This window comes from Nicotiana tomentosiformis, chromosome 3 (assembly GCF_000390325.3).
Source record: "Nicotiana tomentosiformis chromosome 3, ASM39032v3, whole genome shotgun sequence".
Classification (NCBI taxonomy): Eukaryota; Viridiplantae; Streptophyta; class Magnoliopsida; order Solanales; family Solanaceae; genus Nicotiana; species Nicotiana tomentosiformis.
Genome location: NC_090814.1, coordinates 139,438,223 through 139,508,862, shown reverse-complemented (window position 1 = coordinate 139,508,862; position 70,640 = coordinate 139,438,223). Strand labels below are relative to the sequence as shown.

General features: G+C 34.9%; 8 protein-coding genes across 12 annotated transcripts in view; 5 read left to right on the top strand and 3 right to left on the bottom strand.

The window, feature by feature from the left end:
* The window catches only part of LOC104088171 (MYB-like transcription factor EOBII), a 1,982-nt gene extending 107 nt beyond the window's left edge, over nucleotides 1-1,875 (top strand). The window contains exons 1-3 of the mRNA XM_009592811.4: nucleotides 1-633; nucleotides 733-862; nucleotides 1,123-1,875. The exon at nucleotides 1-633 is cut by the window's left edge and continues 107 nt beyond it. Of these exons, the coding sequence (XP_009591106.1) occupies nucleotides 471-633; nucleotides 733-862; nucleotides 1,123-1,711 (882 nt within the window). The 5' untranslated portion in view covers nucleotides 1-470 and the 3' untranslated portion in view covers nucleotides 1,712-1,875. The remainder of the gene's footprint in view (nucleotides 634-732; nucleotides 863-1,122) is intronic.
* Nucleotides 1,876-19,559: 17,684 nt separating this feature from the next.
* On the top strand, nucleotides 19,560-22,010 carry LOC104098429 (small ribosomal subunit protein eS7-like). Of its 2 annotated transcripts, none has more exons than XM_009605157.4 (6): nucleotides 19,560-19,735; nucleotides 20,231-20,315; nucleotides 20,398-20,471; nucleotides 20,556-20,679; nucleotides 21,331-21,513; nucleotides 21,712-22,010. In XM_009605157.4, the coding sequence occupies exons 2-6, from the start codon at nucleotides 20,241-20,243 to the stop codon at nucleotides 21,829-21,831; spliced, it is 576 nt and encodes a 191-aa protein (XP_009603452.1). In that variant the 5' UTR covers nucleotides 19,560-19,735; nucleotides 20,231-20,240; the 3' UTR covers nucleotides 21,832-22,010. The 2 variants fall into 2 exon arrangements, with proteins under 2 accessions (XP_009603452.1, XP_070053824.1); XM_070197723.1 differs by having other exon boundaries at nucleotides 19,674-19,735; nucleotides 20,219-20,315.
* A 1,553-nt stretch (nucleotides 22,011-23,563) lies between these two features.
* Nucleotides 23,564-27,879, bottom strand: LOC104098428 (uncharacterized). The gene is made up of 10 exons (XM_009605156.4): nucleotides 27,647-27,879; nucleotides 26,747-26,842; nucleotides 26,170-26,254; nucleotides 25,785-25,906; nucleotides 25,012-25,036; nucleotides 24,841-24,924; nucleotides 24,701-24,730; nucleotides 24,506-24,611; nucleotides 24,341-24,405; nucleotides 23,564-23,707 (listed from the first exon to the last, which is right to left on the bottom strand). The coding sequence occupies exons 1-9, from the start codon at nucleotides 27,734-27,736 to the stop codon at nucleotides 24,342-24,344; spliced, it is 702 nt and encodes a 233-aa protein (XP_009603451.1). The 5' UTR covers nucleotides 27,737-27,879; the 3' UTR covers nucleotides 23,564-23,707; nucleotide 24,341.
* Nucleotides 27,880-28,757: 878 nt separating this feature from the next.
* LOC104098427 (cysteine-rich receptor-like protein kinase 43) lies at nucleotides 28,758-32,710 on the bottom strand. Of its 2 annotated transcripts, XM_033656704.2 has the most exons (6): nucleotides 32,401-32,710; nucleotides 31,509-31,650; nucleotides 30,642-30,852; nucleotides 30,324-30,561; nucleotides 30,025-30,175; nucleotides 28,758-29,385 (listed from the first exon to the last, which is right to left on the bottom strand). In XM_033656704.2, exons 3-6 carry the CDS (start codon nucleotides 30,844-30,846, stop codon nucleotides 28,978-28,980), a joined length of 1,002 nt encoding a protein of 333 aa, XP_033512595.1. In that variant the 5' UTR covers nucleotides 30,847-30,852; nucleotides 31,509-31,650; nucleotides 32,401-32,710; the 3' UTR covers nucleotides 28,758-28,977. The 2 variants fall into 2 exon arrangements, with proteins under 2 accessions (XP_033512595.1, XP_009603449.1); XM_009605154.4 differs by lacking the exon at nucleotides 31,509-31,650 and having other exon boundaries at nucleotides 32,401-32,707.
* Nucleotides 32,711-33,744: 1,034 nt separating this feature from the next.
* Nucleotides 33,745-34,092, top strand: LOC138908571 (uncharacterized). Its single transcript, XM_070199247.1, has one exon. The coding sequence runs from the start codon at nucleotides 33,745-33,747 to the stop codon at nucleotides 34,090-34,092; it is 348 nt and encodes a 115-aa protein (XP_070055348.1).
* Nucleotides 34,093-41,478: 7,386 nt separating this feature from the next.
* LOC138908570 (uncharacterized) lies at nucleotides 41,479-42,030 on the bottom strand. The gene has a single exon (XM_070199246.1). The coding sequence runs from the start codon at nucleotides 42,028-42,030 to the stop codon at nucleotides 41,479-41,481; it is 552 nt and encodes a 183-aa protein (XP_070055347.1).
* A 5,911-nt stretch (nucleotides 42,031-47,941) lies between these two features.
* Nucleotides 47,942-56,264, top strand: LOC104092531 (AMSH-like ubiquitin thioesterase 1). Of its 3 annotated transcripts, none has more exons than XM_070197722.1 (14): nucleotides 47,942-48,208; nucleotides 49,510-49,574; nucleotides 50,228-50,303; nucleotides 50,377-50,568; nucleotides 51,173-51,264; nucleotides 51,837-51,942; nucleotides 53,369-53,415; nucleotides 53,613-53,952; nucleotides 54,061-54,150; nucleotides 54,236-54,298; nucleotides 54,399-54,473; nucleotides 54,934-54,996; nucleotides 55,239-55,291; nucleotides 56,120-56,264. In XM_070197722.1, the coding sequence occupies exons 1-14, from the start codon at nucleotides 48,089-48,091 to the stop codon at nucleotides 56,142-56,144; spliced, it is 1,407 nt and encodes a 468-aa protein (XP_070053823.1). In that variant the 5' UTR covers nucleotides 47,942-48,088; the 3' UTR covers nucleotides 56,145-56,264. The 3 variants fall into 3 exon arrangements, with proteins under 3 accessions (XP_070053823.1, XP_009596444.1, XP_009596443.1); XM_009598149.4 differs by lacking the exon at nucleotides 56,120-56,264 and adding an exon at nucleotides 55,450-55,740 and having other exon boundaries at nucleotides 53,622-53,952; XM_009598148.4 differs by lacking the exon at nucleotides 56,120-56,264 and adding an exon at nucleotides 55,450-56,065 and having other exon boundaries at nucleotides 47,945-48,208.
* A 5,150-nt stretch (nucleotides 56,265-61,414) lies between these two features.
* Nucleotides 61,415-62,428, top strand: LOC104092530 (uncharacterized). The gene has a single exon (XM_009598147.4). It carries the CDS (start codon nucleotides 61,665-61,667, stop codon nucleotides 62,367-62,369), a length of 705 nt encoding a protein of 234 aa, XP_009596442.1. The 5' UTR covers nucleotides 61,415-61,664; the 3' UTR covers nucleotides 62,370-62,428.
* Nucleotides 62,429-70,640: the final 8,212 nt, after the last annotated feature.

Here is a 70,640-nt window from a genome sequence, read left to right as displayed (position 1 = left end):
TTTTTGTGTCCTTATCGAGAAGTTTATCACCGCCTCTTCTTATCTTCATTTGGAATTCTACAGAAAAGCCAATAGTTTCACATTGACCCTATATTTTATAGGACCTGTGAACACCATTAGTCATATTTAGTTAAACATGAGTGCTGATTAATAATTAGGCACTATAACTAGGTGGAAGTCACCTTAATGCACCTACTTTTAGTTTCTAACTGACTTAGGAATCTAATTAACTTTCCAAATATATTAAAAAGTCCTCTAAATTTTCTCGTTATTTTCTATACCTTTTATTTGGTTTAAGACTTTTGGAAATTAACTTGAGGCAAGTTTGACGCAGCATCTACTTATATAGTAGAAAGTGGTGAGACTCAGAAACTTGTACATTTATAAATCTGAGCTGGCTGCTAGCTCTTGCTTCAATCATATATTAAGTACTCCACTTTTTAGCACATTTTCAGTACTAAGATCTCTCAATGGAAACAGACATTTCTTTCTTATCTAAAAGTTCAAGTAGCTCTAGTGATGATGAAATTGGATTGAGGAGAGGTCCATGGACTGTTGAAGAAGACAGTCTCCTCGTCCATTACATTTCCCAACATGGCGAAGGGCGATGGAATATGCTTGCAAACCGTGCTGGTAATTCACCTGTCCATTGCTAAGTTAGCACATCGTATATATTTATCTTTTAGACACTTTGATTAGTTGTTGATTCCATGTACTTTCTTGATTTATTAGGATTGAAGAGAACAGGTAAGAGTTGCAGATTGAGATGGCTGAATTACCTGAAACCGGACGTTAAAAGAGGGAATCTCACTCCACAAGAACAACTCCTGATTCTTGAACTTCATTCCAAGTTGGGTAACAGGTATAGTACTCTTTGATTCTTCTTCCAGCTACAAATGTTTTCCGTTTTAGAACTGTTGTTGTAGGCCTCATTTCTAGTACCAAGTTCATGATTCTAGTCTTTTTAGTTAATGAGTTCTAAACTAATAATTCGTACATATTAATGAATTTTTTAAGGCAAATGCAGAGTTTAGAGAAACCGTAACTTGGTCTTTGGCTCCGCCCCTGCCAGTGTATATATAACTATAATAACTGGTGTGATTCTCCTTGACAATATTATAGATGGTCAAGAATTGCCCAATATCTACCGGGAAGAACAGATAATGAAATCAAGAATTACTGGAGAACAAGGGTGCAGAAACAAGCTAGGCATTTGAAGATTGACTCCAATAGTGCAGCATTTCAACACATGATTCGCTGTCTCTGGATACCTCGACTTCTTCAGAAGATACAAGGTTCATCTGCTATCCCAGCAATGCAGACTTCACAATCAACTTCATTATTGGATTCACAATATGGTCCTTTAAATATCACGAAACTTACACAAACCCCACAAGTTTTAAGCTTAGAGAATAACAGCATCAGCAGCAGCAGATGCAGTTCGAGTTCACCTTCGTCAGAATCTATGAGTATCTATAAATCTCCCAACATTATTTCGGAATGTCCTAAAATTCCACCTCTTGAGATGGGTGATTCTGACTTAAATTCGTTTGCCCATTTTCCATTTGAGGACAACAGTTATGGTATGGATACTTTCAGCTCAGCAACTGGCAACTTTTTGAATAATTATGATCAAATGGTGGGTGGAGAAAACAATCTGATGAATGGTGATATTTTAGCTGACAGCTTGTGGAGCATGGATCAATTTTAGCAATTTCAGGAAAAGGGACCTAAAACTATGGTCATCTTTCTTGTTTCTTGGGATTTTAGAACGAAATAGTGACCTTATATCATGATATTTTTACCAAAAATAGTGAGGTTATGACCAATTGTTAATAGTTGAAATTGGGTGATTGAAGCTAGTTTCATTTTCAACTGTTTCTTTTCTTGAAAAAGCAGAGTACTCTGTTCACCTTTCCGGATTGTACGTAGAAGTCAAACTCAAATAATGTATACTTAACATACATGTATGCAGAAAACGTTACTAAAAGCAAAATAATGCGGGTTATTCACCACATATTTTTTTCTGATTGAGTCAGTTCTAGGATAGGAAACAGAGGGATTTATTGATAAGACCTTTAAAGACTTTTACTTAGAATGATTTCTCGCCAACTTTTGAAAATCTTAAGATGCCACAAAGGACGGAATTAAAGGTGGCAGCTGAAAAATATGAAAGGAGGATGATTGTCTAGCCGCCCATTAAAGGGTTGAAAGACTTCCACTTTTCTTTCTTCTCCTTTTTTTTCGGTTGGTTACGTAACATACTAAGCTAGCTTTTGGACATAAATTTAATTAAAATTTGAAAAAATAAATTTTTGAAAATGAGATGAAAATAATTTTTGAAAGTCAAAATTATGTTTGAACATGCATTTTACTTGGAAAAAAATTGAAGTATTTTAATAAAAACTTCAAAAACTACTCTAGAGCTGTTTTTAGTTCTTGTTTTTGAATTTGACATGAAAATAAAGATTTATACAGTTGAAATAAATAGTCAAGGCATCTAAAAAGATATAAAAATACATAGTTTGGTTTTTATTATTTTGACTATAATTTTTTATATAGCTCTAAATTATGGAGCTCTAAAAATATTATTGTTTCACAGATATTACCAGAAAAAATAAAAATACACGGTTGAAATAAATAGTCATTGCATCAAAAGAAGAAATAAAAAGAGTGTACGATTGCAAGTTCATTATTTTGGCTATACCTTTTTATTTGGTAAAAACTAATGGAGTTGTAGCCATTTTTTTTTACTGATTTGACTCAAAAATAAAAAAAAATACAATTAAAATAAATAGATATTATATCTAAAGAAAACAAATAGCAGAAAATACACAACTAGTACTCCATTATTTTTGCTAAAAGTTTTCTATTTAGCTAAAATGGAGTTCCAACAAAACTTTTTAAAAAAAAGAAAAAAGAAAAGAAAAGAAGAAATATGAAGTTGGAACAAATAGACATTATATCTATATAAGAAATTAAAAAGAATAAAAGTTAGAGTAAAGTCCACATTATATGTCAAGGTGAAGCAAGAAGAAATACATAGTTATAATAAATAAATCATAATATATGATTATATGCAATTAAAAGTTAACTAATAACCTATTTGTAAGCTAATTTTTTTATTTCTCTTCACTCTCACGCGCTTAAAAGAGAGTACGCCCACACTCTTTGTCACTTCAGCGTCCAGGGAGGTAATGACTCTCAAAAGGCCAAGTTCAGGGGGATAATTAAGACCAAGAATAGTTTAGGGGTGTAACTAATAATCCGTGTCAAATTTAGGGAGGTTTTTGTCACGACCCAAACCGATGGGCCGCGACGGGCACCCGGTACCGTACTCAACTGAGTACCAACGTAATGTATCTTTCGTATCATACTATCATAGGTATATGAGCCGGAGAGGCTGCCGTGAGATAAGTAGAATAAAACATGAGGAAATACTCAATATAGGGTGACCCAACTTGATATACCGACTTATACATATGACGTACTGGCCTATAAGGCCGTACCCGTATCCGTATGCATGACATATGTCTACAAGCCTCTAAGAGTATATAAATATCATAAAGGTGGGGACAGAGTCTCGCCATACCAATCAATACATATTCAAATCATACTGACCAAATAGGTAACTCTGAAGCAAGTGGAGTGCACAAACACCTTCAGCTGAGCTGATAGCCTACTAGGAGAACTCTCGACTTGTCTATCGGGACCTGCGGGCATGAAACGCAGCGTCTCCAGGCAAAAGGGACGTCAGTACGAATAATGTACTGAGTATGTAAGGCATGAAAATCAGTACATAAAAGACATAAATGAAACATGGAGTACAAAATTTCACCTGTGAGTCTAAATAAATTTGTGAATCCTGAAACATTTATAATGTCATACACGTGCGTGTAAATGTCGTATCATGCATAGGTATAGGTGTACATAACATCATCAAGCCTCTGAGGGCATCCCATCATATCATCTCGGCCACTGTGGGCAAATCATCAACGTATACCAGCTGATTAGGTGGTGCTGCATATATAACGCTGTAACCTTTTCCCATATACATATAATATACGCGTATATAACGCCTTCTAGTCATGGGTCAATGTACATGTATAAATGCATGAAATGCATAAGAAATACGTTAATAGGATTTCTCGACTATCATAAAATCAATATGTCTTTCGGACAAACTTTATCAAATACGTATTTTTCTGAGACCCATGAACAGAGGATATAATAATAATTCACATGGGGAATCAAAAATATAGATACCCCCTAGTATTTCTATGAATAGAGTCATTTATGAAAGCTGCGTATTTTGCTCGTTTCGTTTGTATCATTTGGATCATGCCAAAAAGAAATAAGGGATAGCCTTAACATACCTTAACTCCGTTGAGTCTTTAATACCTTCAAAGAAATTCTTCAAACAACTCAATACAATCTACCACATCATAAGGAGATTCAAAATCAGTGCTGAGTAAAGGCTAAATCCGCAACTTAAACTAGTAGCTCGTTTACGTAAATTTGGGCAGCATCTCCCCTGTAACTAGGCCCTCCTCCAATACCATATACCGACAACAATAGGAACACACCAATAACAACATGTAAGAATTATTTTTCAACCTTATCTCTATCACAATATACCACAAAACAGCCCACACACCCTAATCACTTCATACATAAAACGACAACTAAAGTAGTGTCAAACAACTTAAAAATTGTAATGATGAACGACCTGCCCACTATTCCGTCATTATGTGGTGTTTCTCCACACTATTTGTCCTCCAAAACTCCATTAAACAGTATAAAAATATACAGCCCAAAGGCAACATGAAACAGTCCACTACAAGTCAAATAACTCGAACTCACGGCTTTCGATCACCGTCCCGTAAGTTCTAACTATTAGGAAATGAATTTATCAACATTTCTTGATATTTAAACACTTAAATACAAAAATTACACGTCTTCTAAACTATGAAGTACCTTCCAAAATTGAAACTACAAAGAAAAAGAGAGGCGATATAGCGATACTTACGTCGTAGGGATCGTTTTAATGTTATCGCTTCTTGATTTCGTGCCCGGGATGATAATCTTGTTTTAAGATCATGCAGAGAGATTAGGGGTAAGGTTAGGGGTGTTGTTTGGGAGAGCTCTCTGGAAAGATGGAGAAAGAGACGAGATGGGATGTAAAAATCTCATTTATTTAAAAGTCAAAAAGGTGCTACTTTGCACCCTATGATTGGCCCTTCTTCCAACGCTTATAACTTTTTATCTGGGTGTCATATGAATGAACGGTTAAGTACGTTGGAAATTAAATTCCAAGACCTTCAATTTGGTATCCTCATATAGCACACGAAATATATTTCTCAAAACACTTTGTTACAGGGCAAATCCTTAGTCGGTGTTTTCGCAACTTTAATCTGATTTTTTTCAAACTTCATATTTTCTATCCAAATATCATATATAGCCATATTATGACTTTAAAATTATTTAAATCATGATTAACAAATCTCATATTCATTACGTCACCTTGGGACGCACATGGTGTAACAGTTTTTAGGTATTACGCCATTCTTATTTCATCAAGTATTTTTCAAGTGTGTACAATGTGATGCCCAAACCCTATATTTATAGAATGATATTTATGTAATACAAAGGGATTCCATGAATATGGTATTAATTATTAAGATCATGGGGGTGTTGGAGTTACAATTATAATGGTAAGAAGTAGTGAGAGATTAATGGAGAAGAGTAGATGGTGTTACTCCCTTAGGAGTTATGAACATCCACTATAATCAAGTATTTCATAACATTCCCCCTTGGATTTCTAAAGATAATGTGCCTCGTTAAAATATTACTTGAAAAAAAACCCTTGAAAAAAAATTCTAGTGAAGGAAAAAGAGTACACATATTATGTAATACGCATTATCTGCTGCCTCGTTAAAAACCTTGCCAGCAAAACTCATTGGGACAAAACCTATGCTAAGGGAAAAAGAGTACAACACGTATTTGCCTCCCCTGATGAAAACATCACTTTATTTCTTGAAAACAATGCATTTCAATCTTGTAATTCAACTTCTCTAAAATTGAGTTTGGCAATGTCTTAGTGAACAGATCAACAAAATTATCACATGAATGAATTTGTTGAATATCAATTTCACCATTCTGTTGAAGATCATGCGTCTGAAAAAGAACTATGGTGAAATTTTCTTTATTATGTCTCCTTCGATATATCCTTCTTTCAATTGATCTATGCAAACAACATCATCTTCGATATTATTGGAATCTTCTTTTCAAAGAAAAGTCGCACGTCTGTTTGTGTTGAGTCACTTGCTTTATCAGTTGCTTATCTGGGCATGACTTGAATAGGTATCAACGATTGACTGCCTTGTAGAATAATAATATGTCAACCCTAATATGCAAATAGATTGTTTGAAGAACGAACTTTAGGAAAATGCTTGCATTTGCATAACCAACAAAATATTGACAGTATTTGTTAGAATAAGCAAATCTTTATCAAGGATTACGTTTGCAATATAATACTAATCGTATTTCAATATATCCACATAGGCGTAAAACTATATCTCGCTAGAATATTATTATACTTATGGTTCTAACAAGATACATTAGTGCACCAACTGCACTAGACACAAAAACAAATCGTGTATGCCATGATTGGTCTAATCCACATAAGGATTTAATGAAACTTTATTTAATAAGTTTCTTATGAACCTTACTATACTTCAGAACAATGTAAATCCTTCAAGGATTTTCATTATATGCATATCAAATTTTTTATGTATTGCCAAATTAAAACCTGAAAACGATTTTATCCACCATAGGAAAGCATATCTCCATATAACTAATGCCAGGATATTTACGAAAAATCTTGTGTGATAAGTCGTCTTTATTTCTATCTTCTTGATTTTTTATTTCACTTTCAGGTGTTGGGGTTATCCGTCCAACTTCACATTTTTCAGGTAAAGTCAATTTTCATTGCGCATTTTTTATTTGGTCAATCATTTATCTGTCCAAAATTCATGACAGATTTGAGCTCAGGATCCTCGTCAATATTAATAATATTGAGCGCTACATTATATCAACAATATCATCGATGATCATTTTACATCGGTTCCATCATCACACAATAAAGACATAACTTATGGAGATCTCATTATTTTCAGGTACCTAAGCCTCTTCCATGAGGTCTATAGAGTGTTATGTTGTGGTGTTCTTCTAGAGCACTTGCCTCCTTATTATGACCATCTTGATCATTTGTTCCACTCCTTCTTCAAGGAGTTTTATCTTTGGAACCAATTAGTCTATTACGCTTTATGCGGGTCATAGACTCTGTCTATCATGGACTTTATTTTAGTTGGAGCATTACAGCTGAAATATGACATTTAGCTTTGGATCAACAAATGCCCCTCGTAATATTTTGCAAATGAATTATCACTTGAACTTCAAGTTCACATTTTCTTATACGAGGATCTAGATGTACTCATAGTAATTCATTCCACGTATCACTTTTTTCAGCTGCCCATTTTCTCCCCTTAATGTTGGGATCACCAACACATATCCCCAACCTTCTTTGAGGATCCATCTTTGTGCATTGTGGTAGAACAATTAAATCATATAGCACATCCATATTTCTAGATGGAAATTATTTGGTTCCTGACCCTGAACCAATTGTAATATGGAGAATTTATCATAATTTGTTGGCTAGATGCGTACAAGTGCTACTGTTTATTAAATAATACACCTCATACCAAATTTCTTTTTGGGAGTTTTTGTTCTCATAACCAATGGTTTAGCTATAATTGGAGACATGCAATTTCTGCTAAACCAACTTGGATTTAAACCAGCATTATCAAGATAAATCATCATAATTTATATTTTGGAATTGTGTTGAAATAATTTGAGCAAGCAACCTTGCAAAAACCAAATTGCAAGTTGATAACTAACGCACATGCGACCATACAATAAATACATCTATTAAAATCATATAATAGTAAACGGTCCACATGGCGGGTGACTGGACCCATATATATATATATATATATATATCACCTTTTATATGTCCCAAAAAACAGGGAATACAACCCGAACCCCAACTGGCATAGTAATCAATTTATCATGAGAACAAGTCGTACAGGAGAATTCTCGAAGAATCTCCTAATTTTTCAATACATGCCAATGTGAATTCTCAATCATTTTTCGCATCATAATTGAACCGGGATGGCCAACCGGTTACCAATCATGCCAACTGATATTTATTTTAGTAAACATGTGTACTATGACATGTGATCCCATCATCATACTTATACATGTATAGTACAAATAGAAGAAAAGTCGGATAACCTTTCATATTTACCCGGTATGATTATAGTAATATGAAGATATTCAATATTCCTTTCAAATGCCAACCACTTTGGCTAATATATTTGAAACTCAAAAAGTTTTCTTTTGAGACTTACTACAATATTAATGTCAAGAACACTTTCATTCATCCGGATAGTAACAAATTAGTTTTTCCAGAGCTCTTAATTAATTTTGTACTACAAGATCTTTTGTCACACCATCCATATGGTGAATGTCTCATTTACGGAGAAAATAATTTCGTAATAATTGTCATGGTCAAAATTATCATAAGCAAATTTATTTCTTACTTTAATTTTGCCTTTAATAACCTTATAAGGCACAATAAAATATTTGTGGCGTACCATATGTACGCAACCAATCACATATTCATGTAACCACACAGTAATATTCATTATCTTTCTTTCTCTCAAACCTCCCAGTAGAGGTGAGTTGTAGTAATTATTCAACCATGCATAAGCACATTCTTATGCATAATTTATATCACATATATATTTTCACATTCACTTTCAGGAATGAGTCTACATTTACAATGCTTATCAAAAGTCGTATTCTTTCAAAAAATGGACTATAATCTTCTGAGCGTGCCTCATATTTACAGACCATATTGATACACAATTCCTTCACCTTTGTAGGATTATTTTGAGAACTCTTATTATTTTTCTTTTTATAATTACCATAATGACGACCATTATTATTTTGATCTTTGGCACGCCTACATTCATTGGTCTTCATTTAGATTTATTATGCACCGCTATCACATCCTCTTCAAGAATGGAGCAAATCAAGTGGGACAAGTTTCATATTTTTCATTAAAATATGTTTTTTTTTAGTCATCATTATATCATCAATATGGTGCATTGTGACGCAAATCCAATGCCTTACCCATATAAAGGTATGTTAGGCCATAATGCATTGGGACTCGAACCCAATGTTTAATTATCATGGTGTACTACGACTTAAACCCGATGTCTTACCCTCAAGGTGCGATGGGACTTGAACCCACCATCTTACTCTCAACCAATAACATAATAGGCCAAAGTGCAACTGAGATTCACCTTTGAGCCTTTAAAAAATTATCACTTCAGAAAATACATGGGTAAATTGTAAGTCTATAACATTGCAATCTTTTTTACCTTCACTTAATATGTTAGTTGAAAGCACAAGAATAATTTAAAAATCATATACTGATAGTACAAGTAATGTTTTTATGTTCTCGAGGATAAATTGCTCCTGAACATTGTTTTTTTAAACTTCATCAAGAAAAGGAGTGTTGGGATTTTAAGCTTGTGTAGCTTAAAGAGGGTGAATGAGAAATGGAGGGAAAATAAAATATTTGAGTTTCCCTTGGGAAAGGGACATTGTCCCATATCGGAGGAAGAAAAGGCTTTTGATGGGTATATATATAATTGCTCTTCCTCTAACTCTTAAAGAGTTTAGAAAAAGGCAAGCCTCGCATCGTCGTCGTCGCTCAGCTCGGCTTCGGATTCAGATTTGGATTTAGATTTGGTCAACGATTGATTGATTAATCTTTTTGGACAAAATTCCTTTCAATTATTTAATTAATTAATTAAATAATTAACGAAAAATTCAATCCGAAATAACCCATGACCCGCGACCCGGTTCGGTCAGGCCCGTTTTCTTTTCCGGATTATTTTAAATATATTTTTCCCGCAATATTTCAAACACCCCTTTTCCAACAACCATGGTTGTTTCTGAAAGGTTGCAAACCTTTTCAGAAACAATGCCAGCAACTCTATAAATAGAGTTGGAATCCCAGAATCTTTCCTTACGAAATTTTCTGAGCTTCTTCTTCTTCTTCTTCTTCTTCTGTTGCACAATATTTTCCAGTATGTTTTACGACCATTGAGTGGTTCGCAGTTCATCAGAGTTTTTGATACCAATACACTGGTGAGTTAAATCGTTCTATCCTGGGAGGATATATTTCAGCACCTCGGGTACTTGAGGGGAATAATTTCCTTAAGGACACACTGTGTATTCAGTGGGCTCGATTTATTCCTATATTATTTTTTTTGTTTTTCAGAATCTATTTTGTTAAACAAGTATTACTAACTTTCTGTTTTATTTTTTTCAAAAAGTTTAATTGTTTATTACAGCAATACAGAATTATAACATTCTTAAGGAATTTATTTTATATTCTGTATTTTGTTTGTGGAGATTAAAACCTGTGTGGTTTTCTACTCCTTTTGAATTTTACTATTCTAATTTGAAGATATAAAAACTTCATCAGAGTATTATAACATTCTTAAAAACTTCATCGTTTTTCTGTGAAACAGTATATAAAAACTTCGATTTTATTTATTATACATACTGTTTTTGTTAATAACATTATTGTTTACTGTTCTGATTTTGCCATTAATTGAACTCTTATGTACTGTTGTTTACAGTGAGAAATGGCAATTGATAACGGAAATTCTTCTGCGACTATTGCGGCAATGACGATAGCCTCGTCAAGCCGGACTGATGTTCCACCGGCAGAGAAACCAGAGAAATTTTCCGAAGCCAACTTCAAAGGATGGCAGCAAAGGGTGTTCTTCTGGCTTACCATACTTGGAATACAGAAATTCACTAGTGAAGAACCTCCAGTGCGTGCTGCGGACATGATGGACAATGAGAAATTCATGATTGTTGAGGCGTGGAAGCAGACATATTTTCTTTGCAAAGACTATATTTTAAGCGCTTTAGAGGATGACTTGTACAATGTGTACAGTGCGATGAACACTTCGAAAGAATTATGGGACGCACTTGAGAAGAAGTACAAGACTGAAGATGCATGCTTGAAGAAGTTCGTGGTTGCCAAGTTTCTAGACTATAAAATGATAGACAGTAAAACTATTGGAACCCAAGTTCAGGAGCTTCAACTTATTTTTCATGACCTTATTGCTGAAGGTATGGTCGTGAATGAAGCATTTCAAGTGGCTGCAATGATTGAAAAATTGCCTCATTCGTGGAGAGATTTCAAGAACTATCTTAAGCACAAGCGCAAAGAAATGAAGTTGGAAGATCTTGTGATTCGTCTCAAGATTGAGGAAGACAACAAAACAGCCGAGAAGAAGTCTCGTGGAAATTCAACGATCATGGGAGCTAATATCGTTGAGGAGACTGCTCCAAAAAGAAAGTAGAGAAAGAGGTCTTCTGGACAGACTAAGGAGCAGAACAAAAAGAAATTCAAGGGCAGCTGCTACAATTGTGGAAAAATCGGTCACAAAGCCCATGATTGTTGTCTCCCAAAAACGTATAAGAAGAAGGGACATGCCAACATAGTGGAGAAGAATGATGACATTGATAATCTGTGTGCAATGCTTTCGGAATGCAACCTAGTTGGAAATTCGAAGGAGTGGTGGATTGATTCTGAAGCCACTCGACATGTTTGTGCTGTCAAGGAAGCATTTGCGACTTACTCTACTGCTGGTCCCGAAGAAGAGCTTTCCATGGGAAATAATGCAACAACCAAGAATGAAGGTTATGGGAAGATATTCCTGAAGATGACTTCCGACAAGGTGTTAACGCTCAACAACGTTCTTCATGTTCTTACTATTAGGAAGAATTTAGTTTCTACTTCTTTGCTTGTTAAAGATGGATTCAAATATGTATTTGTTTCTGATAAAGTTATTGTAAGCAAGAGTAAAATGTATGTTGGAAATGGCTACCTCACAGAGGGCCTCTTCAAACTAAATGTAATGGTTGTTGACAATATGAATAAAATTGCAGCTTCTTCTTATTTATTGGAGTCAAATAATTTATGGCATATTCGTTTAGGACATGTCAATTACAAAACCTTGCGGAAGTTAATTAATTTAAAAGTGTTGCCTAAATTCGAGTGTAATAAATTAAAATATCAAATATGTGTTGAGTCTAAGTTTGTAAAATATCCTTATAAGTCTATTGAAAGGAATTCAAATCCTTTGGACTTAATTCATGCTGACATTTGTGATATGAAGCCGACACCATCTCGAGGTGGGAAAAAGTATTTTATTACTTTTATTGATGACTGCACTCGATATTGTTATGTTTATTTGCTTAATAGTAAGGATGAAGAATTGAAGCATTTAAGCAATACAAGAATGAAGTGGAGAATCAATTGAATAAAAAGATCAAAATGATTAGAAGTGATAGGGGTGGAGAATATGAATTTTCATTTGCAGAAATATGTTCAGAATATGGAATTATCCATCAAACTACTGCACCTTACACACCTCAATCCAATGGAATTGCGGAAAGGAAAAATCGGACATTAAAGGAAATGATGAATTCTTTATTAATAAGTTCTGGATTACCGCAGAGTTTGTGGGGCGAAACTATCCTTACAGCTAACCGAATACTCAACAGAGTACCCCACAGCAAAACGCAGTCTATTCCATATGAAAAATGGAAAGGAAGAAAACCCAACTTGAAATATTTCAAAGTGTGGGGGTGTCTAGCAAAGGTACATGTTCCTTTACCTAAAAGGGTTAAAATCGGACCAAAAACTGTTGATTGCGTTTTCATTGGATATGCTACAAACAGTAAAGCATGTCGGTTTTTGGTTCATAAATCCGATAATCCCGAAATTCACATTAATACGGTAATGGAATCAGATAATGCTGAATTCTTTGAAAGCATCTATCCGTATAAAACAGAATGTGAGTCGTTAAGTGAAATACCTAAACGGCCTCGGGAAGAACCAAAGGAAAATACTCCAAGTATAGAAGATCCAAGGCGTAGCAAACGTCAAAGAACATCTACTTCCTTTGGATCAGATTTTGTGACATTCTTGCTTGAAAATGAGCCTTAAACTTTTAAAGCAGCTATGTCATCTTCTGATTCAGGGTTTTGGAAAGAGGCAGTCAATAGTGAGATTCAATCAATTTTGGATAACCATACATGGGAATTGGTAGATCTTCCTCCGAAAAATAAGCCTTTAGGTTCGAAATGGATCTTTAAACGGAAAGTGAAAGCTGATGGCACTATTGACAAATATAAGGCAAGACTTGTTGTCAAAGGTTATAGACAAAAGGAAGGCCTTGATTACTTTGACACTTACTCGCCAGTAACGAGGATAACATCTATTAGGGTGTTAGTGGCACTAGCGGCCGTGTATGGTCTTGAAATCCATCAAATGAATGTTAAAACAACTTTCTTAAATGGAGAATTAGAGGAAGAGATTTACATGGAACAACCTGAGGGTTTTGTGGTAACTGGTAAAGAAAAGAAAGTGTGCAAACTTGTTAAGTCGCTTTATGGACTTAAACAAGCACCCAAACAATGGCATGCCAAATTTGACCAAACAATATTGGCAAGTGGGTTTAAAATCAACGAGTGCGACAAATATGTTTACATTAAAAGCACTTCAGGTCATGAAGTCATTGTTTGTTTATATGTTGATGACATGTTGATAATGAGCAAAAACATGGCAGATATAAATGCTACTAAGCGCATGTTGGCTAGCAAATTCGATATGAAAGACTTAAGAGTTGCTGATGTGATATTAGGAATCAGAATTCACAGGACTCAACAAGGTCTAGCATTATCGTAGTCTCACTACATTGAAAAGGTACTTGACAAGTTCAAGTATTTGGATTTCAAAATTGACAAGACTCCAATTGACGTGAGTTATGCACTTCAAAAGAATGAAGGTGAAAGTGACTCACAATTGGATTATGCAAGAGTATTGGAAAGTTTGATGTATATCATGAATTATACACGACCAGATATAGCATGTGCTATTAGTAAATTGAGTCGGTTTACAAGTAATCCCAATCACATACATTGGATGGCAATGAAACGAGTTTTGGGGTATCTCAAACATACCCAAAATTACGCTTTTCATTATAACAAATATCCCTTCGTGATCGAGGGATATAGAGATGCAAATTGGATCACTGGATCATCTGAAGTTAAATCCACGAGTGGATATGTTTTCACAATTGGGGGTGGAGCAGTGTCTTGGAAATCATCCAAACAAACGTGCATCGCCCGTTCTACAATGGAATCTGAATTCATAGCTTTAGATAAGGCCGGTGAAGAAGCTGAATGGCTCCGGAATTTCTTGGAAGATATTCCATTTTGGCCCAAACCTTTGGCACTTATTTGTATACATTGTGATAGTCAAGCGGCAATAGGCAGGGCAGGGAGCGTTATGTATAACGAAAAATCTCGTCATATACGATGGAGACACAATACAGTTAGATAACTACTCTCTAGTGGTGTTATCACAATTGACTACATAAAGTCAAGAGATAACGTGTCGGATCCACTTACAAAAGGCCTATCTAGAGAGGCAGTTGAAAGATCATCAAAGGGAATGGGGTTAAGGTCTAGGACAAGTCATCATGACGGTAACTCTACCTAGCAGACTGGAGATCCCACGAGCTAGGTTCAAAGAGATCAAACAAAGTTATGAATGACGGTTCAACATTGTCAAATAACTCAACCCATTCTCGTGATGAAGACAATGTTCAGAAATCGAGGTAAAGCATTAAGGCTTTTTGATGAGTCAACAAAGCTTAAAGGTTTTTTAATGATTTGCTAAGTCTGGCAGGATATGACCAGATAGTGTGTCTATAGGATTACACGTTTAGAAATCACCTATGTGAGTGTGAAATGTAAGCCGCTTCAAGGGGAATGAAAGTAAAGGCCCATTCTCTAAGCACTCATGAAACCAGGCGGTGTTCATGGCTGAAACGAACACAACCGTGAGAACCATAGATGGTTAAGGATTGATTGTGTGATTTATGTTGTCTAGGTATACAACAAAGCTCGACGGTTCAAAGATATCAAATCTACCGATTGACCGAGTATATCCAATATAAGTTCACTACGGAAAGTTCAAAGGGAAACCTACTTATCCAGATGCAATTAATTCTTGCATGTAAAACACACACACGTCCGTGCATTCCTTTATTTTATAGCCATTCCCCATTCATGTGGGGAATTGTTGAAATTTTAAGCTTGTGTATCTTAAAGAGGGTGAATGAGAAATAGAGGAAAAATAAAATATTTGAGTTTCCCTTGGGAAAGGGACATTGTCCCATATCGGAGAAAGAAAAAGCTTTGATGGGTATATATATAATTGCTCTTCTTCTAGCTCTTAAAGAGTTAAGAAAAAGGCAACGCCGTCGTCGTCGTTGCTCGCTCGGCTCGGCTCCGGTTTCGGATTTGGATTTGGATTTGGATTTGGTCAACGATTGATTGATTAATCTTTTTGGACAAAATTCCTTTCAACTATTTACTTAATTAATTAAATAATTAACGAAAAATTCAATCCGGAATAACCCATGACCCGCGACCCGGGTCGGTTAGGCCCGTTTTCTTTCCCGAATTATTTTAAATATATTTTTCCCGCAATATTTCAAACACCCCTTTTCCAACAGCCATGGCTGCTTCTGAAAGGTTGCAAACCTTTTCAGAAACAATGCCAGCAACTCTATAAATAGAGTTTGAATCCTAGAATCTTTCCTTACGAAATTTTCTGACCTTCTTCTTCTTCTGCACAATATTTTCCAGTGTATTTTACGACCATTGAGTGGTTCGCAGTTCATCAGAGTTTTTGGTACCAATACACTGGTGAGTTAAATCGTTCTATCCTGGGAGGATATATTCCAGCACCTCGGGTACTTGAGGGGAATAATTACTTAAGGACACACTGTGTATTCAGTGGGCTCGATTTATTCCTATACTGTTTTTTGGTTTTTCAGAATCTATTTTGTTAAACAAGTATTACTAATTTTCTGTTTTGTTTTTTTCAGAAAGTTTAATTGTTTATTACAACAATACAGAAATATACCAAGGAGAACTTAGCATTGTTTCTTATCAGATTGCATGTTGTGTTAAATCACATTAACAATTATATACCTAGCATAATATGTAGCCTGCATATAACTCATATATTGTAGGGTCACATGCTTAACTGATGAGGTGATGAAAAATGTTAAACGAATACATGTAAGAAAAAATAAATTAAACAATATACAGCATGTGACATCATCACAAACATAATAGTAGTGTTACCAATACATCTATTGTTTTATTTATATGTCATAGACACCTAACATTTTGCAGTATATTTTTTGTGTGTATAATTGCACGTGCATTTATCTTTTGTAATGGTAAAATCAGCCTTACCACAAATATCTCTCACGAGATAAAATGCAAAATTTACCTTTATCACTTGGCAAAGCTCATTGAAACTCTCATAGAAGGCTTTTACATTGGTGAAACAAAATGAAAATCATAAATTAAGTGCTGCATCTTACTTGAAGAAAACAGCCATTGTTAACAACTTTATCTCCAAAATCAAGTCCTTGCCTCTTTTCGTCTTTTTTACGAAGTGTCAAATAAAATAGCAATTCGTGGTGATAACGTAGTAAGAAACTAAGCTCAAAGTAACAATATAGAACAAGAATAACAATCTAACAAATATAGAGAGAAAGAGACGAGAGATTCTTATTTCATCAAGTGTTTTTCAAGTGTGTATAATGTGATGCCCAAACCCTCTATTTATAGGATGATATTTAGGTAATACAAAAGAATGCCATGAACATGATATTAACTATTGAGATCATGGAGGGAGATTTATGGAGGTGTTGGAGTTACAATCATAATGGTAAGAAATAGTGGGAGGTTAATGGAGAAGAGTAGTGGGTGTTACTCCTTTAGGAATTATGGACATCCACCATAATCAAATATTTCATAACATTTTATCTTTAATACTATTATTCCCTTCAGTCCAGTGATTTTTTTTTTTACTCTTTCACACATATTAAGAAATTTACCTTTTAGCATTAATTAATAATAAAATTGATCATATTAACCTTAATTTGCTCATTGGAAATATAACAAACTACTCTTAAGCTCTTTACTACAATAACAACTTTTAAAAAAAATTAATTTCTTCTTGATATCTGAAGAAATTAAATATTGTGGACCATAATAAAAAAACCAAAAAATGACTTAAAGTAGACCGGAAGGAGTATTTGTTATCTCATTGGCGTGTTAGAAATGAAACTTTATGTTGCTTTGACCTACAAGTGGATGCAGAGAATTGGTTTTGGAAAAATAGAAAAAAAAAAAAAAGATTGATGAGAATTAAATTGACTAGTGCTCGAGTGGCATGGTCTGATGGTCTTTTTGAGAATAAAAAGGCAAAACTTGACGATTTTCTTTGTGAAAGACTTTGACTATTCTACTCAACTGTTTATCTCCAAATTTCACCACAAATGAAAACATTGTTTCCCATACGCTTCTCGTCTTCGTTATAATATTCAGAAAGTGGAGATTCGACTGCTCGTATATTGACTTTGAAAACAACTTAAACAAATACCTTTTTTTCCTTGAAAACTTAATAAATTGAGTTTGCTAACTATAAAACAAATACCAACTGAGCTTTGCATTTTTTGGCCCACTGGCTTACTAGTACGTTATAGAATCGCAAAGATCATGGCCCTATGAAATGTAGGATCCTGCGAAGTTGAGAATTCCCTATTGAGAATGCTTTTTTTCCAATTCGAGTTCAAATTTTACCAACTCAGAAGTGCAGTAAAATTCACACAGAGTTTTGGAACTTATTATTACCAATTAAGACGTTTATCCAGTCCAAGTAACTCTTTTGAGCAAAGCAGTTTACACGTTACACTTAATCGTAGAAGATACTACTTGAATAGATAAAATGAATTGGCTGATCCCGTCCGACTTAGCAAACACCAAAATTGTTCAACCCCCCCCCCCCCCCCAAAAAAAAAATTAACTGCTGTGAGTTACAGTAATATTTTACTTCAAAGGCTAAATTTTCATTGTTGCATTTCAAGTTTGAGATGCAATCAAATTTCAGATAAATCAACGGAAGTTTTAGTGTTTATGGAACTAACTTACAATTGCATTGTAGTATCCAATAATAGTAAGTTTTAAGCCTTTGAAGAAAAATTAAGGGAATCTTAGGGAAATGTCTCAAATAAGTTCTAATTTATTAATATTTAGCCATTAATTATAAACTTACCAAAACTAATCAATCACATACGAAAGTGAAAACCAAATTAAATAAGGATTTTTTCTCTCCAAGAATCACACGCAAAAATCTCCTTCCATATTTTTAAGCGTGATCAGCAACATCAGATACAAGACGAAAAAGAAATTTCATGGATGGGGTAACAAACAAGGTGATGAAATACACAAAAAAAATATATACAAGATTTAAAAAATCTAAGCAAAAGACGACCTTTTTTAATGGATATGGTTGAAATTCATTGACAACATATAGATGTCAATATACAAAATTTGAGGAAGATTGGAGGTTATTTGGACTGATTTGATATCAAAATTTGTAGTTAAAATCGAGTTCAAAAATTTTTCTGCGACGCATGTATCTCACACATAGATATATATATGATACACATTTGATACAAATATGATACATACATGATATATAAATGATACACAGTGTGATACGCATATTATCTTTTTCCATGTTCATCTTCAACTTTGAATTTTCAATTCAAACCACCTCAAAATTCTACAAAATCATCCCAAAACTGAAATTTAAACTTCTTAAGATGTATCAAATATATTCCAACAACATCTATTCAAAAGAAAACAAAAAATTAAATATTTTTTGATTACAAATAGCTAATTGGTTAATATTAATAATATTTTATAAATTAACTAATTTTTCTATAAACTTTCTTATGTGCCGACGTAACAGGTAATTTTCCCAAAATTAATTGAGTCAGTTGATCGTTAATACTTTCCTCACATGAGATGGGCTATGATACTCACACGTTTGGGACTTACCTTGTTTGTGTAGAAAAAGTATCTTCTGGCCATTAGCACTATTTTTGAAAAATAGTCAGTGCCATGGGGTGTTAAATAGAGCTTTACACATTTGATCGATCGATCAAAAATAATTACAGCCACTAGTCAAATATACAAAAATAAATATATACTATTTTGTCTAAAGAAATTATATTATACATTAATATTCAAAAAATATAAAATTTTCAACTATTATTTTGAGTGACGGATGTACTGTAAATTTCAGGAGTGAAACTCTATAACAGTGGCTATTTTTCAATTATAGGGGCTAAAAAGTATCTATTTATGAATTTTACCCCTTGTTTGTCCAATAACGTGGGCTAGGCATCAATATTGGGCCTTAGAGATGTACACAACACGGGCTAAATTTTTATTCTGTTAACTCGAGTTTCAGCCCACAGAATCCGAACCGCACAGCGCTCCTTGTCTCATCCTGGCCGTTGATTATTCTTTATAAGTAATTTAACACTTCCAGCAATTAGGGTTTTTATCTTCTGTCAGAGCAAGTGATTCCGGCACACTCACAGATCTGTCCGCCGTTGCCGAACACTCAGAGGTACTCTTCACTCTCTTCCATTGCCTCTTCAATACTCACTTCCCCTCAAATCTACGCCAAATTTCCATTTGTTTAAGCAATTTATTATCTCTACCTTACTAGTAAGAAAATATGCGTAAAACAGAATTGTAATACCTGACAATTGGCAGAAATAGACGTTTTCTGCTGCATTTTACCTATTTGATTAGAAATGCATGAATTATTTCAAGTTTGTTATCTTAATCTTTCTGAATTACTACTCCATATAATATGAACAAAGAAAAAAATGACGAATGCTCATACTTCTGAACAATAGTTAATTAAGCTGGGAATTAGCTGTATATCTCAATGCCTGATTGATTGAAAGTCGTTCCTATATTGTATAATCAGGATATAGCCTAAGAATCTTCAGGAGAAAATGTTACATTTTTTGATTTTTTATTTCCTAGTCGATAAGTTTCTACAGATTATTTATAGTGGTTTTAGGGTTTATAGCTGAATCAGTTGATTGATTAGATCTGTGAAGATGTACACGTCAAGGCAAAAGATTCACAAAGACAAAGATGCTGAACCTTCTGAATTTGAGGAGTCCGTTGCACAGGTTTTGTGTTGTTCTTTGTTGAATCCGACTTTTGATTATTTTGTGTTTGTGGAATGACGATATAAATTTTGTTGTTGAACAGGCTTTGTTTGACTTGGAAAACACCAACCAAGAGCTGAAAAGTGAATTGAAGGATCTATACATCAATTCAGCAGCGTAAGAGTGGTGTAACAGAATTTTTGTTAGTAAATATATATTGAATTGTTCTGTGGTACTTAATTTATTTTGCTGTTGCTGCAGTCAAATTGATGTATCAGGAAATAGGAAAGCTGTTGTCATTCACGTGCCATATAGACTGAGAAAAGCTTTCCGCAAGGTCCATGTCCGTCTTGTTAGGGAGCTGGAGAAGAAATTCAGTGGAAAGGTAACCATCAGCCATTTTTTTCCTGCTGTCACTGGCTTTGTATATGTTTTCAAGTTTGTACCTGGAAATCTGTTCGTTAGAATTGAGCCACATTTTGTTATTGTATTTAAGATTATTGACAATATGGTGATGCAATTAAAACATTTCCGTAATTCCAATGATGAATTACCTTATTAAAAAATCCAATGATGAGTCTTAAAAGATATTGCATACTTTGCTCACTGGACTCCACCAATATATCTCCTGTATGATTGGGCAAAAGATTATACTCCACTCTTATTTATTTGTTCTCTTTGCACGATTCTCACCCTAATGCCACTCTGAAGAATGGAAATTCTTCTAGTTATTTAATTTTTGCATGCATCCATTTCTTGTGGCGAACTCTATAGTAATTATTTATTCATAGTGTTGGAATTTTTGTACATTTTAGGCTAACGATGAATTAACTGATGTAACTTAATTCTGAAATGATACTCCTGTGTGCTTTATTTAATGGATACCAGTTTGCTTGCGATGTCAGACATGACTTACATGTTCAGTATTGAGTTGTCCTATATTCTTTTGATCATTATTTGATTTCTAAATATTCATGCAAGAATCAACCAGGAGAATATGATTTTTTAGCATTTCCTGACATTCACTTTCTTGTAGGATGTAATCTTCATTGCCACCAGGAGGATAGTGAGGCCCCCTAAGAGAGGCTCTGCTGCCCAGAGGCCCCGCAGCAGGACTCTTACTTCTGTTCACGATGCTATATTGGAGGACTTGGTTGTACCAGCTGAGATTGTTGGGAAGCGAACTAGATATCGCATTGATGGATCCAAGATAATGAAGGTATGACTCTTGAAATTAAATAGTCGTATCATGTTGCTTAACTATTTGTTTCTAAATTACATCGACTCCGGGGTTATTTTAACAGTAAAGAAAAACATAATTTCAATCTGAAGGAAGCTTCTGAAACATGTTTTAGTTTTATTTATATTTGTCAACTTTTCTCAGTTCTTCATCATTGTGCATGTTTGTGCTGGACAGGTCTTCTTGGATCCCAAGGAGCGCAACAACACCGAGTACAAGCTGGAGACCTTTTCTGCAGTTTACAGGAAGCTTTCGGGCAAAGATGTTGTTTTCGAGTACCCCATCACGGAGGCTTAAAACATAAAAAATAGTGGTCTTGATCTCTTTGATGCAGAACTATAAATTAGTGGCTACTTTATAAAATTTTGGCATTTAAATTTTGTTTGGAAGGCAGAGGACAGTGTTAAAACTGTTTTTGAGTTTCTGTGGAATTTTGTTCCAATCTTCTAGAAAGATAATTCAACTTGTTTTATAAATCTTTTGCCATGTTTCCATCATTCTATGCCGAACCTAGGTGTTATTATCTTTAGAACTCGTTGATTGTCCACGTATTGTGTTGCTATCTCCTGTAGGTTTTTTCTTGAGCGTGGGTTTGGTAATCTGAGGTGTATAATTAGAGTAGAAGTACTCGCAATATGGCAAGGTGTATGATAAGTGTACTGATTTATTTGCTGCAGTAAGTTGTGATTGTTACATTAACTCTATAGTAACATAAAATCGTCTTCCTATCCTGCAGTTCCCTAATTTAGTACTCAACCAAGTTAAAATAATTTACTCTAGCTTTTTAGTGACGTTTTTCTATAATATTTTTGGAAGTCGTGAAATAATTGTTAATTGATTTTTTATTCTAATTTTCCTACACTATAGTTTCATAGAAACGTTCTATTTTACCTGAAAAAAGAAATTTTCCTTATGTTTGGTTGGCTACGATGGCTGATAGGAATTAGGTTATATAGTGTACTGAAGGTGGGTTGCTATGATGGTAAGTTGCTATGATGGTAAGCACCCTCCACTTCCAACCAAGAGGTTGTGAGTTCGAGTCACCCTAAGAGCAAATTGAAGAGTTTTTGGAACCCTAAGAGCAAAGTGAAGAGTTTTTGGAGGGAACAGCCTCTCTACCCCAGGGTAGGGGTAAGGTTTGCGTACACACTATCTTCCCCAGACTTCACTAGTGGAATTATATTGGGTTGTTGTTCTTGTTGTAGTGTACCGAAGCTTTTGTTGACTCCTGTCGTTCAACATATTTTTAAAATTTGTTTAGAAGATTAATAATCTTGCTCGTTTACATGTACAGGGTAAGGTTTGCGTACACACTATCTTCCCCAGACTTCACTAGTGGAATTATATTGGGTTGTTGTTCTTGTTGTAGTGTACCGAAGCTTTTGTTGACTCCTGTCGTTCAACATATTTTTAAAATTTGTTTAGAAGATTAATAATCTTGCTCGTTTACATGTACTAATTGCTAATATGCTTGTAATACTTGGTAATCACTTTCATTTGTTGCTAATTTTACTTCATACTTAGTAAACATTTTCATTGTTGCTAAGTTTACTACGATATAGTTGAAAGAACTTATAGGACTCCTGTGTGAATGAGACATTAAAAATTATTTCTTAATGTTTATGTTGACCTTCATTTTTCTCCTATTATCAAAAGGTTATAAAGTTATTTTTGTAAAGTACTAATAGAACTACTACTCACGATTTTTCTCTTATTTATCAAGTAGTTTTCCGCCTTTCTTCAGTTTAGATAGGTTAAAGTATTACGGGCTATATTTGTGGTTATATGCATGTATTTATGCCTGCGCCTGAGTGTAAATACATGTATTGACAGAAATATAAATAAAGATAAAATTGAAGGTACCGATTTGACATAATTGTATTGTGACTCCAACAAAAATATCCAAAATTAGAAAGCTACTAGTTCCGTGAAGAAACTATGTTAAACTGATATGTACAACAGTATAATGTTAAAGACAAATCGAATGAAGCTATGACTGATGCCTAATGAGGAAATGTACGATGCATCCTTTTGGTATATGAATATGAGATATATAGAAATATTGGTCTAATTCTCGAATTCTCCTCCTGCAGCATCCGTATATGTTTGTAATTGTAAGTGCTGCAGTAATCCAACTTCTCATCCAAGAAGAGGCTGGTTCAATTCGAACTACCTGCATTATTATTTATCAATAGATTCCCATCAGTTGGCTCTAATTTAAACTTTACAATGCCTCACTCTGTCGCTTAGGACACTTAAAATGAAGGCCTATTCATCAATAAGAGAAAGAAACCACAACAAGCACATAACAATATTCTGATGATTCCACAGCAATTTCAGCAGTACTTAAGTCAAAAGAGTACGGGACCAGCAAGCAAATGATTCAGAACCGATTCTTGTTTTTATTTCTATCGGTTATGTGCCAGAAATAAAATACAATAGAATTAGAAGAGAACCATCTCCAGAAAGAGCGATAGATTGGTAAATGTGTTCCTTTGTATCTTCATTTTAAGATCGATCTCCGTAAGTCTGAACTCTTTGTACCTTGGAAGAACTAATAGCTTATGATGGTGACTGGCTATAGAATAAAAACCACATTGCCCATTCCCAAACCACCCTGCCCAAGACGCGCATGCACATAGGAGTGAGTAGAAACACATGTATTGAAATTAGAATCCAAGGATAGTCCAGTAAACAACTTCTGTATACATGTAAGATTCTTCACTCAATGAGAAGATGATGATGAAACATAGGATTTAACTAAAACATAAGGACTTATAATGAATGGTCTAATTAGCAGGCGTACCTCAAGACAAGATCACTAAACCAAGATATGTGGCTCCACAGAGAAACAAGAAAGAAATGAGTCCCCTGCAAGTGACATTCCCTTGAGCAAAAGAACTACTAGGAGTATTATTTAAGGAAGTCAGATATCTGGTTTGCTGCTTTTTTAAGTTATAGGTGAGCTCACCAGATGACCCCCCAGCCAACACCAGTACAAGGACAGGGACACACTTCAGCAAACTTCTCAGCATCACTGTGGTGTACTCTTCGTGATATCAGATCATCGTAGATATCTGTATAAATTTAAAACATGTCCAGGCATCAATATGCTAAGGTAGAATTTTATCAAATAAACAAGGGTATGAAACAGTTGCAGGCCTACCATACACAGAAAATAAGCTGTTCATTACACCTGCATTTCAGTAACGCTTTGATGAGCAAAAAAGAGTTTACACATTGGAAAAAGAGTTCAATGGTGCACGAAATTTTGCTTAGTTACTAGGCAAAGGGATTGAAAGTTACCAATGAACAGAATGATGTACCGCAGAATTTTAATCTTTGTTGTTTCTTGCAGAATCCATACAACACCAAGGAAGATAATAAATCCTGATGGTTTGAGGTTCAAATATCAGCTTGGACTAATTTTCATGGTATCACAATATTAGAAAAACCTTGTTGGCTGAATGATCTTACCAATACAAAGGCCCCGGAGTGTCCACTGCAGAAAAGAGACATGACATGATCAGTAAGAAAAGTGCACCAACTTCATCGCAGAACCATGCATATTAAGACCATTATCATTTAAAAGATACAACATCAACTAGCACAATGTCTCAGTCCTATACAACAACAACAATAAATCCAGTGTAATCCCACAAGTGGGGTCTGGGGAGGGTGGTGTGTACGAGACCTTATCCCTACCTTCAAGAAGGAAAAGAGGTTGTTTCCGGAAGACACTCGGCTTAGAATAGGTAAAGGGAAGGGCAACAACAACAAGCATACCAATTAGAAAACGAAGCAAAAATACAAAACTAAATACACTAGGTACTGCAATCAGAAAGCCGACATGAAAGCAATAACAAGTAATCACAGAAGTCAAGGGATACTAGAATACACAAATAACACTAAATCATCGTACGAAAGCTACTGTTACCGTCAAGGACAACGCTCGGCTACCTGCCCTAACCATCTACCTTAATTTCAACTTCCACACCTTCCTATTCATGGTCATGTCAATGTCTCAGTCCTATAACAAAGCAAAAATCTTTGCAAAGAAGACGCCGAGATAGTATTAAAAGTTATTTCAGAACACCTGCTACTTTGCGATTAGTTATACACCAAGTTTATCAAATATATCATTCCATTAGGATGCTTTGTCACTAATCACATATGTAATTCCATTTAGGCTAGGCGATCATAGATAGGATGAATTTGAGATGCTCTAAGGGAATTAATTGATCACTCACATTTTTAGCCACAAAAAGAACAACAATTAGAGTGACCACTAAACATCCTGCTGCAATTCTTGCTGTAAGGAGCTTGGTGGATGCGAGCACTAAAACCATTCCCCAAAATGCTGAACCAAGATCTATAGAGGAAAAAATACAACTGATAACCAAACAAGAGTATCATATGTTATTAACATCAGCCAATGACAGAAAGAAATCATTATGGGCATTTTACAGTAGTTTGCAATATTATTTTGAGATAAGAAAGTATCGAAAATTACTCTGTTAGTTCTAAGATCGTCTATACATCTAATCAACCAAAACAGAACTAAATCAATAAGTTCATAATTCATTTTAATAAGAACATAAAATGTAAGTGACCACGGAAGTGATAGAAATATACATCCAGCTGGCAAGATGAACCAATATACGCCACCACGTGTTTGGGTAGTACCACCTTCGTCAGCATGAACCTGTATCCCCTCAACCTGCAGATGGATACAACCTTCAGAAAATCAGCTAAAATAGGAAGAGCAGACCCATCTGTGTCATAAGGCTGAAGATAGGACTATTTGCTAGTAATTGGTTTGTATAAAGAAATATATGCCAATGTCATAGCTAATAAAGCAGTTGGCAGTGAGAAAGTTCCCCAATTTACAAAGACATATGTAGGGTATAAGGAATTTGAAGCAAGCATTGAAGACGGATATGTTCAGGATTGTCTTTTTCTCTCTAATGCTATGAAGCATGATAATGATAATACTGGACTATAATAGTATATTTGCTAACAACAACCAAGCACTGGAATACTTCTCGAGCATTTTATCTGATAGATATGTTCTGCTCACCCCGGGATGGTGCAACTCCTGAAGTATCTCGGTGGTGCAGTAAGTATCATATTCTATTACAAAATGAAACTCTACAAGTACATGTCATAATCAGCTTTCGACAAATTAAGAGAATGAGAGAGGACTATTTACATGGCCGCAAGTAAGTTTGCACGCTATAGCATGACTAGCTTCATGAATAAACACGGTAACAAGCTTGAAAGGTAGTAGTAGCACTGTCCTCCAAAGCTGCAAGAAACAAACAACAGAATGGTCACAGATAGAGCACTAAGTCACAGCAGTCAACAGCTTAAATTTCCAAAAAGTAGAAGACAAGTAAACTAGACCAGTTGATAATTTACCATAACTACAACATTGAGACACCATGGACAGTTTAAAAGTTGGTGACAATCAAATCAATCCATTGTTATGGATCCAAATCGGAAAAAGGAATGATCCGTCGGGGGCAGGATTGCTCTCTGATAATGGATCATATTGTACCAATATATATATATATATATCACCCTTAGCTAAATTCTTGGCTTCACCATTGTTGGGCACTCAATTAATCCTTGATTAGTTCTTTTACACTTAGTTTTACTTGTTTAAAGCATCAACTCCTAGCTGGTCTCCCCCCCCCCAATTTCATCCCATGGAAGGAGGAAATAACACATCAGTGGACTTCCTGAGGTTCAAATTTATGAGAGACAATAAGGTAAATGGTACGTACTGCATAAGAATGTGCAGATGAAAAGAGGCTAAACACAATTCACTTCTTAAGAAAAACTATAGTTCAAGTGGTATACTCAATATGCTCTTTGGTTGGGGGATTGTGGAGAAAATTCTACAATAAGCAACAAATAAAGGGGAAAACAGAGCACCCATAAAGAGGGAAAGGATCAAGCCTAGCGACGCACATAACATTTCCACAATTGAGATCCATTATTAAGATATCCAAGAAAATATTCCTTATCATAAAGATAGCACTTTTCCTTGAATATGTGAGAGTATGAATGTGATAGAAAAGAAAAATGGAGAAGCAAAGGGAAGTACAGCAAGAATGACAACGGAGCAAACGCCGAGAGTGGCGAGAAAAACGACTTGTTCATGCTTGCAACAATGCTTCAGCTCCCAATTTGGCATGCCTTTAGAAAGAGTCTTGTTTCAAACTGGTATTTGCAGGGGCAAAGGGATCAAGTATCTTCTTTTCTCAAGTGGGTGTGAGTGAGCGACTTTTAAAAGTGGCTTTATTCCCTTTCCCCAGCATAAAAAGCAAAGCAAAATGGAGAAAGATGATGAGCAGCAGTTGGTGAACTTTTACATAAAAAATTAGTGGCTTTCCTTTATATTTTTTTAGAGGGTATTGAGAAAGAGTATAAAAAATGAGATGGCTGATAATGAATGGTAGAATCAAAAATCAGAATAGGGTGTGTTAGTTTATTCTGAGTCAGTAGTCGGTGGCTATAACTGCGGCGTGGGTTCTTGTGTATTTTCTGAAACCCATGCCACATGCACCCAATCTCACACTTCCTTTCTACTTCCTACACTCCAATTAAGTGTAACAAATACTGACATAAGTCGTCTACGTTTATTCAATCGTGTCTTGGGAGAAAACATGTTGACTCGAGCTTCAAGTTCCTCGGATCTTGGTTTTGGCTCTTACTAAATTCACAACTCCACTCTATAAAAACTCACATGTTAGCTCGGAGAAAATAAGTGTAGGTCATTAGCAACATTCAAATATTTGTTCTTGTCATGAAGTGGACGAAAACATGGGAAAGGACACCCTTTTGAGAAACTTCTGTAGTGCTAAATAAAAACGTTTGACTTGTTATCTTAACAAATAGTACCTCGTGTCCATATTATTTACTTTTTAAAATGTTGCACACCCTTAATATTTCACTAATTAAAACCGTAAGAATAAATTTGTTCAATTTGCCAAAATGCTTAGCATTTAAAACTGGAGGGAATAATAATTTGTTAAGCTTAGTACCGTAAAGTTATGCGCTTCTGTTATGGTCCTTTATATTTACACAATAAGCTTAGAAATAGGACCATATTTTAGTGCGTCTTCCTATAACAGATTGCACATGAATATAGTCCAAGAAGATGAGAAAGACATATTTGACATATATTAAACACGTGGGCACACGCACACACAAAGTGAACTGATAAATGAGGTAAATAACAAAATATACACGGAAAATAACGAACTCACTACAAATTTACAATACAAATGAGGCAGGGGTTTTGTTCAAACTCTGTATTTGTATTAAGATATTCCATGAATATGTACAAATTATTAATTTAGAACTCATTAGCTTAAAAGAATTATAATCCAGAACCCATAAGACTCAAATCCTAGCTCCGTCTTTGAAATGAGGTCATCTACCTTCGTCCATAGAAGAATATGAGATAGAATTTCTAGAATAATCCTCAACAAAACTATTGCCTCCAAAAACCTTAGTAGAACAAGTAGCATTTGTCGCACCAGTTAAAGTACTGCTGGCATTAGTAGTAGTAGTAGTAGTATTTTTTGTCAAGGCACTAGAACTATCAGTTGTCCATCTGCTTACACGGCCTTGTGTTGCCGGTTTACCAGGTCTTGGTAAAGTAAATGAATCACTTGAAAGCGTGAGATTAACAGAGTTCATATCGGGCCTATCTGAAACAGTAGATTGACAGCACAGTAATCCTAACTGAATACACATTGCTGCTTCATCAGCATCATAGTTTTCAAGGCTAGAATCAACAAGCTCCAAGGTCCTCCGTTCTTGAAATAGTTCCCAGGCCTGTAAAAAGAGAGAGGATATATTTATTTCTACATCCTCAAATTACTCTAGAGGAGAGTGGATGGTTAAATATCAAAAGTTGTTCTAGATCTTTTCCTTCTTCAGGAATGAAAATGGAAGGTTATGTTGCTGTCACTGCCAGTCACTTTTTCCTGCTAATGTGCAGCAGAGAATAACAACTGACTGGTTGTCTCAACTATGCTCTAAGATGTAATACTACTTTCAAGAAATGCCCATGACAGCAAGTTCTTATTTTGATATAAAATTTGAATATCTGATTTCCAGGCCAAGCCCTCTTAGGGGTCATTTAGTCGGGGATTAGATGGGATATCCCGGTATAAATTTTGGGATTAAATTTATCCCATGTTTGGTCGGAGGTATTAACTAAAACCAGTATTATTTTTAAACCAAAAACTTGGTGTAACTTATCCCATATAAAAGATGGGATAAGTTATCCAGGTTATATTCCTGAGACTAATCATGGGATATCCTGGTTTTGAACCAAACGATCCCTTAGTATTTAGTGATATTCAAGTATGAAATTAAACTCAAAACTCATGAAAGCAATGCAAATCATACACATGTTCAATCACATAAACAAAAAACTTATACATTGAAGTTTTTGGGACTGGAACTTACATAGATTAAGAGGTCTGCCTTTTGTGAATCAAGCCGCCGATCACTGTTCTTCCTTCCACTTACAATCTCCAATAGCAAAACGCCAAAGCTAAACACATCTGCCTTCACGGACAAATAACCATGCAATGCATACTCCGGAGCCATATAACCACTGCATTCAGCAGAAGCAGCTCAGATGACAATTAGTTTAAGGGAGAGCCTGCACTGAAAAAAAGGGGAGGAAAATGGGAGCAGAGGAACCCCTTTTTTTTTTCACTTGGTGATTCAAAAAAAATACAAGGAAAGGAAATAACACTCACTATGTACCAGAGATTTTAAATGTATTTACATGAGTGCCGTCCTCTGGAAACAGCCTCGCCAGACCAAAGTCTGAGATCTTTGGATTTAATTGCTCGTCCAGCAATATATTACTGGCCTTAATGTCCCTGTGTATGATTCTTACAGGGGCTTCTTCATGCAAATAGAGAAGACCTCTTGCGATACCAGTAACTATTTGTAATCTCTTCGTCCAATCCAAAGATGGAGACTTCTCCTTAGCTGAAAAATCGCACTTTATTAGTTTTTCCCGAGCCTGATGGTATTCAAGAAATTCTTGGCATCATGAGTGTTTATTTTACCAAAGAGGAAGCAGTCAAGGCTTTTATTTGGCAGATACTCATACACAAGCATCTTTGCAGGTCCTTCCACGCAACAACCGAACAAAATAACCAGATTTTTGTGCTGAATTTTCAATAATAATTTCACCTCATTTGTGAATTCTTTTATTCCCTGTCTTGAATCTACGGATAACTTCTTTACAGCAACTTCCTGACCATTTGGCATCAGTCCCTGTGAAGAAAAGTAATAAAAAGATAAAATCAAGATAGACTTCGCATCTCCCTCATTGAACTATACAACTATAGTAACCATATGAAGTTCATTAGGGCAGCTGAATTAATTATTGACTGGAGTCTCGGAATTTTGAAATATTTAGTTTTCATTTGGACTGATTAGATTAGAATGTTTCTGATGTATGAAAACTTGTTACTGATTAGTGAATACTATTTTACAGGTTCGGTTCCTAAGCAACAGGAGTCCGTGATGGTACTACATGGAAAATTAGCAGTTCAAGGACCTACGCACTATAAAGCAACAACAACAACAACAACAACAACAACCCAGTATAATCCCACGAGTGGGGTCTGGGGAGGGTAGTGTGTACGCAGACCTTACCCCTACCATGAGGTAGAGAGGCTGTTTCCAATAGAAACTCGGCATCCTTCCCTCCAAGAACTCCCCACCTTGCTATTGGGGTGACTCGAACTCACAACCTCTTGGTTGGAAGTGGAGGTTGCTTGCCATCAGAGCAACTCCTCTTGTCACTATAAAGCAACATCAGCAATATTCTATTCGACAGCCTATGCCCAACTCAACACCACATGACTTGCCTCTTGACCTTCTCTCTCCCGTCCAAGAATTTATCATCAGTACAAAGAACAAATTACCCTTTACAATCATGGTTACTGTTTCATCACCACAACCACCATGTTTCATCTCATGTCCATCATTTGCCAAGATTGTCACCACTTCTATACCTTATATCAATTCATCCACATTCAACCAATCAACACAACAATCCACCCAATTCTGTAAATAGAAGTCAAGATTAGCTTTTGACAAGCTTGTTGCCATTAGCAGCATTATTAATGAAACATCACATGAATAATAGTTTATTGCTGAATAGCTATGTAGGCATGTAAATCATTACACTACCTAGGAATTCCCAACAGTGAATGTTAGGCTTGGGGTAGCAAAGATAATCCTTTGCACTACTCATATAGATAAGATAAAAAGCCCAAAGATAGCGTGTCACAATTATCTTAGCTGCGCAACAGTAAATACTACATGTACAAACAGCAATTTGACTTGTTCCGTTGATTGTATGAGCACTCACCTAAAAGCTTAAGATGTTCAAAAGGTGTACATATGTATTTATTTTAACTGTGTATTAACAGGCATACTCACGTGCAAATGTGATTTATGTGGAAATATTTATGAGACTTGATCTAAGTATATTTGCATGTTCTATACCATGTTAAATTATGAGACCACCTAATCAAAAAGTTTAAGCTCTTACATAGGGACACATTTATTTATTTAATCATCTCCCCAACAGGACGGCTTCCAAGTGGATCTCCTATCTTAGAAAGACATTAATGCGAAATGTAACAACAATGCAATGAAACAACCACAATTGGTCCCGCAATTGTAGGTAAATTTTTATAGTACCTAATTCGGCTCTTCGTATTTCAATAAAACAATAGAATTTTAGTGTTTGTGCGAAGAAATGAACCGTGGTTAACTATAGAACAAAAACAAAAAATCGAGGAAACGCACCTTATAAACAGGTCCAAAGCCTCCGTGACCAAGCTGATTAAGGTCGGAGAAGAAGTTAGTAGCAATTTGCAAAGTGCGGAGCTCAAAAAACAAGTCATCTTCCGTGTCATCGGCTTCGTCTCCGACACCTGCGCCGCCGCTTTTCCGTCGTTTCTCTAAACAACTGCACAAACTGGAGAGGAATCCCATAGAAAGTAGAAACATCAAGGAAGGAAGCATCCAGAAAAGTTAAAAGCACTTTTTTCCAAGTTCGTTAGGTACTAAATACGGAGTAATTAAGACTACGTGTTGAATTAATATAAAGGTCACCAGCTCACGGGCGAAGCTACCCTTTGTCAAGGGTGGTCAATTCCGGAAAATTATATTGTATACATACAATATCATGCTTTTGAGCTTCTCCAATACTGCAGATTGATAGTGATCGTGTTGACCATTGACTAGTAGCCGGCCTCGCCTCGGCCTGCGCTTTTATATTTTTTTACGACAAGACTCTTTCGCTTGATGTACGAATGAATACGGAAAGACCAAAGGAAAGAAATTTTTCCAATGAGATTCTTATACTGTAAAGTCGTATTACGTATATAGGAGACATTTTATATACTCGCTCCGTTCCATTCAATTTATGTGAATATATTTGATTAAGTACGAAATTTATAAAAATAAAAAAAAAATTAGAATTTGTGATCCTAAATAATTCAAAAAAGGATCTAGAGTATTTATGTTGTTATAAAAGTTTTCATTAAAGGTAGAATTGTAAGTTTAAGCAAAACTATTTCCTAATTTAGAAAGAGGTCATTCTTTTTTTAACAGACCAAAAAATAAATAGATTCACATAAACCAGAACGGAGGTAGTACTTTTTTTTTCCAATTGTTTCTTTTCATTTTTTTTTATTTTTTTTCAGAAACCATTCACCTAGTGAGACGATTGGTGGAGCAGTATAGGAAGAGGAAAAGGGACTTACACGTGATGTTCATTGACCTTGAGAATGCTTACGAAAAAGTCCCGAGGAATGTGCTATGGAGATGTTTGGAGGTTAGCAGAGTCTTGATAGCGTACTTTAGGGTGATTAAGGACATGTACGAAGGTGCTAAGACTCGTGTGAGTACTGCGGGAGGAGACTCAGAACATTTTCATGTGGAGATGGGGTTGCATCTAGGGATTGGCCCTTACTACGTTTTTGTTTGCCCTAGCGTTGGATGTGCTGACACGACATATACAAGGGAAGGTGTCATGGTGTATGTTATTTTCTCATGACATAGTACTGATTGACGAGACGCAAGAGGATGTTAACGCTAGGCTATGTTTGGAGACAGACGTTGGAGTCCAAAGGTTTCAAGTTGAACATGTCGAAAACTGAATACTTGGAGTACAAGTATAGTGATAAGAGGTATGAAGAAGAAGTGGGGGTGAAAATTGATACTCAAGTCATTCCCAAAAGAGATAGTTTCAAGCATCTTTGGTCTATAATCCAAGGCAATGGGGAGATTGACGAGGATGCTACCCACCACATTGGAGCGAGTTGGATGAGATGGAGGCTAGATTCGGGAGTTTTATGCGATAAGAATGTGCCACCTAGATTTAAGGGCAAATTCTACAGGGTGGTGGTTAGACCGGTTATGTTGTATGGAGTTGAGTGTTGGGATGTTGAGATAGATGTGTGTGCATACCAAGATAGACAAGATTATGAATGAAGTTATTAGAGATAAGGTGGGAGTGGCATCTGTGGAAGACACGTTGCGGGAATAGAGGATGCGATGCTTTGGGCATGTGAAGAGGAGAGACATAGATGCCCCAGTCAGGAGGTGTGAGAGGTTGATCTTAGCGGGCTTGGGGAAGGACAAGGGTAGGCCAAAGAAGTATTGAGGAGGGGTGGTTAGGCAGGATATGTCATTGCTTCACCTAACCAAGGACATGACTAGCGATAGGAAGGTGTGGAGGTCGATGATTAAGGTGGTGGATTGATAGTTAGTTGTGTGTTTTTGAGGGGCGAAGGTACATAGTCTTCCCTTTGTCGAAAAATTACACTATATATATAGGTAAAATATTATATTTTAAAGGTATATAACATATATTGAGCATTCTTTATCGGGAATTTTGCTTACTTATTTCAAGTTTGAACACCCTAAATGAAATTCCTGGCTTCACCACGGGTATTTCTCCTAAGTTTACCAGCCGTACTAGTAATATTTTTGTATTCTTTTATTCTTAGTTTTTTATTACTTGTTATGTCATTCGCTTCCATTACCTTATTATATTACTGTTGTTATTACTTGTTGCTTTATTTTTGTTGTACCTTAAGTCGAAAGTCTATGAGAAACAGTCTTTTTACCTTTATAAGGTAGGGGTAAGGCTGTGTACGCATTACCCTCCCCAGACCTAACGTATGAGATTAAATTGGATTTGTTGTTGTTGTTGTTGTTCTTTTCATTTTTTTCCTGATTTAAATTTTTTTTAATCACATCAATCGTGTTTCCCTCGCACAATTTAACTGTTTCAGTCATGCCAAAGCTTCGTCACCGATTAAAGGTATTTAAAAATACTGATTTTGAATATGTTCAAAATTTCAAAAACCCTTAAAATAAAAGAGCAGATTGTCAAAATCGAACAAATAAAAGTGTTAATCAGGTTATTTGGCCAAATTTAAAAGTACAGTTGACCAAATCCCTTCGTTCAAACGGGGCAAACTATTCAATTTCGTTCTTTTGCATAATTAGGCAGTATAACTTAGTTATATTGACTACATAATGTCAGGGTAAGATTGTTACTTAAAACACCTATAATTATTTTATTTTTAACTTAAACACAGACTTTTATTAGATTGAATTAGTAACCAGCAAGTTTACAATAAAGAGCATATTCCCAATAGAAAGGACTAGCATAATTTCTAGACTTTCTTGTCAAACAATAAGCAACTAAACCAGAAAAATATTAAATGTGCTTACCTCTTGACTTAAACTAGAAAAATATTAGCAAAAAACGACAATCCTCTAAAAGCACTCCAAACTCCGTAAAATCTTCACCTAGAATTTACAAGAAAACACAAATTCGTGGCCATCACATTTAATTATATCCGGGCTATTAAAATGTTGAATCACATTCAAACACCTACGATTATGAAAGCACTCTGTTACGGTAAAAGCATTGACTATGAACCAAAAGTCCATGGAGCAGTTGGACTTGAAGTATTAAATTTAATTAAACTATACAGTATAGTCGTTTTCAAAAATAATAATCGATTAAATATATATTTTGTATATATTTAATATATACATACATCTCTCTAATACAGTGCAATTAAAAATAATTGTATTCACTAACTAAATATAATAATATATATATATATTATTATTATATTTAGTTAGTGAATACAATTATTTTTTATTGCACTGTATTAGTACTAATTATGACCCAAAATTTTCTCAAGGTGTATCTAGAGCAGTTCTTTTTTTTTGGGTGCAAATGAAGGGAATAGATGAACAACCTATTTGGCAAAGTTTTTGGGAGGCTAAAGATGCTTATTTTAGATAGTTAAGGTGTTTGGCCAATATTTTTGAATAGTAGAAAAAACGAGATGGACTATTTCAGTGGAGTATTGCTCTTTTTTTTTTCTTTTTTTTTTGGGCAAATTAAGTATTTTTGTTTCACTTACAAGGAACGACTTATAGTTACTTTTCAGTTTAATTTGTTTTTGCTTTGAAACACATGTAAGTATCGGATTCGTTTCTTTTTATTTTTGGTATAGTACAATATAAAAAATCTCATTGATAAGATCAAATATAGGTCCAGTATATGTTTTATTTTAATCGAAATTGTATGTTTGAATTGGTCCGTTATTATTATTTTTGGTAGCTAAGTGGTCTGTTGTTAGAATATAGAACATATAGTTTGTCGATATTAAAAAATGAATGAAAGTTGAACTTTGAATTTTGAAATGTACGTAGTAGCTTTGTATACGTATATCAGATTAATCATATATTGCGAGGGCAAGACCAGTGGCAGAGCCATATTGAAGCAAGGGGTGTCAAACAGCATCCCTTCATCAAAAAATTACACTATTTTGTTAGATAATTTTTATTTTATTTTATTTTATGTATATTTAGTTATTTACTATACGTTGTCTCCCCTTGACTTTTTGATATATATAATTATTTATATTTTGATATCCGTTGATGAAAATTCTGGATTCGCCACTGGGTAAGACATGATTTGAAGCTAGAAGCTTTTGTAAAACTACTAAATGGCACACTAAAATTAGTCTATTTTCTTTCCAAATTTCAAGCAATAAAACTAATTTGGGCAAAATCGTATGCTTGACCTAAAAATGTAAAAACTAAAAGTATTCACTAATTGATTACATTCTTTTCTTTAACTATAATTTTGAGATTAACAATTGTTATAAAATTATTGATTCTGTTCTTTTCGTGTTTTTGTTAACATAGCAAAACATTTAGAGCAATTAGTAACAAAATCTTAAATGGACATTTAACAATAGATTACATGCTTTAGTGTTGGGTACTCAATATATTTATATCCATATTATAGTATTTTCTGTTTTAAGTCATGTTTATATATATTGTCATGGAAATATTTTTCAATCGTGGAATTGTCAAAGAATGAATAAGTAATTTTTGTGATATACTCCTAACATGGGTCAATCAAACATTAATTACTAAGTTGAATTATATTTCATGTAGAGTACTTTTAAAACTATATTAAAATATAATGACGAATTTTCAAACAGGATTAAAGGATATTTAAGAAAATGAAATTGTAATTTAAGAGGCAGCGGAATGACTTCTGCTAGAGCGGAGAAGTCCATTGCGTGGATAACTGATAAAATAAATAAAATGTATAGTATTCATTTTGGTTGTACCTAATATTGGGTTTTCGTTAATTAAATAATGTAAAATGAACCAATGCTCATTCTTTTTTATTTTAGTTATTATTTATTTTGGCTCCTCTTTTCCTACCTTCCTCTGCAAAGAAACTTCTTTCCAAAATCGTGAAGTTTCGCCGAATCAAATCTTAATCGTGCATAAACAGAGGACTATTCCCATGTGAGAACATCCTTTGGAAGCTACTAGCATTGTTAGGCCTATTTGTTTAAACTTAAAACTTAATAGAGGTCTAAATCTATCATTCAAATATCAGCTTATCAAGTGTATTTAATATTTTTCTTTCACCATTATTTTAGCTCTTAATAACTTTTGAATCATATAAATTTTGAATGTGAAATACATAAACAACTCCTTTAAGTTGTCTTTAACTATCAGACAAACACTTTATTTGATCTATTTATCATTTAGACACTTCAAGTGGCTATTAAGTGTATCAAGTAGACATGCCATGTTGACATGACAAATTACATGTATTTTAGTTGCATTTGGACGCGTGAGGCTTTTATCAAACTTTTTTTTTATAGCAAATATACTACTAGGTCATCAACCTAGTAGCTAATATATTAAATAAATTCCAAATTGGGTCCAAATGTTACAAAGTATCCCATCAAACAGGGAAGTTCTGAAAATAGTGAAATGTAGGTAACTAATATAGAATAAAAAATGACAAATGTAAGCTATGTATTACAAAGTATGCACTCGAAAGTGTCTAGCTGAAGTAGGCTTGTGAATGTAGACGACAATTGTAAAAGAATCAATGAAGCACCACAAATCTCTCACCAAGCGCTTGCTCTTGCATTCCCAAAAAAAGGAAGTCATTTATGAATCCACAACAGCTATGCAAAATGATGTAATACTTGCTTGTTTTAATTTGGTTGAACCTGAGTTACAAATATCTGCTCCAGGTCAGAAGTTTTGATAACCAAATGTGTGTTCAGTGATTTGATATCCCCCAGCTTATTTGCACATGTTGTCCCATGTATTGTTATTGTGGTGTGTCGAACCAGCCCTAGCATTCGATCTTTGTTATCAGGTTGAAGGTGATTTTGTTGATGTAGTCACAGCAGCACAACATAATGATAATACAAAATAAATCACGTTGGAGATGGGCATAAGTCACTTTGGCCAAACAGAGAAAGACTTGTGTATTGCTCCTGTGAAAACTGGACTGTATCTTCACCTTTAGTGATGCATCAACCAAAGATTGAGCATTATGAAATGCTAATACCACTGAGTATCGAAATATCTCTAGTTTGTGAGAAAGCAGCGCCAAAGCACCCAGCAAAGTCAGTCGCCTTGTGTGAAGTTTCACACTGAGGAGACCTTGTACCCTATATGTGATAACTCCCTAACTTGTAGTCGTCTGATGTCTATTTGAAGCAGCAATAATAATGTCTTGTGGATTAACTGTACAACTTGTTCATGCTGTGAATCGATGTTCTGTTGGTGCAGTTGTTGAAGTACTTGCAGCTGTAGCTTTACTGAACACTTCTGAATTTTTGCTGCAGTAACCAAAAAGCATTTGAGGCTCCCATGTCTGTATTTCTTTGCACTACTCGCAACTAGTATAGGGCCTAAAGAATCGATACAGCCGCAAGAGATTGATACCTGCAGATGTCTCAATAAGCTGAGCATATATCTGAAACCTGCAAAATGTAACAAACATGTTAGGAGGAAAGTTCATGCTCCTAAGTTCTTGTGTGTTCTGGGAGTAGTGAAGAAGGGTGGACAGTGAGTGATGGAGGAATGTTGTGGATGCTTCATCTGGTTCGAACTCTATATTTTGAAATAATACAGGAGGATTAGAGGAAGTTGTAGGGCATCGGCTGAAGCAGATGAGTGCTTGTGAATGAACCTGCGAGGTGCTTTTGACCATTGAAGTATCCTCAGTAGATTGAGCATTGTGAATGCTAATACCACATACTGAGTACACCCCAAATGTTTTAAGCATAGAACCAGAAAACACACTTTGTATCATTGTGTTATTTTTACTATATTTCCATCTAGCATAGCAGTCTTTAATGGAATGATTCCTTTCCCCCCGTTGGTGATGCAGAACTGTAAAGCATAGTATTTTCCATGAACTGTTGGATATTGAATGCTGCCTTGTTGTAGTGTTATTGTTGTAAGTTGAAGAACAACCCCCAGAATGAGAATAGTGACATTCTAATACCATTGTGAAGTGATACTGCATCAAACAAACAGCTAACGACTGCAGAATAAAACCAGCAATATAAAGTGATGTGCAGAAACAATATAACTTGACCATCCTTTGAACTGATCTGCAGTTAGTGTATTCATAGAAGCACACTGTCATTCGTAGCTCTACAAAATAATTTTGGATATGTGATGACTCTGTCACGATGGAATGGGTGTTGCCATATCTGTGTATTGCTGGACTTGAACAACAACATGCAAATTGATGCCTTTCTATTCTCGCAAAGAGTGCGGTCCAGTGCATATACAACAGATGTACTACGTCATTGTAAATTAGCCATATGTGTCTTGTGTACCTCAATGCAAAATGCTTGGGTGTGTGAATGTGTAGCAGGTTATTGATTTGAAAACTGAGGTAAAATCTGTGTGTAATCTTGTTACGCGTCATTATGTATTTATGTTTCTTGTGACCCTAATCCTTAGATTAGGGATTTGACTCTTGTCTTGATTAATCAGTGTCTTTGCAGTACTAGGAAATTCATTGAATGATTGGAATTCTAATGTACCTGAAAAAGCATGTTGAATTGCCATTTCAATTCCTTAATCTTCTTGACTTCATTGGAAATGCACCAGGGTACCTCCCAATCTCCCATTCTCCTTCAATGGTCTTCTTCATAACCATTGAGTCAGTCTCAATGATTAGAGGGTCTAGTTCCATTTGAAAGCAATATGAAAGCCCTTCCATAATTGCATTTGCCTCTGCGACCATATTTGTTGTAATCCCTATCTGTTCTGTTTTGAAAAAGACCACATCACCAACAGAATCTCTCACACAAAAGCCATATGAGCTTGGGCCTGGGTTACCCCTAGACGCGCCATCAGTGTTGCACTTGAACCATCTCTCAAAAGAAAGCTGCCAGGTAATTCTTTTGGTGATAACAACTGGTTTATAAGCTTCAAAAAACCTAATCAAATCTGACCAAAGAAGAGGTATACTTGGTAGCCAATGAAACTTTAGCTTGGCAAGATTATGAAGTGTATTGTTAACCTCATGCACCACCCTTTTAACATAAACTATTTTTCCTCCATGTTTTATAGCGTTCCTCCTCTTCCAAAGTTCCTAAGAAATAATTGTTGGTGCAACCGGGAAGAGTGGCTTAAGCTTAGAACAACATTCGGCATTCCACCAAGCTCTAATCACCTGATGAATCTGTATCAGGTTGACCACAATTCCAGCGTCGTGTATAAAGGATTTCCACACTTGTGATGTTGTTGAGCTGGTAAGGAAAATATGTTGTAATGTTTCTTCTTGTGGTGAAAAGCAATTCCAACACTTCGAAACAGTTTGATAATCATTCCTTCTCCATAAGTCATCTGTTGGTACTTTTCCTCTCCATAATCTCCATAGAAAAAAATGAAATTTTGAAGGGTAAACCTTTAGTCCATATTGACTTTTGTTCTGGATTTGTTCGTTCTCTATGCCTCAATATGCGCCATGCATTCCCAACTGTAAATTTACCTGATGATGTTGGCATCTATATAGGTGTGTCCCAGTATGCGACTGTATGTCCGAAGTCAATTTCTTGCCTGATGTGGTCAGGTATGTCTTCTGGGAATGCTTGATCCAGCAATTGATCATCCCAACCATTTTCTGTTCTTAACTCTGCCACTTCATGTAACTCTTTATTGATATTGAACCCCGGTGGTACATGATGGTATAAGAGTCTAAGTCCAGTCCAATCTTCATGCCAAACATTTGTGGATCCATTGTTTAATTGCCATAGAATTTCATGCTCGACCTCATCTCTTGCTTCTAACATTTTCCTCTAGACATGTGATCCTTTCCTGAATTGCACTACAGTTGGTATTTCCTTCTTGCAATATTTATTCCATATGAAGCTTGACCACAATGACTTGGATGTTCTGAATTTCCACCATAACTTTGCAAACAGTGACTTCGAGATGTCAAAAAGTGATATGAACCCCCACTCCTCCTTCTTCAGTAGGGAGACACAAGTTGAGTCATTTTGTCCGGTGCCAATTTCTTCCCTCATCAGTGGAAATCCAAAGGAATCTAGCAAACATCTTGTGTAACTGTTCAAGAACATTGTTAGGAGGATCCAAGACTGAAAGTATGTGAGTAGGTAAACTCTGAAGCACACTAATTATAAGTGTTGGTTTGCCTCCAAAAGACAACAGTTTCCCCTTGTAAGAGTGTAGCCTTTCTTTCACCTTCTTAGTGAGGTCGTTCCAGTAATCCTTCCTTCTCCCTATGTAAAACATTGGACACCTTAGGTAAGTGAATGAGAATGTTCCTTTTTGGAAGCCAGTGATAGAACCAATTGTTTCCTGCAAATTCCTTGACACCTTTGTATGCATGTAGTAAGAGCTCTTTGACTTATTAATCAATTGTGTAGAAATTTGTTCGTAGTTTGTAAGCACGTCAACTACTTTTTTCAAAAAGTAAGGATCAACAAATGAAAAGATTACAGTGTCATCTGCGTAAGCCAAATGGTTTAATGGATTTGTCCATTTGGGAATTCCAAATCCTTTGAAATTCTTGTATAAGAACATATTGTTTAGTCATCTTTATAGTACCTCCGCATACAGAATGAACAAAGTAGGAGATAGGGGGTCACCTTGTTTCACCCATCTGTTGGACTTGAAGAACCCTTATGATTGGTCATTGATTAGCATTAAGTACTAGTTCTTGACCAATAAGTTCATTATCATGTTGAAGAAATGCTCTGCAAACCCCATCTTCCTCAAAATATGTAGAAGATATTTCCAAGAGACCCTATCGTAAGCCTTCGACATATCAAGCTTGATTACGACATTGGCTGGTTTCCCCCTCAACCTTATGTCGGTGATAATTTCTTGTGTGAGCAAAATATTTTTAAATATACTCATGCCTTTAACAAATACAGATTGATTGGGCGAAATCAAAGAGGGAAGTATTTTCTCTATTATGTCATGTAATACCCTAGATATTACTTTGTTGATGAAATTGCTTAGACTTATTGGTCTTAAGTCTGAGAATGTTTGCACTTGAGGTTTATTAGGCAGTAGAACCAGATTAGTGCGTGTTATGGATTTTGGGAGTGATACCCCACCATAGAACTCCTAAATAAGCATGTAGATATCTTCTCCCACAATGTCCCAGCATGTATGGTAGAACAATCCAGTGAAACCATCTAGTCCATCTAGTCCACTTGCACTATCACCAGACAAAACAAATACTGCATTCTTCACTTCATCTATTGTAGGATATTTGCACAACTCCAAATTCTGTTCAAGTGTCACCATAGTGGGTACATTGTTAAGCATTTCAGAGTTAGTTGTATCCCCTGATTGTGTAAACTGGTTGCTGAAGAACTCCACTGCTGCATTAGCCATAAGTTCTTGTGTTTCAAGCCAATTACTATTCATTTTCTGTATCCTCTTGAGTTTCAACTTTTGCCTCTTGATGTTTACATGATTGTGAAAGAATTTTATGTTTCTATCCCCTCCAGCGAACCAGTTCATTCCTGCCTTTTATCTCCAGTATTATTCTTAAAAGCTTAGGTGTTTTTTCAATTATGCTTGTGCTTGTTGAAGTACAATTCTATTTTCTATAGTTGGTTCCTCCTCAAATAGTATCTCTTTTACTCTGACGTATCCTCCCTATTTGATAGTTGCTTGAAGATAAATCTAAAAGTAAATTTACTCCAGTGTGAAAGGGCAGATTTCACTCTCTTTAATTTCTGTTTGAACATCAAGAAAGGATCCCCAATAAAATCTGCGATCCAATTTTGCTCGATCACTTGTTTGAAGGTGTCATGCTTAGTCCAGAAATTGAGGAACTTAAAATATTTTACAAATTGCATAGACTTCTGCCCACACGTCATCAACAATGGTGTATGATCTGAACCAGCCCTTATCAGGTGTTCTACGTATGTATTTGGAAAGAGATTCTGGAAGGAAAGGTTGACAAAGATCCTATCAAGTCGCTTGAAGATGCATTGTTAATTTAGTATGTCGTTCCACCAAGTGAATGGAATGCCCTTATATCCAAGGTCAAATAAACCACAAGAGTTTACATAGAATGCAAAGTCTTCATATTTATGTGGGTGCACTGATAGTCCTCATATCTTTTTATCTTCATGTAATACCACATTGAAATCACCTCCAACGACCCACGATATATCCATATCACTAGCCAAGTAATATAAGTAGTCCCATAGTTCCAACCTTTCAAGTGCAGAACATTTGGCGTTTACAAAAGTCATGATGATATGTCTTGATATTTCCTGATGAAATACCTTTATAGCCACCTGCTGCTCGGTGTCCATAATCAATTCCCATTATAAACCAGCTTCAATGAATAGCCAGATTTTTCCATTGATGTTCGACATAACAACTTCCATTCCAAGTCTCCTTCAGTTCTGGAAAGGTTCCATAAGTGCAACAATTGAAAACATATGTTGTCTCTGCATATTGATCACTCTCTGAAAGTCTTGTTGAGTATTCACAAACCTTATATTCCAAATGAGAGACTTTATCATCATTTAGTTTGTGAGGTTGCCCTTCTAGGCAAGATTCTTTTTGGTTGTTGACTTTCTTTGTGTTGGCCTTGTTTCTTTGGTTTCTTTCCAGATTTATCCCCTGCCCTTGGAGATAAATCAGCTTCCCTTGCTACTGCTCTAAAGTTTTCCATCGTGGATTCATCATCACATTCCTCCTCAAGTTGTTCAATGTCAACCACTGGTTGTTACATGTTAACCGGCGCAACATTGTGAGTTACTAGATCATGTAGGACTTGTAAAGGTGTTTTCAAGAGAATGTTGACCTCAATTTTTAAAGCTTGTCCAGTATCTGAAGCACAGTTTAATGGAAATGGATCAATAATGATATGTTGATGGGGTATCATAGCTTATTGACAGTTATTTCCATTTGCCTCATTAATCATTAAATGATTTTGATCTCCTTCTGTCAAATGTTGTTGTATCCTCTTTAAATGCAACTCATCTATAGAATTTAAACTAGGGTAGTCTGTTGATATGTGATGCTGAATTGTTGTTCTTGTGGTTTCTATTGACATGGCATTAGTTGTTCGAAGTTCTTGAGAAGATGCTGCAATGAATGGAATCTCCCTAGGGGTACTATCGGTGGTTGTGCTTGAGTTGTTAACTTAGATTGCTTGTCCTGCATGTGTAGTGCACCATTGATTGTCAACTTTTATACTTGCATTTGTATTAGACCTGAGTTCAGAATCCTCGAATTCATCACTCCCTATTTGTTTATCAAATCTTGTAGTTCCAGCGGATTTTGGTGATACCTTAAATGTCCGAGAAAGTATCTCTTGACATGAATGATTCAGTGGAACATTTAGAGTTTCCTTTGGGGTTCCAAACCTCTCATTTACCCAGTCAACTGTCCTCAACTTTGTAGCAGTTCCCCTGAATCCATCAACATCAGTGTGTGTGCTCTTTCTACTTCCAGAACCTTTACTGCTGGAGCTTGGTGTGTCAACATTCTTGGACTGTCGGATGCGTTCATTCACATTGGAGTCCAGTATTTGTTGCACCTGCTGTCGAGGTATATTCTTGTCCCTTAGATTGGCATTACAACATGTTGCAACATATTTTTCTGATCCAATATTGGTTATTGTTGCAGATTCTTACCTAAGGAAGGAAAACATATCCAACATTGCTGCATGTCAAAAAAACCTACAACAACAACCAATACTGAATCAGAAAAATATTTTCTGATTCATGCCAAAATAAATCACAGCTCATGTCAAAATAAATCATCAATAATAGTTTTCCACAATAATGAACTCACAGCTCATGTCAAAATAATTCATCAATAATATTCTTCCACAATAAAGAGCTCATGTCTCCCTCACAATGAGTATAAAAATATTCAGGAGTAAATAATTTAGGAAAATAATATTTCAAAATCTTTACTACGTTGCTTTAATATCAAGTTTAAAAATGTCAAATACTTCATATTAATAATATTTAATTTAAAGAAAATCAACCTTCAAATAATGCACAGAATAAAAGAAACCAAGTTTCAACTAAACAGGTAAAACAATTAGTAAGAAAAGATCAAACAAATTTGAAGTATATATCTCACATCAATGATGAAGAATATAACAAGATAAAATAATTTAATAAATGCGCAACAGTGATCTACACAATTTAAAAATATAATCTTTCGCAAATTAACCCGTGTACACACTCGTCACCTCGTGCACACGACTTTCAACACATTTCAATAATCACATCAATACCAATTCTAGGGAAAATTTCCCCCACACAAGGTTAGACAAGTCACTTACCTTGACTTGCTCCAATTTAATCAAGTATTATGCTTTTTCCTCGATTTTCTGACTCCGATCGACTCGTATCTAGTCATAATTAATTCGATACAGTCAACAAAAATTATAGTAATCAATTTCATAAGAAAATATTATATTTTCATTAAAAATCCGAAATTAGCTCAAATTTTGCCCGTGGGGCCCACATCTCGAAATCCGGCGAAACTTATAAAATCCGACAACCCATTCAATTACGAGTCCACCCATACTAATTTTACCAAAATCCGATAACAACTCGACTTCCAAATCTTAAATTTTCGTTTTTGGAAGATTTTGCAAAAATCTTGATTTTTCTTCCATAAATTCACGGATTCATGATGTAAATGAGTATGGAATCATGAAATATAATCAATATAGGATAAGGAACACTTACCCCAATATTTTCCCGTGAAAATCGCCCAAAAATCGCCCAAAAACCGTACTCCAAAAATCCAAAACGAAATGAATGAAATGAGCAGTTTTGGTCCTTAAGTTTCTGCCAAACCGTCACTAAAAGATCACATAATTAATCATTAAATTTAAAGATGACATTTTGGGTCATCACAAAGGGGTTCTCAAGGTTCTAGTACTAGTGATTTTTCACAACTAAATGAGCTTGAGGTTTATTTGTCACAGGGAATTGAGGAAGTGAATCCCGACGGCTTCTTTAATGTTTTGGAATGGTGGAAGGACAAAGAAAAATACTTTTCGATTCTTTCAAGGATGGCCCGAGACATTTTAAATATTCAAGCTTCAACAGTGGCATCAGAGAGCGCTTTCAGTCAAGCAAGACTTCAACTCAATGATTATAGAGCGTCTATGAGGGAGAGCTTGGAAATATCAGTACTTTTCAGATATTTGATCCGTTAGGAAAGAAATTTTTTTGGATTTGCCGAATCACAACCAGAGGTAGACGAAACTTATGAAGAAATGCTAGCTGAACTTGCGGAGGATGATGCTTCACCTGGAAGCAGTGACGACCAAGCTTCATTTCTGCTACCACCAACAGAAATTTCTCCGGACCTTGAAGGATTTATGAAATTTGTAAGAGATACCATGTAAATTAATATGTAACTTGTATTTTGGCACATCTTGATTAGTTTCTTTTTCTTCTCAATGGTGGTATTAATACCTTGTTGTGCTCATTCCATAGAGGGGAGGAAGACTAAGAAAGATATTGCCATGAATTTTTAATGCTATAATAAAAATATAACGCATTGCTTTGAATATCTCTTTACAATTTTTTTTCCTTTTATATATCTTAAGCTATATAGTATAGTATAATATAGTATATACTATACTATACTATATATACATCTTACGATATACTATATATACATCTTAATATAATAAGAATATATATATATATATATATATATATATATATATATATATATAATCTTTTTACAAAGGCCTAAGCTATACATATAATGTAATATATATATATAAATCGAATATTAATGTATAAATCTTAAGATGTATATATAGTAAATCGAATATAGCTTATATATCTTAAGATGTATATATAGTATAGTATAGTATATATATATATATATATATACATATATTATAACGCATTGCTTTGAATATGTCTTTACAATATTTTTGTCTTTAAATTTGAATTAAAAAATTTAGGTGACAATTCTATAATATAATTTACTAGGAATTGCCTTATATATTTTTATTACTATTTTTTTTCTCAAACTTGTATAAAAATAATTTAAAAAATAGAAAGTATCCGTTGGGCCCACTTAGGTCCAAGACCGGCCCACTTAACACAAGACCGTTAGTTCGTGATCCCGGTCTCAGACCGGTTCCAACAAGAAGCCCACGAAGCCCAGGACCGATTAGGACCGACCCACTTAGGATCGGACCCGCAAAGCCCACTTAGGACCGGGTCCGACCCACATGCCACCCCTAGCCCAGGGTATGAACTTACTTTTATTAGACAATGTTCCAAAGCAATTATTGGACATTGAATGGGAAAAAAAAGAGAAATTGGGAGGAGCCAAATCCACTTTAAGTGTTCCCCCCAGAGAACAATGTTAGAGCAGCCAAACGTGCCCTAGTAATTAACATCATTCCACATTTGCCCCCGTTTGATTGTTGAATGACCTTCTTGTTCTACTCGCCCGACCCTTTCCCAATCTCTGCTTTTCTCTTCCAAGCACGAGCCGGAGCAGCCATTGTGAGACTCAATTGTCTATGTCCGATCAAAGATTACGATCGACCTCAATTGAATGCTAAGAAAACAGAAATAAAGAAAAGGAATTCTACGAGTTCTTCAATATGATGACGCGGTCGTCTTCTGGTCAAATCAACATCGAGGCGCGTACGAAGAAACTCGATGTAGATAATCGAATCTCTCTGAGAATTTACTATCGGATCGCTGATAATGTCCTCAAACAGGTCTTCCTTTTTCTATTACCTACTTTATGAATTTGTATCCTTATTTGTATTTTTTTTGAATTGTGAACTAAGTTAGTGAATTTTAGATCGCCTGTCCAAGGATCAAAGTTTTATCATTGAATGCACAGCTCTTAAGCTTGAAACATGAATTACTGACGTCTCCACTCAAAGTATATTTGGTTTATAAACATACTGAAAATTATTGGCGGCTGTAGGGTTTTCATTTGAGAACTATTGATAGATTTTTGTTATTGTTGTCGTCGTTATAATTATCATTGTATTGAATTTCTTGAAATTATTTATCATATCCTTAATTGGAAATTAGTAGTGAGCAGAATGCCATACTTCAGAAACAATTTTTTTAGTCTCTAGGATTACCACTACCAAGAGTTCACCATTTACTTCTACCGTGATTATAATGTTTTCTAGCTAAAATAATAATTGGTGAACCAAAAAATGGAATGTTAATTTTAGGTGGTTGAATGGTTCATGTTTTGTTGAAAACTTGAAATAGACTAATAGAGCAAATGAAGTTCTTCTACTTTGATGTTAGTTGGGGCAACGCGTGCTCATTTCTTAGGTCAGGTACATAGGTCCAATGCTGGCTTTGCATCAAGGTTATTTCTTGGGTTTGTTCTGACCCTATTCCAAGTCAAATAGCACGATTCCCTTACTCTATTTATACTCTTGTTTGGTATAGATTCGATTCCTAAATTTACTGCATAGTACAGAGGAATCGGCAATCATGGATGTCATAATGTTGCTTGAGTGCTAAACTGATGCACTAGCTAGTTTTAAGCTGGGATATTGGCATACGGTGGCATTGCCATATTATTGAAGTCGCTATATCTTCTTAAGATAATTGCTTATACTCTTTCCAATAACTATCACGTCTGTCTGCTGCTTGCTGTTTTCTTGATCTGAGAAACCCTTGCTAGTTCATCTCTGCTAGCCAAAAATTATTCCCTTCGATTTGATCGACCTGCCATACTGTAATAGAAATATAGTTTGCTATCCCTTGCTATTACTCTAGAGCCTCTTCTTTGCATTCTTCATATTTCTCAACTATAGCATTACTTGTTTGGCGGTGCACTTTTGTCTGTTGTACTTATGTTTTGATATGCCAATGATTAGTAACTTTTAAGTCATTTTATGACTCTTGTCGTCCATCGAATATCTTTCTATACTAAAGTGCTTTGCAATTAGGTAATTGTTTATATAGTAACTTTCTGTTTGAATCCAAATTCCTCTTTATTCTCTAGACTGATATTGCAGGAAATGATATATTTTCCATATTGTAGGCTGACATTTTCCGCGCAGAGGGAGACGTCATAGATTTATATGTCATGCTTCTTAGATTCTCAAGGTGAGAAGGGAAGTAGAATGACCCAAAGCTATATTTTGTTTCAGGTTAATGTCAGAAGCTTGCGCTGAGCTTTATTATTCGTTATGCTTAGTTTCTGATGTGGATTTGAAATGTTAGAAACCCTCCCTTATTTCAAGCTTTGAGTAGCCAAACCTTTTTTCTTTTTACTACAGAGTTGACCAAGCTGCCCTGTTGGATAATAGTATTATTTCCTAAGAAACAAATTTGTTAATTGTGGATGCCTCAAATTTTTTTTTTCCTAATCAGTTGCTAAATTAAGGTACAGAGAAGCATACAAAAATACTTTATCTAAATGAGTTTTAAAAGTTTGTTAGTACTATTTGAATTTTTTTATTCGTTTTGAATTCACATTCTTATCCAGTGAGCTAGTAAGTTAATTTATGTGGAGAAAAAGATTTTGGCTACTCAAAACTTTGCAATGTGGGAGGTTTTCCAATTCAAATTAAAGATGGGTTACGTCTGATAGAGTAACCTCAAGTTAGGGCCTTGTAATTAACCCTAAGTTTTAAGGTTATTTTCCATTTAAACTAGAGCCTCAATTGAATTACAAAGTGATTCTGATGATTTGGATGTCCTAAATACTTTCTGAACCCCTGAAGTTTGTATTTAAATTGCTGTTTTTTCTGTTTAAGTTTGGTCTCTGAGACAATACCATGCCATCGAGATTATCGAGCATCACTGCTGAGCAACAAAATTTATCTAAAAAAGGTAGATATTCGATTCTGTCCAGTGTTCATGTGTAACAGTCCACTTAATCTGACTTTTTGTGTCTGATCTCAAGAGATTACTAAATGCTGTGGCTGAGCTTGAGCAACTGAAGCCAATAGTTCAACAGAAACTCGAGGAGCTAAATAGAAAAAGCACATATCAAGTGAATAAGGGGAACAATCATCATCAAAATAATCTTTTAGGATTCTCAGGAGAGTTTTATCCAGCCAATAAGCAAAACCCTAAGGCTTGTGGAACAACTAAGGTATGCATCACGTACATGCTATTTATTAGGTGTCATTTTGTTCAAGCTTTCCTGTTTAGCTGCCTTGGATTTGGTCGTGATGTGTGCATATTTGGTTTTGAGGGTTCTATTTGTCTTTCATATTTTCTTGAAAGTGTATCGATTTCCAGTGTGGAGTGCTCCAGAAATCAAGAGATGCATTGGAATTGTTAAGAAACTGTTTGTTTTAAGCTTACCAAAGTGATACGCAATTCCACTAAGGTGTCTATTTCAAGAAAATTCCACTAAGGGGCTTGCTAGAAACAAAGCTTTTAAGTTTTGGGAAAAGTTTGGTGCATCATAGCCATAGGTTGTTTCATATTCCTTAAAGTTGAAAATGTGTGGTGTGTTAAATTGCCTAGAATATTTTATTTAAGATAATGTAGAAGGTGGTGAACAAAACAGTGAAACACTAGATTCATGGGTCTGAATTGGACCTTGTAGTTTCAATTCTACAGTTATTCCATTGCTTTGTTTTAAAGATGCTTCATAACCATAGATACCATGATCCATAGAGACGAGGTGTTTGATTGTACAGCTTGTGTTAATGGTCTGTTCTGATGGACGTTGTCTCCGCATCTCACAGGTAGTAGCACCAGTTCGAGATTTTGTGTCTCAAGTCCCAAGAACCCAGCAGTTTTTGCTTGTGAAGCCAGTAAATGAGCAGATGCGCCATTTGTAAGTTTCTCCAATAAGGACTACTCTGTAGTTTATCTCTAGATGCAATGTGCCTGATCAAGGCACTTCAATTGCATGGAGTAGTTGCTTAATTGTGGCCCTAGTCTGCGGCTCTCACTAAATTTGAATATTGCGTGTGGAATCTCTTCATTTTACAATGCTTATAAATGAACCATCCGCAGATTTTAGTGTGAGATAGACGTCTTTGTAGCTGTTATTCCTTGGAAACTACAAATCCTGATTTTCTTTTATTTTACTAAGGCCCCGGGTATTGAATAATAAAGATACATTTTGCATTGCCATGCTAGATAAAAACATTCCAGAAGTAATTGCATTAGGTTTAAACTTGTCCATAAAAAGCAACAAACACAAATCAACACACTGAAAACATATAGTACAGCAGTTGCAAGTAAAATCTCTTCCTAGACTGGCCTGGTGTGTTGATTAAAAACAATAGTGGACGAGGTAGAATGCATTAGTCAAGGTGAAAATGAGCTTATGTTTGCTGGATGTCAGCTATTTGTTCAATGTTACTCTTCTTTATTTACTTATTTTTCTGTTTACTTTTCTAGGTCACTTAGTATACCGCGACCAAAGGAAGAAACTCTGACCAGACATTCTATCCTGGGTCCAAATGGACTTCGAGGACAGTGGCAACCTCCAGCTAGTGACAGAGGGGTATGAATGATGTTTTTGTGTTTTTAGCATAGTAAAATACCATTGTAGTCCTCAAGCTAGTGACAGGGGAACATGAAGGATATTTTTTATGTTTTTCACATAGTAAAATACAGTTTTAATCGTCATAAATGAGATCATGAAATTCTGGCTCATAAACAAGACGCAGTTGTCCTAGTCACGTATTTCTTTTATGATTAATTCATTCTCATGCATCTATGCGACCAAATTCTGGCACAGGCTTGGCAACGCTTGAGAGACATGTAATCTTTTGTCAGAAAAGAAAATTTAGAGAAAAAACGGCCACCACCGTCACCTTCATCAATTCCTTCCTTCTGCCCCAGATAACTCAACACTTTTGCATCTCCTCACATTTCCAGCCTTTCTTCATCTTCCTTGTGCCCTACCCACCTTCAGTCTGTCCCTTCTGGTAGGGGTGAAGAGTTCTATTCCCCCTATTATAATTTATTTAAATTATCAGGAAAGATGGGCACCCTATACTGGAAGGCTGACCCAATGAAGATATATATATGGATTGAGTAAATACTAGATTGAAGCAATCTACCGGGTTGATGACTCAAATTTGTGAATTTTCTGCTCTTGGAATTTACAGTGTTGATCCTTTAACCCACTCAGTCATCCTAACCTCAAAGGATGCACCATTAGAGGAGTTACCGCAAAAAAGAGCTAATATGACAATAGAGGTGGTAGCTCTGCATTCTCTTCAGTAGGACGTGGAACTACCAAAGCAGAGCAGGTTACAGGGGGGGTTATCATGGCAGTCCTTTTCCTTCGTTAAATCTGGGTGGGAAGGGTTGTGCATTGAGCCATGTGCTCTTTGTGCTAAACAATTTGCCAGAGGCTACTATGCTTTCATCACACTCTTTTCCTCTATTTTAGTTCTCTGTTCTCTTTCTTCGTTATCTGGTCTATGATCATAGGTAATTAGACATAAATGAAGCCCTCTGGGGATAGGATAGCCATAGATTGGGAGTCGGGAGTCCTGACAAACAAACGTTTCCCAGGAATTGTAAGGACTATAATAGCCTGTTTGGCCAAGCTTCTCCAATCCTAGAAGCACTTTTTTTTCAAAGTTAAGTGTTTGGTCAAACTTTTGGAAGAAAAAAAAGTACTTTTGATAAGAACCAGAAGCAGTTTTGGAGAAACAGAAAAAAGTAGCTTCTCTCCAAGAGCACATTTTTGAAAAACACTTTTGAGAAAAATACACTTAGAAGCAGTTTTTAAAAGCTTGGCCAAACACTAATTGCTGCTCATAATTGCTTTTCAAATTAATTAGCCAAACACAAACTACTTCTCACCAAAAGTACTTTTGAGAAAAAGCACTTCTCAAAATAAGCTGAATTTTGCAGCTTGGCCAAACATTGGGTAAGTCTAACTGTAGAAATACAACATCTGTTCTTAAATGCAGGTGTCTTATCCAAGTAATGTTGACTTCACTCCTGTTCTAATCCCCAGGTGAGGTTCTTAATTATTGATTTATTTTCAACATGTTTTATGTGCAAATATAGCTTTTGCCAAACATATTTGTAATGACACATTTAGGGCTTTAATACAGTCCTGAGCTACTCACAGATAAATTTGTTTTTGGTATAAATTTATCCTGCCAGTGTGCTTACATTTGAGTTTTGAGTATACTTCCTTAATCCTTGAAGGGAAAACAGGCTCCTGCAGCCTCTAGAAAATGAATCCTTGGATAAAAAGGATGACGTCAGTTCAGAATGTGGAAAACCATGTCTGGAATCTACGTTACCGGTAGATAGTGACAAGCCAGTGCTTCGTCTTGAAGAACCTGCTTCATTGATTTCCTTTGATACAGAAGAAATCCCTCTACAATCAGAAATCATTAGACAACCGTCTCCTCCACCTGTTCTTGCAGAGGTACAAGATTTGATGCCACCTGCATCATCTCCAGTCGATGAGGTGGAATGTGGATTGGTTAAATCATCACCTGATGGCCTAATCTGCTCTGAAGAACCATTGCAATTGCACATTGTGAGAGTTTTATACATTTTACTATTCAACAGTTTGGTTGTCCAGTTCCTTATCACCTTTTCTTTTGTCTTACATTGTTGAATGCTTTTACCTATTTTCATTTTGTAGTCAACATCTCTGATGGATGCATTCATGAAGCTAGCCAAGTCCAATACTAACAAAAATCTGGAAACCTGTGGTGTTCTTGCTGGATCACTTGTATGTCCCTTTAACTCTTATCATTGTGTTTTCAGTTCCAATCTCTTTGTAGCTGTATCAGCATCCACACTATTGCTTGTTTCAGAAAAACCGAAGATTTTATGTCACAGCTCTCATCATTCCCAAGCAGGAATCGACATCAGATTCGGTGAGTGAGAGTCCTTTATATTATTCATTAAGAAAAAAAGGTGTACTGTTCTTTGGAAAGATTTCCTGGAAAGTATTCTGATTGAATTCTTTCTGAGCAGTGTCAAACTACAAATGAGGAGGAAATATTTGAAGTTCAAGATAAGCAATCACTCTTTCCCCTTGGGTGGATTCATGTAAGTGTATTTTGTGAGGATCCCAGTCCTTGATAAATTACTTCTGAATTGTGCTATCATCTTAATATTAACTATTGTACCAGGTCAGCTTTCAGTTTCTGTGATCTGGTGAAGCTTGCCATGCTTCTGTAATAAAATATGTAGAAAGAACTATCAAGTAACACTATTAGAACACCTATCATACTCTTTTTTTTTGATAAGGTAAATTGTATTAATCAAAAGGGAGAGAACTCCCGTGTACACAAAGTATACCAAAGACGTAGAGAATACCCATTGTAGTTTATTGAGTCGTAACAGAGACATACTTTGTAATGTTGTCGTGTACCTACTACAAGTTATTTTACATAATCTGTTCCAGTAACTTCATATGGTATTGTATCTCAAAAGAACCTTGAATAGTTTATACTCCATGATACAATTAAATTCAAGTAATGACTCTTTACTTTCCATTGTTTTACAGACACATCCAACGCAATCATGTTTCATGTCATCCATTGATGTTCATACCCAGTACTCATATCAGGTTTCTGTACTTGAATTCTTTACTTCCCCAACCGGGATATCTCTTGTTTGTCTATGAAGACTGAGGAAAATGTTGTATCTTATTTTTTTACCAATAAAAAGAGAAGACTGAGGCAAATGTTTACATGGCCTATTACACCTGGATTTATGTTTTACCTATTTCATATCATTTTATTGTTGATGATGATATGATTTCATCCCTGATCCTAGATTCACTCATTTCCTTTACTACTGATTAAACAGATCATGTTGCCTGAAGCTATTGCAATTGTAATGGCCCCAAGAGACAGTTCAAGGTAAAGTAGCCTCAATCTCTGGTGGAAGTAGATTTTACTCTTCGTGTAATACCCTTTTTAGGTTACTTTTGGTACATGGATGGAAGTGGGAAATGACAATCTCCCCTTCCATGCCTAGTTAATGTACATCTAACTAATCCATGGTATTCTAATCCTAGAACTCATGGAATATTCCGATTGACGAATCCGGGTGGTATGACAGTAATACGACAATGTCCGAGGCGTGGTTTTCATCCACATGACCCCCCTCCTGATGGTAGCCCAATTTATAAGCATTGTACAGATGTCTATATGGATTCTAAATTGAAGTTCGATGTCATTGATCTTCGATGATTGCAATCATAGATTAATGATTTGCAGATGCATCTTTCATCACGATCCTTGTTTGTTTTGCCTTTGCAATATTGTTTGGTCTACAAGATGTCAATACATAATCCGTGAATACTCAATTTGATAGTTGTTACCGGGCAGCTGTTGAAGCTGCAGCTTGTATGCAGGTAAAGGTTGTAAAAGGTTCAGGCCTGGCATTTTTCTCAAAAAGGTTCTTGCCTGGCATTCTTGCAGATATAATAGAACTGCATCATTGGATACATATAATATAAACAATCTTTGTAAATAGAAATTCATTTTCAGGCAATGTGTGTAAACTTGCAAAATATTGTCAACACTATTGACATCTTAGTTGCAACTGTGCATCAGTTATCCTATGTACTTTGTGAATATAGTTCTGTTGGTTCTTGTCCTAGACTTTTACCGACCGGCTGTTTTTCTTTACATTTTAGGAAGGATTATTTTTTAGTTATCTATTTTGCATTACTCCATCCACAGCTTTATGGTGCTCAAATTCCAATGATCTCGTCCATGATGTTTCCTCCTGATTAATGTAGAAAGAAGTGCCCTTCAGGAAATCTGCAGTGACATATTTGCTGCATTTGTTTGAGTCAGCTGTACTGGTCTGTATTATGTAGAATCTTTTTCTTTTTCCCTAAGCTTTTTCTGCATTTGTTCTCTTAGATCTAGTTTCCATTTTTATCTGAAGAGAGTTGGGGTTGAGTTTCAGTTTGTTTTGTTGTGTTGGGTAAATTGAGTGGTCCGTTGTTTTATTGTGGTTGAGGCAACCCAAATTTTGGAAAGGCAGAATGTGGCGAAGCATGACCATTGGGGTGGAATCAGCCAATTTGGCTTGATCTCTCAATTCGTTCGAGTCTGGAATAACATGAATTTTCGCTCTGGTTATCTACCCTTGATTAGCTCTACTGGAGACTAAAAGTAGCTCCTTGATTTGACATACTTTTGTTTTGTTTATCTCCTTGATTGCAACAAGTAAGCACTGATTCTGGGGCCCTATTAGTAAGGCTTGTGAATGCCAGGAGTTGTGGCCAACAGGCCGAAGATTCTATGGATTGGGAAGCCAAGAGGTGTATTCTTGGGCCTTAGTTGCAGATGTGGACAACCTGGTCACATGTCAAGTGTCAAATATGGTTCGTTTGTCAAAACCTTGAAACATGACAGAAGCTTTGTGATGAACGAGGGCTGTCATTCATCGATGTATACCTCACGCCATGGCTGGTCCATCTGTTCTATGGATCTCGACTTCTCATCGTCCTCGCTTTCAAAGTTCATTTCCATGATTACCTCTTAACAATTAAAAAAAAAAGGCTCGTTACCATGATTGACATTTTCTAGCTAAAATGTTGTTAATATTTCTGCCTCGCTCTTTCTTTTTTTAAGAAGGAAGTAAGAAACAATGTTGGAGGGTTCGATACATCAGTACGAGCTCTTATTCTTATTACCCGTTGACCCAACCGTAACTTTTGTTCTGCTTGGCAATACAAGAAAAAGAAAAACTATACTGTTTTTATCTCCATCGGCTTCTATATAAAAAAGAAAAATACAACAAGAAATGGTTCTTTTGTTATTTTGCTCCTACCTTTTCTATCACGGTGAGCAATGTATTGCTTCTTGCTAGACCCTTAAAAACTCAGTTTATATAAATCTAGATTTTGAGTATGGGGAAGAAATGAAAAAAGGACTGAATTCTCTCAGTTAAGCTTTTCTTCTCTCTTCTATTGTTCTCTGTATTGCACCGACTATGATCTATTGATTACGTTGGCAGTAATATTGTTGTTTTCAATCTCTGTTCCTTTCAAATTAAAATCGAGTAAAATCCGTGATAACTGAGTCGATGCAAATCCAATTTAGTGACGTCACTTCAATCTTAGAACTTTAGTTGACAATAGAAGCTAGTGAGGAAGCTGGGGATCCTTTTTTGCTACGGGTTCTGAACCTAGTATTTTTCATACGGAACATAATATATATGTAAAAAATTACTAAATTTTCAACAAGTAATAGATTTAAACCCCTGATTTTAAAGATACAATATGTTCAACACTAAAAACTTTAAATGTCGTACTCATCATGTTAAAATCTCGGATCTCCTTGTATAGGACATCTAACGTTGAACTAGTTTTGGCTAAAATGACAACCACCTCTCTATGTTCTAGATGGAAGTGGTTGAAAAAAGGAAATAATCATCTATACTTCCCAGTGAGAGACCAAATCAATGAAGTGTTGCCGAGCACAATGGGAAACTCTCACACTGTTTGCAGAAGAACTTTCAAAGCCAAACTAAATGTATTATTTGCTTAATATGTTGTTTTCATATGATTGTTGAGAAGAAAATGGACAACATGTCTTCAGTAGCAGAATCAATCCAATATATCTGAAACTTTCAACACAACCTTTCAACTAATTCCAATTGAAATATACTAATGCTTATTCCGTCATATCAATCCACAATACTTGTATTATATTTTATATCCAAGGAAAGTAACAAAAGTCAAATAGCAAAATTAAAGGTTTTCAAGTTCTTATTTTGGGGGGGTCTCTAACAGATAATGACATTTAATAGTATAGCGAGTGAACCAGTCTATTAACACAGGTACGATTTGGATAGCGCTCAGGGCAAGTAATTATTATTAAATGTTGTTTGACTTGACCTAAGCATTACCCAATAAATTCACCTTCCCCTAATAAATAATAATGACTCTCATCATTTTTGTTGAGGCATGACACTGGTCATCATATAGAGCGTTGAAGTTAGGTTTGATGTCCCTGTAGAGATACGTATAATTAATTTTATCCGCAAGGAAAGTAATATATATATAATTGGCAAATGTATCTTATGTAATTCCAAATACCTAATAGTGATAAAATTTACTTAATATTTATCTTAATTAACTATGAAAAGTTGGTCGGTTCAATCGAAATGAATTATGCCTGGCGGCCAAGTTATGTTGTTAGCAATTACAAATCAATGATGGATGTTAGATTATCCAGTGAAAGGGGCCTATAATCAACAATTTTCTTGTGTTACTTGATCGTTTTTCAATAATTAAACACACTTAACCTAATTGTACAATCATGAATCTTCTTCTTCTTCTCTCTCTATTTAAACTTTTCATTTTTTATTTTCTATTTTCTATTTGTGTGGTGTGTGTTCAAAACATAGGACCTGCCTTGTTAAATGTAATTTACTGAGAATTCATTCATCTGAGCTGGTTGTCTAGAGACAGTCAAATAAGGAAAGAAAAGAAAAAATACAAAAGAAGAAGAAGGAATAATTAAGTTGGTGGTTGAGTTAGCAGCCACCAAAAAGTCAAGAGAATTAAGAAGGGAGTTAATCACAACTTCCCTCTTCTACTAAAATGTTACCAAGATACACGCCATTTCTTGCCGTCACTTTTCCAAAAGTTGTAAAAACAGATAAAATATTTCATCTTATCCATATTAATACGGATAAAAAATGTGTTAACTATCGGATAATATGAATATCTATATTATCCATGACTTCTTGAATATAGTCAATTTTGGAAGGATTCATTGTCTCCCAAATTGGATGAACCCCCAATCCAAATTGGATGAACCCCCAATTTTGAGTTTTTATAAATATAAAAGTTAAACTTATTGGTTATCCATTTTTAAATGGATAAAATGAATCTTATCCATATTTGACCTATTTTAAAAAAATTCATTATCCAAGCTATTTTTAGTGGATAATATGAATGAATAATTATTATTCTTTTATCCATCTTGTCACTACGAAACAAGACTAACAACTTGTTTGGATGGTTGTTACCCATCGTTTTATAATGTATTGTATTGTATCGTTTTATGAATACAACGTTTGGACAGAAAGTATTGTTTGCTGTTGTTAAATAACATTTTACTGTTTGGTTTGACTGTATCATACTGTACTGTAACAGATAAGTTTATTCAAATACCCTCAATTGTTTAAATATTAAATTTATCAAGAATTACGCATAAAAATAATTTAAGAAAATTCTTTTTTACTAATTTATCGCCAAATATGTCTTATAAATAGATTATCAATTAAATTCATGTAAATTTTAACAAAATTAGTGGAACAAAATTAGCAATTTTACGTTGGAGTTGGTAGCGACATAAGTTTTGGAAAAAATGGGACGAAGACAAAGTATGTTATAGGTGCGAGATTTGGAGTTATAAAAAAAAAGGTAAAGGGTAAAGAAAAATTATGGAGTAATAAGTTAGGGCATAATTGGAAAGAAAAATAGGAAACAATCCTACCACACCAAATCGGTTGTTTCAAAAAATGAGACTTTTCATTGTTCCGGAACAATGAATTTAACAATACAATATATACAACCAATTTTAATAAAACAGTAAAAACAAATATTATTTTAGGATAATAATACAATACGATACAATGAGTAATATCCATCCAAACAAGCTGTAAGGAAAACATGAGGTGGATGAACCATAAGGTAAAAAGCAGAGAAAAGACCCTAAAATAAAATGATTTATCGCTTCCTACCTAAAAGAACTAATTTCTCAGAGTTGTATAGATAAAAACGATACTTTACTTAAGTGTAAAGAAACATTATTATTCAACAACATCCCTATTGACTGGATATAAGAAATTGGCTTGTGCTTCAAGATTGAAGCCAACATCTTGGCGATCGTAATCGAGTGGTAATAAACCTTTATTTGGCTTGTCGCAATTTACTTATTGTCCTTTTAGCCCATGACTCAAACGTGTAGAGACAAAAGCAAGATAATAAGATTAACATGTATGCTAGTATATGAACAGTATAATATCACATGTATGCTAGTAAATGATCAAGTCCGGTGTGTTAGCTTCAAAGTGTAAGTAAATCATTCGTACCTTCTAGTTATTTATTTATTACCCTAGAGTTTTCACTCTGTGATAGATTAATGCTCCATTATAATTTGATATTATTGGACATAGTCATGTGTTCAATATTCTTGCTAAAGAATCTAAATTCTATTCACGATCGGCCTTAAAATAACATTTACACAAGTAAGCTATTCATAAGGTAATTACGTGATAAATATTACTCTTGATAACTTGATAAAATTAATACTTAACTTGCTATCACGAGTTAAAATATATAGATAATATAAAAAGATTTTTTGTATTTCCTGCTAAATACTGATGGTATTTTTATGGGACAAAGGATAACACTTATAAGTTAATGGTTCGAACCTTGGAAGCAGCAACTAATGTTTGCATTAGGGTAGACTGTCTAAATTAGGGCGAAGTGCAGCAATAGCCAGTTTTAAGCCCACTATTTAAAATATATTCACCATTTACAATGTATATAAAGATTAGTCAGATCACCCAAACTTCACGTCTAAGTATCCTGAATTTTCAGACTTAGTGTCTTGAATTTTTGAGCTGCTAATTTAAAATTCAGGACATAAGATTCGAACTTCTGGACACAATTTTCGAACTTTAGGACATGATGACCTGGAGTTTGAACTTTGAGGTTTAAACTCTATGATGTCGTGTCCTGAAGTTTGAGCGAAATTGCCAAATCTTTAAATACATTGTAAACTGTGAATATATTTTAAACAACATACTTAAAATCTAAATTACACCTTTGGATAGGCCCTTACCCAAACTCTGGGTGAAGACAAAATTAAGGTTGATTAATTGCTTCCCAAAAAGTAAAAAGATTTTCTTTACCGTAATAGGAAAGCTAAAACTTTGCACTTTTAACACTCTCAAGTCTCATCTTAGACTTGCAATTGATCTTTAAACTTTAAAGTCCGTGGTAGTATTTGTTTTTGACACAAAAGCCACCAGCCTTGTCGACTACAAGTGAAGTGCCCCAGAATTCAAACCACCTATTTAGCTTCTCTCTTTTTGACTTCTGAAAACATCCTGTAAAAAAACTTTTCTTTTTCCTCAAATATGGCAGTGTTCCCACATCACATTTGAACCTTGTCCTCTTACCACAACTATCCCACCGCGTTAGATTTTTTTCCTTTCCGTCCTTTCAATAATTGAATCAAGAAAACAAAAACCATGGCCATTGATATGATCTCTGAAGCTCCAAGTTTAGCCACAAGTCCAAGAATCTCTTTTTCCCATAATCTTTGCCACAAAGATATTGCTGCCACTACTAATGCCAGTAGTGATTTTAATTCTGAATTCGATTTCTGTATTAGCAGTAGCACTGATACAGAAACTTCTTCAGCAGATGAGCTGTTTTCAGATGGCCTAATTCGCCCTCTTCAACTTCAAGAAAAGTTTGTCACTTCTTCGAAACAGTTTCCTCTATCAAAGACTCAAACTTTATTTAATTCACTTCCGCCCCTTCCAGTTTCCTCATCAGAAAATGAAGTTTCAAAGCAAGAAATCAAATCAGAGCAGCAACAAAAGAATCTGTCTAATTCTAATTCCTTTTGGGGTATTAAGAGAAGCAGTAGTGTTCATTGTGTTAATACACATAAGAAAAGCTCATTTTGGTCATTGCCTTTATTATCCCGCAGCAATTCTACTGGTTCAGTTCCTAATTCAAAGCAATCAGTACAGAAACAGAGTAGTGCGCAATGGAAACAAATGAAGAATTCATCATCATCAGCAGCAGCTAGTTTTTATACTTCTCAAAAGCCACCTTTGAGAAAGAATTATGGTAATGCTATTCGGATTAGTCCAATTCTGAATGTCCCATTTGGATTGGGGTCTCTGTTTTGCAATGGGAAAGATAATAAGAAGAGTAAGAAATGATTTTTGTGTGTTCGAGTTATTCTCATAACTTTAATGAAATACATCACGGTTTGTTATTATTTCAAGGTTTTTCATGATTTTTTGATTCTTTTTATTCATTCAACATAAGGAAAGAATCTGTGTTCTGGATATTTGGAGAAGTTGGTTACTATTTTATCTCATTTAGGGGATGTTTGGTTGGGAAATAAGTTAGCTCAAAATTAATTATTCCGGGATTAGTTATCCTGAAATTGTTATCGCGCCCTGTTATAGGGATATTTTAACACTACAATCCCGAGATTAGTTATAGCGCAATTTTATCCCAAACAAATATGATATAAACTCATCTAGTATTTAATCCGGAAATTAATTATCCCTTGTCCCTTGTACCAAGCGAGTGTTAAAAGATGTAGTTATACCAGTATTGTTTACTATACTTCCCAAAGAAGGTCATAGGCTAAGGGAACATACAGACATAGCAACCTTATTCCATGGTTGTCTACTGTAGTTTCTTCCCTTAATTAGTTTGTCTTGATATATAAAAGGGCTTCATATTGATTTCAAGATTACTTTTTCGGTCATTTATGTTTATTTTTGTAAAGTGAGCGTTAGGCTTGGAGCAACAATAATATTTTCTCCAAACACCTATAGGTCACGGGTTCGAATCGTGGAAGCAGTCACTAATGTTTGTATTAAGTTAGACGGTCTATATCATTGCACTTTGGATGTGGTTCTTTTCCGAATCATGAGTGAACGCTAGATGTTTTATACACTACCCTTATATCCTTATCTTGTAGAGGGGCTGAACAAGTCTAACTCCCTCTACAAAAACAGAGGAATGCAATAGCAGGGTATTTTTATTCCTATATCTCCCCCGCAGGTGTAATTTTGCAATAAAAGAGCTCTGGTTTTATTTTTTTTTATTTTTTTTTCTGTTTATCTTTTTCCTAAGATGAAAGGGAGCTTTGACATAATTGGTAGAGTTGCTGCCACGTGACCAGAATGTAACGGGTTCGAGCCGTGGAAATAGCCTATTGCAGAAATATAGGGTAAAGTTGCATATAATAGACCCTTGTGGTCTAGTCCTTCACAGACCTCGCGCATATCGAAAGCTTAGTGCACCGAGTTTTTTTTTTTTTTTTTTTCTTCTCCCTACTATGTCATATTTTGATTAGGTTCAAACTTTTGAAGAGTCCTTGTTGTTGAAAAGAGCCCTTTGACAGGCTGACAGCAAGCCATATTAAGCAAGCAGGATAGTCAAACACACAGAGTAGTATAACTCAGAAAGTGCATTAAAGTAAGTTAAAAGTAGGTTGTTTAAGGCCAGCCGAATTGGGTAGATAAGTAAACTTAAGAATCAGTCATTATGCTTTGCACGACTAGATACTTAATACTCTCTTTTTTCAAATCTCTACTACAATTAGAACCTCCCACTGGCGGTTCATAAAATGAGATCTTTAGTCTGAACCAGCTAGAGGTATCACACATCTTTTGGTCAAGTGAAATAGTAGGAAAGTGAGTCATCAATAATCATAAATGTGGAGACTAAAAGGGAGAAAAGGGAGAGTGAAAATAAATATCAATCGTTCAATAGAAAAGAATAACTTTGAAAGATCTTTCAAACGCATCATTATACTATCACTTTCAAGAAACGACCCCTTTCAAATATTTATTTTGTTTTCCAAAAAAAATTCGTAACTCTGTAAAAACAAAGCTAAAATTCAAGCTTAATGTTTGTAACCACTATGAGCTAAAAATTATACTAGTTTAAGTTCTCAATATGAAGAGAGCTGCCACTTGTCACATAATGACTTCGACAAAAGTCGTGTTCAAGGTTGAAGTGGTCTCACAAGAGATGAAGGATGGGGTCGAAGAGTCAACATAGATCAAGGTCGAGGACGAACACTCGTCTTAAACAGTATAATAACGACTAGTTTTAGTATAAGACTCTAAAGAGAATATTCCAGTGGATATTCTCTGTATCTGTACAATTAGGGTTTTTTGGGCACATATTCCCTTGTAAATAGAAATGGACATAGTTATAGGGGACATGAAATATTCATTTGCAAGACAACACATTGACATTCTTTGAAGAATCTTGCTTTATTGGAGACATACAAAATATACCTTTTTCTTGCTATTCTTGTCTAATTTTTTCCCTACGATTCAAGAAGAATCCGAATATTCAAAGGTTTATCAATCATTCATCATTGTCAGAAAGAATAACCACGAATCTCACCCTTTTCGGGTGACACACATATTTTTATTTACTTAAATGCTATTCATTGTTATTTAATGCTATCTCTTTTATTTTTGGGTCATTGAACATTACCGGTTTTATCGTCATTTATTACTAGTTAGATAATGTCCGTACTGTATTGTTACAAAATCGGTTAAATATTATTTTATTAAATCTAATTATTTAAACCTAGATCTAAATTTTGGGTCAAACAACTGCTTCTAGTTTGCTTTGAGGCGTGGAATAGTAGAAGGCAAGGCAGTTGATGACTTAACATGCTTTCAGCCAAGAGCCCAAGACAATATTCATCAGTTGGAAATAAGGGTGGCAAGTGGGTTGGTCCAGGCCCGAGACTGGTCCGGGACCGCAGGCCAAATGAGCTAAACGGGCCAGGACCGTTTGGCCCGGTTTTAGCGGGCCTGGGTCGGTCTCATGGGCCGGTCCTATGATTTGGGCCGTCAGGCCCGAGACCGTTTAGCCCGCCAGGGCCCGGGACCGGCCTGGTTCCTTAGCGGTCCAAACGGTCCCAACGACTTTTTTTTTAATTTTTTTTTTAAATATAGTCGTTGGGCTGTCAAAAATAGCCGTTGGCTATTTATAAAATAGTCATTTAACCCCCCCAACTTTATTTTAATCCCAGACTTTTTATAATTACACTTTTTCCCTATTTTCAACTATAAATACCCCATCATTCTTTCATTTTTTCTTACAAAATCATCAATCTATCACAATCTCTCTCTAATTTTCTTCTATAATTGCTACTATTGCTTACTTTATTGTTCCAATTTGTGAAACAATTGTGAAGTTGGTGAATTGAAGTCTTCAACGATAATCAATTTCCAACAAGTTGTTCGTCAATTCGGTAAACTCGTTCCAACTCTTAAGTTTTAATATTATAATTTTGGTTGTTTTATTTATTTTCTATTACTTTATTAATTAAGATGGCTTCCTTAAAAAAAAATTTTGGTAAAAATAAGGGAAAATCCAAGAGTGACGAATCTAGTGCTCAATTTGTTCCTCCCTCACTGCCTCGAGCTCCCCGAACCAAACTCCATATTGCCATATTTTTTAATGCTATAATAAAATTACAAGGCATATCTCTTTATAATATTTTTGTCTTTAGACTTAGATATTATTTTTAACATCCTTTTTGTCTTTAGATATATATATAACTTATCGAATATAGCTCTTATATATATATACTATACTATATATACATCTTATATATAGTATATAAGATGTATATATAACTTATCGAATATAGCATATATATATATATATATATATATATATATATATATACTATACTATATATACATTTAATATATATATACATCTTATATATAGTATATAAGATGTATATATAGCTTATCGAATATAGCTTTTATATATATACTATACTATATATATATTTAATATATATACTATACTATATATACATCTTATATATAGTATATAAGATGTATATATAGCTTACCGAATATAGCTTATATATATATATTTAATATATATACTATACTATATATATATATATATATACATCTTATATTGATATACTATATATACATCTTATATACTATATACATCTTATAGCCCACTTAGCCCGTTTAGCCCGCGGTCCGGGACCGTTTAACTCGGGACCAAACGGTCATGGTCTCGGGCCGGTCCTTAGAAAAAGCCCGTTTAAGTTCGAGCCCGTTTAACCCGTTTAATTTGGGCCCAGCACAGGACAAGGACCGTTTGGACCAGCCCAATTGACCCGTTTAGGCCCGAAACCGACCCACTTACCAGCCCTAGTTGGAACCATATATATCAACTGCGTCAACAGTTGAATGCTTGTCATGTTGGCTTAAAATCTTAAGCAAATTTTTGTAATAAATAGATTAATATTTTCAAAAATTAATGAAATTATCACCAATTTATGACGACCCAATTTTCAATAATTTAACTCGCCCCATTTTGGGCGAAAATCTTTTCTCTTCAAGTAGTGAGGTTAGTGTTTCTGAATTATTTTTAAAAACAGGTTAAAGTAAAAGACATTCAAGTTGGCGCCCATAAGAGGATTCCAATTAGGCAGTGAGCAAAAATACATAAATGAAATAGACGATCTCAATTCTCAAAGTTCACAGTGGGTTGTTTTGATGTCTTAGCTCTTCGTATAGTGTCTTTTTTTGAGAAAAAAAGGCCTGCATTTTTTACAATACAAAAGGGAAACTTTAATTTCTAGGTAACTGGAATTTTGGGGAGAAATTTTATTTTGGGTGAGACTCACCCAACAGTAGTTTTATGAGGCCACTCTCTGCATTTGACAAGTGTGGTTGTGGGGCCCGACATTGGTTTAATTTCAATAAACAAAGAAGAAAAAAATGATTTTGGCATTAATGTGGATCTCACTTCCATTCATATATTCAATAAACAGATAGTTAAATAGATATTGTACGAGAGAAATGAAGGGAAAGAAAAATGTGAAAGGCGTTTCCCTCCTTAATTACCATAATTTGCTCACCACCAAACGTAATATTTATATTTTTTTGTATATATCTGTCTTCTTCTTCTTTTTCATTATCAAAGTTCATATCTTTTCAAAACCATCTTAACTTACCAAAGCTTTAAAAATGAACCTTTAGAGGTTGTTCATTGATATAAATATGAAATATATTATACATAATTTGTCAATAAAATGCTCCTCATTTGGTACAGAAATACAAAAATGTGGTCACTAGCATCGAGTACTTTTGCATATTGATTCATTTACTGCCATGTTTAACCTGCAAGATCATTATAAAAATATTACGGCAAATGGCCAAATATACTCCTCTATTTTAAAAAATGGTGTAAAAATACTCTCGTTATACTATTGGGCTATTTATACCCATGCGGTCATACTTTGAGTTCAAATATACCCCTCATTTAAACGGAGGGACACGTGTCATCGTCCTGTTGGTTAATTCTAAATATCTCCTAATTAATTAAAAAGACCCATTACCCATATCCGAAAAATATATTTTTTTTGTAAAAACTGGAAAAAACTAATTTTTATTTTACAAAAAACTGAAAAAACGAAAATATTTTTTTTTACCAGTTTTTACAAAAAAAAAAACTGCTTTAAAAAAACTGAAAAATATTTTCTAAAATAATATTTTTGTAAAAACTGAAAAAAAAACCGAAAAGTAATTTTCTAAAGCAATTAAAAACTGAAAAAAACTGAAATATTTTTAACTAAAAACTGAAAAAAAAGAAAATATTTGTTTTTTCAGTTTTTACAAAAACATTACTTTAGAAAATTACTTTTTAGTTTTTTTTTTCTTTCAGTTTTTACAAAAATATTGTTTTAGAAAATAGTTTTCAGCTTTTTTTAAAGCAGTTTTTTTGTAAAAACTGGGAAAAAAATATTTTCGTTTTTTTTCAGTTTTTAGTATAAAAAGAAAATTAGTTTTTTCAGTTTTTACAAAAAAAATTGCTTTAGAAAATTAATTTTCAGCTTCTTTTTTTTCCAGTTTTTACAAAAATATTTTTCAGTTTTTTCTAAAGCAGTTTTTTTGTAAAAACTGAAAAAAAAAAATCATTTTTTTTCAGTTTTTAGTAAAAATAATATCAGTTTTTTTCAGGTTTTACAAAAAAAAAATAATTATTTTTCGGGTATGCGTAATGAGTCCTTTTAATTAATTAGGAAATATTTGAAATTGATCAACATGACTTTGACACGTGTCCCTCCGTTTAAATGAGGGGTATATTTGAACCAAAAGTATGACTGCAGGGGTATAGATAACCCAATAGTATAACAAGGGGTATTCTTAGACCATTTTCGAAAGTGGAGGGGTATATTTTAGGGCTGCTTATCGGGCGGATTGAGCGGTTAATTACTCTTAACGGTTTGGCTTAACGGTTATCGGCTTTTAAATGTATTAATCCGCTAGCCACCCGCTAAGATATCGGGCGGATTGGTAACGGTTTAGCTCTTATCTGGCGGTTATTGGGCGGTTTATCGGCCTAATTCAATCTATATTGCGTTCATTAATTGTTTGTTGACCGCCTAGCATACAAATTCAGAATAGGAAATTACACATTGAGTCCATACATACATGTCTGTTAACGCCTATATAAGAATGATGTAGTGTGTCATGTGTTGTAGAGTAAAAAAAGTTGTGGCACAACACTATTGTTCTTCTATTAAACATAGACAGCAGGCATTAGTTTTAAAAAAACAAAAGCAGAGGTGAACCATAGACAACAGCTTAAACAATCTTGTTGTAGGGTGGGAGAATAAGCTAAGCTAAGCCAAGCCTGGGATCTTCTGATGCATAGTACGTAAAGGTTCTGATTATTTAGGAATAATGCGTTAGAACTTAGAGATGGAGTACTCGAAGAAGTGGAAGGGTTTTTGATATTTAATATATATATATATATATATATATTCTTAACGGGTTAACGGATTATCCGTTAAGAAAATTGAATAATCCGCCCCCAAACCGATAAGCCGTTAATAAAAAAATTTCAATCTATTCCCCGTCCGTTAAGCCGTTAACCGATACCAATAAGCCATTAAGCTTCGATTTCGGTTCGGTTTTCGATTTCGGTTCGATTTTGAACACCCCTAGTATATTTGGCCCTTTGACAAAAATTTTATTTACTTCTAGAATATCATTATCATTTGCTACCATGTTTAACCCATGCATTAATAATCCTTGCATTACTAATACACTTTATTTAGCACTATTCTTATACGCTCTATCAAACGACTTCTTAGTGTATTAGTAAAAGGCCGAGTTGTGCATATTAAGATTTTTAGTGAAACTTCTAGAATAGCATTGTTAAATTGAGTGCCTTTCCGAATCACTAAAAAAATTGGTTCTTTACCTTACTCCTTAAGCGTAAGCGAAATAGCAGTAAAAGAACAGAATAATTTTACGTGAAAAATTACCCAGCTCAAAGGTGCAAAAATCACGACCTACCACGTAGGATTTTATCTTCAACTTCACTAAAACAAATAAGCGAAATGTATCGATTACAAGACTTGTGAATCAATACCCGCCAGTTCTTTTGTTTCAACTATTTGAGTTACAAGTGACTCTAACTTGCAAACTCAAACAATTACTTCAACTCATTGATTATGTATGACACTTGATTACAACTCGATTTCCTAAAATACAGTCACTAACTGACTCAAGAAGAACACCAAGACTAGTAATCGACTTGAGTGTTGAAAATGTAGTTCCACGGTTGATGTGTAAAAGGATATCATCCGCAGTCCAAAAAGATAGTATTTAAGTTTACTAAGCTCAAAGATCTTTTAGGAGTCCTATACATAGTCAACTTCTTATTTGATAGGACTCCTACAGTTCCAAGGACTCCACCATTCTTGTAACTTTGTCTCTCACTTATGCAAGCATATCTTCTTGGACAACTATCCTTATCACGTTAGCAGCCTTCTTCCAACAAACTCGGACTCGAGTAACTTTGTGAAAAGTTACTGCTTGTAAGAACCTTCAACATCAACCTTGAGAACTTGGTTTTTAAAGCATTTCATTAGCCACCTTGAGTACTTGGTTCTTAAAACATTTTCTCTGGACAAACTTTGTTAATCATCAAAACCCCAATACTCAGCAAACATTTAACATATAGCAGGCATCATAGTTCTGTTTTGATCTCATGACCTAATTGTTTGAAATAATCGCCTGTTGCATGTTTTCTCAAATCTGACCTTCTGACTATGCTTTTGGGTTTTCAATTTCCCTATTGAATATATTATTGTTTTCATCACAATTATCCGTATGATCTTTCTCCCAAAAATTTTCTGTCTCAACTCCTCATGATTGGGACTTGGAAATATTTCAAATCCTTTCTTAGCTTGTTATTGCAAAAGATTGAAGTTGGCTAGTTCTACTAACTGAAGATTAGCCTTTATGGCTTGTAATGTGCAAAATTGCCATTACTAGATGGGATGTGTTATGACTGTAGTTTTTCCTTTTATGATATGATATACTAATTTATAGCAGTTTTTTTCTACCGTTTATTGAAAGTAGACGAGTTGTATTTCATTGTCATGTGATCCT

Excerpts from the sequence above, each read along its gene's own strand:
- LOC104092531 (XM_009598148.4), top strand. The coding sequence starts at position 48,089 with ATGATGACGCGGTCGTCTTCTGGTCAAATCAACATCGAGGCGCGTACG. Across the intron at positions 49,575-50,227 it reads ATGCTTCTTAGATTCTCAAG|TTTGGTCTCTGAGACAATAC; the intron begins GTGAGAAGGGAA and ends TTTCTGTTTAAG. Across the intron at positions 55,292-55,449 it reads GCCCCAAGAGACAGTTCAAG|AACTCATGGAATATTCCGAT; the intron begins GTAAAGTAGCCT and ends TTCTAATCCTAG.
- LOC104098429 (XM_009605157.4), top strand. The coding sequence starts at position 20,241 with ATGTACACGTCAAGGCAAAAGATTCACAAAGACAAAGATGCTGAACCT. Across the intron at positions 20,472-20,555 it reads CTATACATCAATTCAGCAGC|TCAAATTGATGTATCAGGAA; the intron begins GTAAGAGTGGTG and ends CTGTTGCTGCAG. Across the intron at positions 20,680-21,330 it reads AGAAGAAATTCAGTGGAAAG|GATGTAATCTTCATTGCCAC; the intron begins GTAACCATCAGC and ends ACTTTCTTGTAG.
- LOC104098428 (XM_009605156.4), bottom strand. The coding sequence starts at position 27,736 with ATGCCAAATTGGGAGCTGAAGCATTGTTGCAAGCATGAACAAGTCGTT. Across the intron at positions 26,843-27,646 it reads GCTCCGTTGTCATTCTTGCT|CTTTGGAGGACAGTGCTACT; the intron begins GTACTTCCCTTT and ends TGTTTCTTGCAG. Across the intron at positions 25,037-25,784 it reads TTCTTTTTGTGGCTAAAAAT|TGGACACTCCGGGGCCTTTG; the intron begins GTGAGTGATCAA and ends TCTTTTCTGCAG.
- LOC104098427 (XM_009605154.4), bottom strand. The coding sequence starts at position 32,619 with ATGCTTCCTTCCTTGATGTTTCTACTTTCTATGGGATTCCTCTCCAGT. Across the intron at positions 30,853-32,400 it reads GCTTTGGACCTGTTTATAAG|GGACTGATGCCAAATGGTCA; the intron begins GTGCGTTTCCTC and ends TTTTCTTCACAG. Across the intron at positions 30,562-30,641 it reads CCTTGACTGCTTCCTCTTTG|CTAAGGAGAAGTCTCCATCT; the intron begins GTAAAATAAACA and ends GCGATTTTTCAG.
- LOC138908570 (XM_070199246.1), bottom strand. The coding sequence starts at position 42,030 with ATGTTCTTATACAAGAATTTCAAAGGATTTGGAATTCCCAAATGGACA.
- LOC104092530 (XM_009598147.4), top strand. The coding sequence starts at position 61,665 with ATGGCCATTGATATGATCTCTGAAGCTCCAAGTTTAGCCACAAGTCCA.
- LOC138908571 (XM_070199247.1), top strand. The coding sequence starts at position 33,745 with ATGTCGAAAACTGAATACTTGGAGTACAAGTATAGTGATAAGAGGTAT.